Below are 72,089 nucleotides of genomic sequence, written 5' to 3'. Positions count from 1 at the left end.
CTTACTCAAATGTATGGGGGATGCATGAAAAGGGGTATCCTCAGGTGCAAAACAGCTGTGAGAAATTGACTTTTTTATGGCCATTTTGCGCCTTAGTAGTGTGACTATAGCTTTAGAGTATGTTACCCTGTTTACCCTGCATCAGTCCAATTACTGTTCATGGGAATTCACTGTCAGGTCTGTACAAGTACAAGAGTGTGTGTGAATTCAGAATTAACCATCAACAAAGCTTGGACTCTACTATGTTCATGGAGTTGGACTAAACGTGATTTTTGAAAAATGTATTAGACTGATAAAGTGAGGAATTCACTATTATTATCAATTATTTTATTATATTTTGATAATATAATTTTAAGAGAATTTTTACAATTTAAATATTCTATAACATAATCTTTTAAATCCTGTAAGATAAAATACTCCCTAATTCACCATAAGCCTTCATTCATTCATAGTTTTGGGGTTTTAAAAAAAATATTTTCTTGCATGTTTTTTGCATTGTAACACTTTAAGGCTAAGGCTTAACATAGTGATCCACAGCCAAATATTGTTGCGAAAAAGACCGCAGAAGACTAGCTCATGACAAAAATGCCTATCTGTATTGTATTTCATCCTCTGCTATAGATTTTCATCAGGCCAAAGGAAAAAAAGTAAAGAAAAGCTTAAAGGGATTCTACCACTAAATAGCTATTTGTTCTGCTTTAGACGTCGGAATAGCCTTAGAAAGGCTATTCGTCTCTTACCTTTAGACATGGTCTCCGCTGCACCATTCCTTAGAAATCCTGTTTTTTACCGGTATGCTAATGAGTTCTCTCGCAGGAATGGGCGCGGGCTCAAACGGCGGTGGGGGCGTCCCCACTGCTGCCCGAGAACTCTCCAGCGACGCCTCCTTCTTCAGCTGCATCCTCCCCTTCTCTGTCGTTTTCCTTCTGCGTCAGCTCCGACGCCTGCGCAGTCAGCTCTGCCAGCAAGACACTAGTAGAGCCGACTGTGCATGCCGGCCGGCGGCCGTATTTTCGAGGCCACAATTGCACGCACGCACAGTACGCTCCTCGATGTCTTCAACAAACAGAGCTTACTGCGCATGCTCAGTAAGGTATGTACAACCCTCCGAAGCCTGGATGACTTCACTCGCACAGAAAAAATAGCTATTTAGTGGTAGAATCCCTTTAAAAACTTCAAAATCTCTAAATAAGAGAGTGCATGAAACCAGCTAAGAAAAGCGTTTCCTAGAATCTAAACACCCTTGAAGGTCTTCCATAAAAAGAAATGGTAATAAATTTACCTTAGAAATACTGTTCCCCACCTCCAGTCCAGTGTTTACATCTGGCTACGACACAGAATTGCGTCTGGAAATAAATACTAGAGATTTAAGGATCTCATTAATAAAAATTAAAGGATGTACAAAGATTTGAGGTTTTTTCTTCAATACATGGATTTATGCTACTCCAGTAACCATTTGTGTATTTAGACTTCTTTCATTTATATAGATTAACTGTCAATTGAAAAAAATCAATAAGCCAATGCCTGGTCTTTATGCTAAGACTTAAAAGGCCATTTGGCATGCTGCGGAAGCCATTTCACTAATTGTAGTCATCAGTTATCTTGCAGCTCACCGAAAAGGCCAAAATAGAAAAAATCATTCCTGCTAACCTTTTCCCTTAACCTTTTCACAAATATTTGATTTTCTTAATGTAAGATGTTCTAATGCCAATCCCAGTTTCTACTCCTTTCTGACAAACAGTACAGATAAATCAAATTAACTGTGTGTTATTTTACTTTCTACAGGATAAGGCAATGTTATGTACAGAAGTGGAAACTGCAATCTAGTAAAATAAATTATATAAAACTAAACCACATAAACGGCCATATGTAAAGCAAAGCATGCTGGTTATGCATCCTATTACAACTATTAATAAAACTAATACATATTTTTATTGTTAAAAAATAATGATAATAGTTAGAGATGAGTGAGTACTATTCGAAACTCCCATTTCGAATAGCATGCACCCATAGGAATGAATGGATGTAGCCGGCACGCAGGGGGTTAGGGGCCCTTCACACGAAGTTTACGCACAGAAACCAGATTGTAAAGGGTCAAGCAGAGAGTTAGCAGAGAGATAGTGGAGGAAGTGATAAAGACCAAGCGTTCCTAGATTGGAAAAGAGATGGGTCCGTATTTAGCAGCACAGGATGGGTCAAGAGAGGATTTCTTCATTAGTGAGGTTATCACAGTATGCTTCAAAGAGTAGGGAAAGATTCCAGAAGAAATAAACAGGTTAAATATTTGGGTAAGGTAAGTAGTGACAGCAGAGGAAAGAGACTGGAGAAGTTGTGAGGGGAAGGGTCATTAAAGGGGTATTCCCATGACGCTTGTTCACTAACCTGCAGGCTGTTGTGCTCTCTTCACTTTCTGCTTTTCTCGGCACATAGGTGGGCAGGGTTTCACTTGCACGGGATTGGTTGTAAATGAATTACCATAGTGTGAAGCTGATGTAGCAGAGCTGGATTTGAGCCACTTTGCATTACATACAGAGGTAACAGACTCCCTATCTCAGCCCTTATCAGCCAAATCTAATTAAACCGACTGATAAGAGCTCAGAAATCCCGGAGCTCTCTGAGAAGCTCCGCTACTTAAAAGACACAAACAGCTCAGAGCTGCTCCCAGCCCCTCCATCCCCCTGAGAGCAGGCAGCTACATCACTTGACAAATGAGCAGATAATACCAAGGGCCATAGAAACAGAGTGTAAACAATGAAGTGAATAAATTAAGATAGCGGCCAAACAAAGCAGTTTTGATATAGCAATGTATTTAGGAAAAGTCTGAAATCCACTTAAACTAGCAGTATAGATAGGATCCTTGTGATACTCACCCTACTACATACTAATTCATGTAGTAGGGTGAGAAGAAGAGAGAAGCTGGTAGGGTTATATGAAATAGAAGAGATGACAGCGGTTACATAGGTTTGCTTGGCAGGGTGAGGAGAAGAGATATAAGTTTTGAGCGTTAACATTAAGTGGAGAAGGTCTACAGGTATAGGTGATTTTCTCCAAAGACGTTCTACACACCTATATCACTGCTGATGAAAACGCATATGTACGTGTCAGAGTCACTACTGTCTGTGACCAACAGTTTGAGTGGAGAGGAGAGCTGTCTTATCCAATGCTCTTTTAAGATTTTCCATATAATCATTGGTGTCCAGGTTGAGACAAGAGAGTGAAAAGTTTTTCTATATGTATGATAGGTTGGTATGTTCTTTGAAGGAGAGAAAGTACTGATGGTAAACGACAGAAGGCTTTGATTTAGTAAATTTAGGAGTTGGACAGTAGATTACAGCTATATGCAGAGAGAGTGGGTGGAAAAGTTTGATGGCGTGGACCCCAAATGAAGGGAAAAGTGACTGAGGATGCTGAAGAAATGACCTGAGAATTGCATTGTAGGCACCATGAGACTGAGTAGCAGGGGAGGCCATATCAGACCACTGGATCCAGTGAGGACTAGCAATTTAAGAGATTTAGTAAGGAATAAGTCATTAATATATTCAAGCTTGTGGCACACTGACCAGATGTTCCAGAGAGAACAGCTGGAAGGGACAGGGGAAGTTTATGTAGAGGGAAAGTGATGAATATTAGCTACGTTAGCAGGACTTCTATGTGTGCTGGGAGAAGAAGGTGGGTCAGGTCTTGGAGAGATGTCTCCAGCAGCTAGCAGGAGTCAAACAGAGATATAAGGTAGTTCAGTGATTTATGTGGGCATTTCTGATAAAAAGAAATAGAGAGACTAGGATGGATAAAGAGGTGTGAGAGCTGTACATGGGGAAAGGGGAGAATAGAAGGTCTGGTGTAGATCAGGTGCTCTGATGGGGCACCCGAAGAGAACCCATTTTCATGTATCTTCCATACATTTGAGTTTATCCAGGAATCTGTGAAAATGGCCAAAACAGAACATGACCTGTATTTTGACTGTGCTGCTTTTAATAGATTTTGTATCTGTTAATACTGGAAATAAATGTCTGTTATTGATAACTGTTTTGCTTCAGTTTCTTTTTTTCTCTTTTTTATGGCCATCTGTTTTTAACCGTCAATGAAAAATACAGTTAGAACAGACAGCAAAGACTGTGGCGGAAATGCAATGTGGTTCTTTCCGCAGTGCTTGTCACAGAAAGTCCGCAAAAAATTTCCTGTGTGGACTTTCTGCCTTTATTATACCTATAAGGAAAAAAACAGAATTTCCTTGGGTATAATTGACATGCTGCAATTTTCCACTGTAGTTTTTCCCGTAGCGCATTTTTGCTGTGGCCCAATAACCCGTTTCAGCAGCAAAATGTGACCATTTCATATGTGTGATAAGTAGATCCATTTTTCTGTTTCATTTTCTATGTTTTGATGTTTTGTATATCTCAAGTTCTGTGAAAAACGGATGAAAGACAGACATCATCCATTTTTTTCACGCACCCATAGACTTCCATTGAAATCATGCTTCCATGAAAAAAGGTCATTGTTTTTTTGCGGACCTATGGTGGCATCACACATGTCCAACGTTGAACATGTGTGTCTAGCTTTAGGATATATATATATGAAAATGTACATATTGTGGTAATATTGCAACATATCCAGTATATTATTTCAACACACATCATCCTTACATATACATATCTCCAAACGGCATTAGAAGAAATCAGGCTAAAAGATAAGGGAGTAATTCCCTGCCATTTGTACAACCATCTGCCATGTTTAGATGCTAGGCTATCTTATTTATTTGCACAGCAGGGTGATCAAAATGAAGACTTAAATAAAACTCCTGATTGAATGTCTATAGTAATAAAGACAATATAATGGAATTGTAATTATACATCTTGGGACAGAGAGGCTTCACATGATAGCAGATAATAGAAAATATGACACCACTTGCTTTTTGTTTTCAATCTCACATTTTTACAATGCTGTACAATCTGTCAGGAATAGATACCCAATAACTAACTCAGATTATGTATTCATTTTAACACATAAATATAGGAAATATATATTACAAGAAGCAATCTATGTACATTGAGAATGGAGATTACTAAACTAGTCTATCTCACAGTACGCCTGCACACAATTGTAGTGGTCTTTACTATCCACAAATACTGATCCACAAATTTACAAAAAAAATCAGTGTATCATCCGCAAACAAGGATCTACAAAAAGACTTGTATGATCCCCTACACTTGTCTGTTCTGTAATTGCACTTGGATGGGGCAGGGACACACTGCCGCAAAAATGTGGTTGTGTGTCTATATGCATGTGTCTGTACTTTGATCTGCAGCTGTGGATCCACAATTGCAGATCAAAAGTACAGTAGTGTGTAGGATGTAGCTAATTTATTAATTAATTTAGTAATTTAATAATCTGACATCTATGCCAGTTAGGATGCAAATAATAGCAAGGCTAAGGCCCCAAGTAGGAGGCCGCAGTAAAAAACACTGCAGGAAAAACTACGCAGATTTTGGTGCAAAAATTGCCTTGTGTAAAATCTAGAATAACTTTCCACATGCTTTTTTGATTCCGTAGTTGTTTGAATTTTTGATGATTTTGATATTCAAAGCTAGGAGTAAAAGAAGAATAATATAAGGCTCTCACTAGTGAGTCCTCCTACCTCCCCTATAGGCTAGCAGGGTTTGGCATGGTTTCTATACTGGACACATACTGACTGCCGGACACCTGATTCCAATATAGTTACCTCTATATTACTGCTAAAAATCAGACTGGAGCATGTCAGCTATCTTCAGTACATATTAATTCATGTTAAGAAAAATGTGCTGAGTACTCGGTGACAACCGCTGTACAATTACCATTCTGCAATCACAGCAGTAACCTAGAAAGGGAAGGGGGGATGTTGGGTTTCGTCATCTATGATTGACAATAACAAACTCTTGGCTATGGCTGGAATCATAAAACAATTCATGTGATAACAGCAAACATTTTCTGTATTACAAATTATTGCTATGCCTGGTATATTGCCATTGGATCATTGGTCTTTAATTGGGAAAACTCATTTTTAACTAAACACATGTCTGAATAGCCTTTAAAAAGACTATTCTAATGCTGCCTTTACATTTTCAAGAGACCCTGCCGTTTCATTATAAATTGATATAGTAGTTTATGCTAATGAACCCCACGGAGCACCCTGGAAGTTCCCCAGGGCCTCCGAGCACCGCCCCCCGCGTCATACCTTTCATCACGCCCCTCCACTGCTTGTGCTCCGTCTGCCCCCCTCTTCCCCGCATACTATGCCGCCCGGATCATGCTCTTGTGGTTCAAATCTCGGGCACACACCGTGCTGCTCTGTTCAGCATACTGATATTACCTTAGTCTAAATTCATACTAAAGAGGTGCACAAAACAGCAGGGGAAAACCTCCATTTTTTGCACCCGGGCATCTTTCAGTGTATGGAGGAATCCATGCAAACGAGCAAATATAGGACATGACCTATCTTTTGATGCCCCATGACAATGGACCAGTAAATAATGGTCATGGGAATAGCCCCCATTCACATTCACATAAAAAACCAGACGTCACACGGCTGGTATTTACTGTTGGCTCAATGTAGCCTAATTGTGTCTATATTTCATTTCAGATGCAATAAGAAAAAGCTTTGCATTTTTTTAGCATAGGTAAATAATTTTTTAAGTGTTTTTACTTTTCTATAGTACTTAAAAAAAAAAAAAATGCCAGATTTAAGAATTGAAACAAAAAATGCTTTAGAAAACACCAAACTTGGCAAACAAAAGTATAAAAAAAAACACTTGATGTGTTTTACCTTTAAAAAACTGTGTGAGGATATTCTAAGTATTTTCATGATTCATTCTCTACCATGCTGTGCAGCAGAAAACGACAGAAATTCACTGTAATATCACATCATGTTGTCAAAAAACGTCTCATAGAACTGCAAACTAATGAAAATTATGTGACAATTAACATATTTTAGATGTAAACACAAAATAGCAACAGTACTCTGCTATCATCTACATCACTGCTAATACCTACTGTATATAAAAAACTTACATTATTTAATTTGATCGAAATGTTAACCACCGCTAGCGGAGAAAAAAAGCCCGGTGGTCTACATAGACCACCATTGTAAAGGGGCGGATTTTGAAGTGAAATCCGCTGTCAAAATCCGCCCCTTTGTTCACGTGTGAACTAGCCCTTAAGGCTGTATTTTGTTTTTTTTATTTTGTGCCTGAAGTCAAGGTTTATTTATTTTCCTATTTTTCCTAAATAAACCAGTTTGCTGCATTTTTGTGTCCCTGTCTTGACTATTTGGGTCTGCAACACTGCTTCTACCCCCCATTAGAAGGAGACCAGTTCCTGTATTACACAGTGCACAGAGCTGGAAGCTGATGATTCTGTTTCCTGTGTATTGTCTGGATGTACGTCCAGACACCCGATCTGTGCAGGGGCCAGTTGTCAATCTCCCGTTAAACAAAAATTTATGACCTATTCTACTGTATGTATAGACGATAAAAAAATCCTGGACAACCTTTTTAGACTATGGTTGTTTTTATAAAGTGATTAATAGCAGCTAGTGAAGGCATTGTTTTATTAACTTTATTTTTATTTTACAAATACATTATATAGTTACTATTGATTACTTTAACTGGGGCTGATATAATAACCCTAGTTACACAGGGTCTGGAATACTGCAGAGCTGGTTTCCCAGTGATTGTATGACTTCTGAATCCCGAGCCATAAGCCTCCCTTTTAAGGCATTTTTCACAGAAAGTCTACAGAGATTAGTTACGCAGACATTTTAGAAAGCTTTTTTTCTCTGCAGATTGTATTCTGCAATATCTGGATGGGATTAGCCAGAATCTCATCCACTTTTCAGGTGCTGTAAAACGCGGTGTTTTTTTGCCGTTTTTCTCAATATAGGGCCCTAGCCTTAAACATCCTTGCAGACCTAAATCCTGACTCATGTACGGCATGTAAGAAGTGACCAGTTTTTTGCCTTTTTTATATTGAATGATTGTGTCAGGCCTTGTTTTGCGTGTGAGAAATTATACAGGCTAACATTTACTTTCACAGCAGGGTGAATCGAAATGAAGACTTAAATAAAACTACTGATTGAATGTCTATTATAGTAAAGACAATGTTAATGGGATTGTAATTATACATCAAGAAAAGCTTCGCATTATAGCAGATAATAAAAAAATGGCATTTCTTGCTTTCATTCTCACATTTCACAATGCCTTACATTCAACCAGCACCAGAGCAGGGATATTTAACCCCATTCCCACCGATGGCATTTTTTGATTGCCGTTTTTTGTTTTTTACTCCCCTCCTTCTAAACCCCATAACTTTTTTATTTCTCCGCTCCCAGAGTCATATGAGGTCTTAATCTTTGCAGGACAAATTTTTCTTCATGATGCCACCATTAATTATTCTGTACAATGTACTGAGAAGCTGGAAAAAAATTCAGAATGGGGTGGATTTGAAGAAAAAATGCATTTCTGCGTCTTTCTTATGGGCTTCGGGTTTTACAGTGTTTACTGTGCAGCCAAAATGACATGTCCCCTGTATTGTGTTTCGGTACAATTCTGGGGATACCAAATTTATATGGTTTTATTTACATTTTAACCCCTTAAAAAAAATCCAAAACTGTGTTTAAAATTGTTTTTTCTAAAAGTCGCCATTTTCTCACAGCCGTAACTTTTTTTATACGTCCGTGTACGGGGATGCATAGGGCGTCTTTTTTTGCGGGGCCGGGTGTACTTTTTAGTTCTACCATTTTCGGGAAATGCTTTTGCTTTGATCACTTTTTATTCAAATTTTTATCAGAATTAAAAGAGTGGTTTGGCACTTTTGACTATTTTTCCCGCTACGGTGTTTACTGTACAGGAAAAATATTTTTATAAATTTGTAGCGCGGGCGATTTCGGACACAGGGATACCTAACATGTATGTGTTTCATAGTATTTAACTACTTTTATATGTGTTCTAGGGAAAGGGGGGTAATTTGAATTTTTAATACTTTTTTAAAAAAATTTTTGCATTTATTAGACCCCCTAGGGGTCTTGAACCCCAGGTAGTCTATTCACTAATGCAATGCATTACAATGCTAATGCATTGCAAAAAATCATCATTTCTTTTGCAGACTGCATAGACCACCCTGCAAAAGGAAATCACTGTAAACAAGCCAGGGAGCCTTTACAAGGCTCATGGAAACGTGATGCTTGCTCCAGGTGCTGGTGATCACCGGAAAAATGGCGGCGCTCATGCACCGCCGGGAAAATGGCGCCTTTCACCGCAACCCCAGGAGGGGTTAATGCCTCCGATCGGTCCGGGGACCAATCGGAGGCATTACTGCTGGCTGTCTACTGTGTTATACAGTAGACACCCGGTGGCTATTGCGGCCGCCATAGTTAAACACCCGACATGCGCCGTACTAGTATGGCGGATGTCGGGAAAGGGTTAATAACTAAGGCTGGGTTCACACTAGCGCTCTGTTTCCATCCTTCGTTTCCACTTGGGTATCCAAGGAAGGGAAACCATGTCTGTTTAAAAAAGTGGTTACCTGTAGAAACACATGGACCCTATAGACTATAATGTATAAAATCAGTGGATTCTGCCAATTTAAGCTGAATCTCAGGTGGAATCGCCCCAACATTAGTGTGAACGTAGTTCAACCCAGATTTGTTTATTGTAGCACATAAATACAGGAATATTACAATATATATTGATTCTGTAAACAATGGGGCAGATTTATGAAAACTGTCTAGGGCCAAGGTCCCATGTGACAATAACGCAGCGTTTTGGTCGCAGTGGAAACACCACAACAAAAAATGCTGCATTTTACCTATTTACAATGTAAATATTGCAATGTAAATTGCCTGCAAATATTTTTCTGCAATATGTGGATATGATGATGATGATAATAATAATAATACATTTTATTTATGTAGCGCCAACATATTCCGCAGCACTGTACAATTTGTAGGGTTCAAATACAGATAGAAAGAGACATTACAGAGAAATAGTCACTTCACACAATGGGACTGAGGGCCCTGCTCACAAGAGCTTACAATCTATGAGGTAAAGGAGGTGACACAAGAGTTAGCAGGGATGGCATCGGAGGCGGCATTGCTTATACAGTGGTCAGAAAATTTTGTAATAGAGGTGACTGTCATTACACAAACATAAAGCTGTATGAGCCGTCACCAGTCGTGTTCTTTAATGTGCAGATGGTGATAGGACATTTAAAGTTATCCTGAAACGGCATCATATCATGTGGGGTAATGTGGGAGCAGGAATAGAGGAGGGTTCATTTTAGGGATTCTAATTATGGTATAGAAAGATTTACATTAAGAATTGTGATCAGCCTGTCTGAATAGATGTGACTTTAGTTTGCGTTTGAAACTGTAGAAATTGGGAGTTAATCTGATTGTCCGGGGTAGAGCATTCCAGAGAAGTGGTGCAACTCGGGAGAAGTCTTGTATACGAGTGTGGGAAGTTCTGATAATAGAGGATGTAAGTGTTAGGTCACTGAATGAACGGAGAGCACGGATTGGGCGGTAGACAGAGATGAGGGAGGAAATTTAGGGAGGTGCAGCATTGTGGAGAGCCTTGTGGATGAGGGTGGTAAATTGATATTTTATTCTCATTAGCCAGAATCCCAGCCACACATTGCAGAAAAATAATGGCAGAGTAAGTGTTTTTGCAAAGTGCAGCATATCTGTGATATTGTATAATAGAAGCAGAAAGGCTTCATTTTCTGTGAAAAACGGTGTGGAAAAAATGGCAATGTATTTCCGTCACAGTTTTTGGTTGTGACTTGCTACATGGAACCTTAGCCTAAAATGTTTTTATTTTAATAACAAGCAATCGTAGATCAACTTTCATTTATCAAGAACCCTATAAGAAAGAGAAGCTGTGATGTTATTTGTTGCTATGGTTTTGTTTGATAGGGACGATACACTTACTGCAATGTAATTTCTAGCCACTAAAATAAATAACTACATACGAAATCCCCTCTTCCTTCAAAAAAACAAGAAAAAAAACAAAAAAAACAAATTGGTTTTAGGAACTGTGCACATGTTGAAGCCATATAGACAGAGCATGTATGGAGGCTGTACTACTCATTTAGTATTTAGGCTGGAGTAAACCCTGCATGTACAGATATTATCCCCTACAAACAATACTTTTAGGGAAGAAAAATGTCCATATGGTGCTGAGATTTCTTCTGTTTTTGCTAACTTGTCAATCTTGAATTTTTCAGATCATCAATCTACTTTTAATATTAGATAAACACAACCCAGGTAAACACAAAATGGGGTTGGTGAGCAGGGTTGGGGATTCCTCACCCCATTATAACTATCCCAAGTTTTCTTTGTGGGATAAACAGGTGATTTATGTAGAGGCCAGAACAACGGGGGAGTCCCCAATACTGCGAGAGAACTCTCCAGCATTGGAGACTTCAGCATTCCTGAACTCTTCTTCAGGAACGTCCTCTTCACGCGCCTTCCTCCGTCACTGGCTTTAAACATCTAGGCCTAGGGCAAAGTCAACTGCGCATGCCCGCTGGCCACAGGAAAATTGCCGCTTACAATACTATTTGAAACCAGCGCCGGAGGAAGACACATCTTTTTCTCCATTTTTCGTGTTTGTGTGTACGAAGCCTAAAGGTTAGGCCTTAATAATATCAGTTCATGTTGTCTGCTCCCTAAACACAAGCCTTTGGCTTCATGCACACAACAATGTGCATAGTCAGTGTGATAGCCCTGTTTTTTTATGGCTAACACACTGACCTATTTATTTCTATGGCTGTTTCTATATACACACGACTTATATTTTCACAGTCCCGTGTATGGGGCCATGAACCTAGGGCAAAACTCAGGACAAATTCAGGCAAAATTCAGGATAGTTTCTGTTCCTGTGTGTTTAGCAGCCCATGCTCACTGACCTCAGAGAATGGGGCAATCGAGGTAACAGGCAGCACACAGATATCATGTTGCCTTAAAGGGGTAAAAACGACTGCCAAGAGCATACAGTGCTAGATATCCTAGAGATCAGAAACTGCCACTACACAGTGGAAAACGTAGACTGCTTCCAGCTCAGTCCTAAAACAGCTACTATCATATCAATTCATACTAATCTGATATTGATGACCTATCCTAAAAATTGGTCATCAATACATTTTGCCTTGAAAAATCCTTTAAGCCTGAAATTAAACATTTCAAGAAACAAACATGGTGACAGTTGTGGGGCAACATGGAGGCTTGGTGGTTAGCACTGCAGCCTTGCAGCGCTGGAGTAGGAACATCTGCAAGGAGTTTGTATGTTCTCCCCGTGTTTGTGTGGATCTCCTCCCATTCTACAAAAGACATACTGATAGGAAAAACAAAGTACATTGTGATCACTATATGGGGCTCACAATCAACAAAAAAAACAAAACAAAAAAAAACATGATAACAGTTGTTGTACGGAGTAACTTCCAAGGTGATTAATTATTTGGCTAGAAAAAAACCTCTATGAGCATCTACTGTATAGCGTAACTGTGCAAATGGTGGGTCACACTGGCTAATAGCCTAGGAATGCAGAGTATTACTAGCGATTTAGGTCTGTTATCTGCTGTGAAAGGGGAGATATGTTGATATCCTAGAGAATTTCATACGTGATCCTCATTTAATCTCAAATATCTGAAAAGTGAATAGAAATCTTCTGATCTGTCTTAAACTGCCATAGTCTAGGAAAAGCATAAGAGGTAAAATAAATCCCTTTTGCATCTCTTCTTTTGTCAGAAAATACTGAAGAATAAAAAAAGTTCCCAGAGGGTGCATTTTAAAGTGGCTAGAATAGCTGAAATATTTTTGTATTGCTTTTTGTACTGGATTGTTATAATTTAGAATTTTACTGATGTAGAAGAATAATGCCAATGAGCGCTCGCACAAAACCAGAACTAGGCCAATAACACACCTTATAACTGTACAAATGTCATCATACAGAAATGATGCCAGCCCACTCATCCAGAAGTCAGATGTCAAGTTAGTATTGTATTCAATAAAAAGATGTAAGATAAAACATTGTTTAAAAAAAATAGAGAAAATGGTGCAAACTTTATTAAAAACAGAAAGATCTTCAATATGTTAAAATAAGCCACTGGAGTTTCATGGTACTCAGACAGTATAACATACAATGCAAAGAGGTATGATGTAAAGTATTATATGCGTATGGTATAGGAGAAGAAACAATAGCCTGTCAGGCCATGACAGTTCAACAATGAATCACAATTGTACTGTATGTACAATATAGTAAAGTAATGCTCATCACATGACCATGGACTGTATACCACATGATCATGGGCTGATGTTTATTTACAAAAGTAAGCAGAATAAATGACAGCAAGCAGAGATCTAGAAAACCGTGAGAAATTCATTGATCAAATATATCGGAATAATATAGAACTTTTTACTCTACAGACAATAACATTTATCTCTGAATATTTGTCTGAAACTGGAGAAAACCTTCTATGTGTGGAAGCTGTCATTGAAACAATGAAATAAGTACACTGTCTACCAATAAGTATTTGATCACCTGTGGTCCGAGTGTCAATTACAGCCACAACCCTGCGGGGCATGCTTTAAACAAGTCCTTGTATGATGGCTAGTGGTATTTTATTCCATTCAGCTTGTGGGAAAATCCAACTCGTCCCAGAGGTACTCAATAGGGTTCAAGTCTGGGCTCTGGGCAGGCCAGTCCAGTTGGTTAACCTGATTGTCACTGTACCAAGCCATGGCAGACCTCGCTATATGGCAGCTGGCATTATCATCTTGGAAGTAACATTGGTCCGACCCATAGAACCGCCATAATGTAGGAAGCACACTGTTATCTAAAATATAGTAGTGAAATAGGTGTTGGCGTTCAGTTTACCATGCACTGGGGCCAAGAGTCCCAGTCCATAGCAGAAGAAAAAACCCCAGACCATAACTCCACCTCCGCAGAGCTTTACTGGGTATCCAAATACTTATTGGTAGACAGTGTACTATGTGGAGGATTCAACTAAAAAGATATAAATTGGGAGACAGAACTCTGCAGATTCAAAAAAATAACAGGTTTTTGTCAATAATAAAATCATCTTTAGAGCAGTACCCAAAATAGTAGTTGCTCTTCTAGACCTAATTTTGACAAACAAACAGTTAGGGAAGTGCCAGACAGCGGTTCCCCAGTGCTGTAGATGATCCCTGGAGGAAGGGGCACAAGAGACAGTGAGCCCTGGTCTGAAAACCCCTACTGTCCCTTCCTGCCTGCTGGACCTATCCTAGGTAATAGGCGACAACTGGACGGCAAAACCCTTCATAAATACGTGGCACACAAAACACGGACAAGACAAGCAACAACAAGGGAGGTCAGCTAGCCAGGGGTCAGTGAAAGTCGATCAATGCAGTGTCAAAATCAATATCCAAAAGAGTAGTCAATAGGGAAAGTCAGAGGTCAAGAATCAGAATACAAGAATAAACAGCGAGAGAAAAGCAAGCACGCACAAGGCAATAGCAAGCACCAATGTGAATGTCAGCCAAGAATAAATAGGGAGGAAGAACCCGCCCTGGACTTGATAGGAAGGCAGGTTGTCAATCACAGGGCAAGGCCAAAGTTAACTAGAGGATCAGAGGAAAATGAAGGTGAAGGAGATGGGTGTGGTAGGAAATCAATTACGAAGGTGATAGAATAGGACCATGTTCAGACAATGCGAGAAGAACCCAAAAGAAGAAATCACAGCCGAATACGCCTCCTGAGCCGCAGCATGCAGCCGGATGATGACGCCAAAGCCCGGATGAGCACACCTTACAGATTTTTGAAAGTCCAGGTTGGGGGTAAAAGGGACCATCCATAATATAATCAAGTTTCATGTATATTTTAATAAGGTGTGTATTACACTTCAGGAAGGTCAATTTTCACAATCTAAGAGAGGGCTTTAATGGCATAGACTGGGAACACAAGCTAATCATTCTACATAGGGCCTATGAAGGATATATTTATGTGTTAGAAACAGTAGAAAACCAGTATGAGTAGCTAAAGCAACAAGAGGTGCGATAACTGATAATAAGAGAGACTTTGAATATAGGAAGGTAGTGAGGCAGCATTAAAAATTATGCAGAGAAAAATAAATTGTGTAACCGAAAAAAGCAGCAAAGATCAATACAGAGAATAATTACCAAGGATAGTAAAAGTTAGCCAAAATGATTTTTCAACTGCAGAAACAATAAGAGGCTGAAAATGTAGGTCCTTGAAAAAAAAATATTCAGGGAGTAATAATGGAGGAGAAAGGAAAAGGAAGATTTTTCTCTACTGTATTCATAAAGGAAAATTCAGTTGTCAATGACATGATTTGCGATAATTCTTTGTGAAACCTTTCCCTGCCTTGGACTTAGGTCGTGACAGAGTGACAATCTAGTAGCCAAGGTCAAATGTCATACATCCTTGCTGCTATTGCCAATATCTCACGATCTAAAAGAGCTAGCAATATGAGCCAGGATTCATCTCAACCACATGGGCCAGAATCTAACCTTTACGCCGGGGGCCCCACGGGACGTAAATGCCGCAATTTGCCCGAAGCGGAGACGCTGCGGGAAAAAACGCGGCGTTTTACAGTGCAAGCAAAGGGGATGGAATTCATGCGAATCCCATGCCCACTTTGTGGAAGAAATCGCAGCGAGGACACACTGCGATTTTCAAAGCCGTTGCGGCTTTGCAAATCACAGCATGTCAATTATATCTACGGAAACGCTGATGGCTTTTTCATAGATATAATGGCAAGAGAAAGTCTGCGGAGGAAAACTCTGTGAACTTTCTCTTCAAAGCGCTGCGGAAAGAACAGCAATGCGATCACGCAGCGGTTCTTTCCGCAGCGCTTTAGCGCTGCGATTACGTCCTGTGAGGCCTTAGCCTTAGGCTGCTTTCACATGTAGTTAATAGAGATGAGCGAACAGTGTTCTATCGAACACATGTTCGATCGGATATCAGGGTGTTCGCCATGTTCGAATCGAATCGAACACCGCGTGGTAAAGTGCGCCAAAATTCGATTCCCCTCCCACCTTCCCTGGCGCCTTTTTTGCACCAATAACAGCGCAGGGGAGGTGGGACAGGAACTACGACATCGGGGGCATTGAAAAAAATTGGAAAAAGTCATTGGCTGCCGAAATCAGGTGACCTCCATTTTAGACGAATAGTGGATTTCAAATCCGGGTCATATGAGAATGTGAACTTTGTGACTATGAGACAGGGATAGCTGTACAGGCAGGGATAGCTAGGGATAACCTTTATTTAGGGGGGAATGTTATTAAAAATAACTTTTTGGGGCTCTATCGGGTGTGTAATTGTGATTTTTGTGAGATAAACTTTTTCCCATAGGGATGCATTGGCCAGCGCTGATTGGCCGAATTCCGTACTCTGGCCAATCAGTGCTGGCCAATGCATTCTATTAGCTTGATGAAGCAGAGTGTGCACAAGGGTTCAAGCGCACCCTCGGCTCTGATGTAGGAGAGCCGAGGGTGCACTTGAACCCTTGTGCACCCTCGGCTCTGCTACATCAGAGCCGAGGGTGCGCTTGAACCCTTGTGCACACTCTGCTTCATCAAGCTAATAGAATGCATTGGCCAGCGCTGATTGGCCAATGCATTCTATTAGCCCGATGAAGTAGAGCTGAATGTGTGTGTCTAAGGTCGGACCTGAATGGAGACTGGTGTGGAGCGATCTTAGACTCCGCCTCCTCCAGCAGAGCCAGCGCTGATTGGTCGAGTTCCGTACTCCGGCCAATCAGCACTGGCCAATGCATTTCTATGGGGAAAAGTTAGCTTGCGAAAATCGCAAACTGACAGGGATTTCCATGAAATAAAGTGACTTTTATGCCCCCAGACATGCTTCCCCTGCTGTCCCAGTGTCATTCCAGGGTGTTGGTATCATTTCCTGGGGTGTCATAGTGGACTTGGTGACCCTCCAGACACGAATTTGGGTTTCCCCCTTAATGAGTTTATGTTCCCCATAGACTATAATGGGGTTCGAAACCCATTCGAACACTCGAACAGTGAGCGGCTGTTCGAATCACATTTTAGTGTTCGCTCATCTCTACTAGTTAACACTCCGCTCATTCTGACATGTAAACACGTTCAGAGTGAACGCAGTAAAACAGAATCCCATTGTGTTCAATGGGTTCGGTCTTACGCGCGCTACCCATTGAACTCAATGGGAGGCTTGTTTACCTATTGCTTTCAATGTGATACGCGCGTGATAGTGTGATAACAATTGTTCCTATATTACTGTGAAAGCATATTTCATATTAAAGGGATCCTATCACTCACACACAATTTTTTTTCTAGGTACCACGTCAGAATAGCATTAAGAAAGGCTATTCTTCTCCTACCTTTCGTTGTCTTCTCCGCGCCGCCATTCGCCTACAATCTTGATTTTTCTCGGTATGCAAATTAGTTCTTTCGCAGCACTGGGGGCAGGCCCCAGCGCTCAAACAGCACTAGGGGCGTCCCCAATGCTGCGAGAGAACTCTCTTCAGTGCCGCCTCCATCTTCGTCAGTAACGTTCTCTTCTTCCGGTGGTAGCTTGTAAATTCTAGGCCTCGGGCCTTGGGCAGAGCAGACTGCGCATGCCCAAGGGCCACGAGAAAATGGCCGCTTGCACAGTATTGTAAGCAGCCATTTTCTCGTGGCCTGTGGGCATGCACAGTCCGCTCTGCCCAAGGCCGGAGGCCTAGAAGTTACAAGCCACTGCCGGAAGATGAAGATGCTACTGATGAGGATGGAGGCGGCGCTGGAGAGAGTTCTCTTGCAGCATTAGGGATGCCCCCAGTGCTATGAGAGAGTTAATTTGCATACTGAGAGAAACCAGGTTTGTAGGCGAAAGGGGGCGTGGAGAAGACAACAAAAGGTAGGAGAAGAATAGTCTTTCTTAAGGCTATTCCGACGTGGTACCTAGAAATAATAGTGTGTGAATGATAGGATGCCTTTAACTATTCATGTGATGGAAAAAGAAACAAGATGACAGTGAACACTAATTGTCACAAAAGGTAAAAACTGTGTTGAATTAGGTATGGGTTGCTGTGTTCTATATTAAATATGTATGGCACACATTGAGAGCATGAATATAGATGATTGAAGATACCTACATGCATGTACATACTTTACCTCTACAAATAGTGAATATACATGACTGAGTGATCTGATTGTAATTGACTTGGGGCAAAAGAATAAAAATAAAATAAAAAAAAAATTGTTAAATTTATAAAAATTTAATAAAATGAGATTTACAAAAAAAAAAAAAAAAATTACATGACAACACAAGAAATAGCTAAAATCACAAAATCATTATACATTTTTTTTTTCCAATAGTTAAAATTAAAGGGGTTAAAGAGGACCTTCCACGTCTTCCTGCACATGCAGTTTGATATATTGCTAGAAAGTCGGCAGCGTGCTGACTTCCTGTTCTGTGCCCTGGGGCTGGAGACATCGGTGCCATTAGTTTCAGCACTGATATCTCCCCACTGTCAGAAGGGCATTCCTGGCAGTCTAGCTGGGCTGTGAGGAACGCCCTACTGCGCACCGTCGGCTTTCTAGCGGTATATAAAACCGCGTGTGCTTGAGAACATGAAAGGTCCACTTTAAACTGTATAATTAAACTTTACATGCTGATGTCAAGTGAAAATTCAGTTGTGGCGTCTCTTGTTTTCTAAGATCTTGTTGCGCAGTGCTGGCACTGTAGCATATGGGTCCTTAGCCAATAAGCAGAAGCACTGCTATCTATGAGTATTGCGCCTCTTTTGGCACTGCCTTTTTTTTACTGGATCTGTTGAATACTCTATGACCCAATGACTCCATATCCAGAAGCCTATGATACCATTTGGTATTTAATGAACTATTTCCTGGGGTCACACTTTTTAGGCAATCTAGAAGGCCTGGAACAAGTATTTTCAAGGGGTTTACCACCTTTTTATGTTGATTAGCTACCCAATGTGACAAACCGAACATTGTGACTTTAAGAGTCCCTTCACATGGTGGAAAATGGTGAGGAATTTGGCGTGGAATTTCAGCGCTGGCAGAAAAAGGAACCCATTGAAGTCAATTGGAGGCTTTCTTTTCAGGGCTGAAATTCCACCCCAAATTCCTCACCATTTTTCACCATGTGAAGGGACCCTAAGATAAATTTCAGAACAGGGACCAATAAACATTAATAATGGGTCACAATTAGACATGAGCGAGTACTATTCAAAACTCCCGTTTAGAATAGCACGCACCCATAGGAATGAATGGACGCAGCCGGCATGCAGGGGGTTAAGCGGCCGGCCGCTGGCAAAGTCTTGGTGCCGGCCACTTCCATTCTTTCCTATGGGTGCGTGCTATTCGAAACGGCCGTTTCGAATAGTACTCGCTCATCTCTAATCACAATTAAAGGCTGCTTTTTCTGCTAGGAAGGAGAAGGAAAACCTACTCAGCTGCTCACTTTTTATATGCCCTTTAGGCTGCATGCACACTGTGTGCATGTACCGGGTCCATGGTTGAATGACACGGATTGCACATCCCAAGAGCAATGCAAGCCTGCATAAAACAACTAGAAGTCTCACTTATTTTTTTTATTTATTTTCTAAAACAGTATGAAAATATTAAAAGTAAAGCTAAAGAAATAAACCATACTTATTAAGAATCCCAATATTCATGAGTAAAATTTTGCAAAAGAGCTTTTAGTTTAAGTGCGCAATTTAGTGCGCAATTGCATCCATTTGGTTAAGTACAGTCAGTAAAATAAGCGTAACATGTTTTTTGTTTTTTTTTTCTAATAAAATAACATAACAGCAGACAAACAGCATGTAAAGTAAGATGAACAGAATAGAAAAGCGTTCCCTGAATCTGGCAATATCTAGTGTAGAAATAACTGATAACTTTATCCCTATCATACATGGCAGCACTACAGCACATTTTGAGGACAAGTTGCATATTGGGAATGGCACATTCATTTGGCACCTCCAATAAATGGAACAATAATCTCCCAGTGTAAGTGGACAATTATGCATGACAAAATTATTGTTGCAGCAGCTGTGCTAATGGAGATAAGGTAGCCTGTAAATACTCGAGAAAAAAATCCTTATAGCTGCCAACATACTCAGTTTGGGTAACTAAGGTCTCTGCCAAACTGTAATAATTATGCTACTGTCATCAGAGTCTAAGCTTAAATGAAAAGCCCTGTTGAGATGTATACTGTATATACACTGACTCATTTCTTAAGTCATAAAGCAATTTTCCATAAATGAATAGTACAAGTGAGGATAAGAAACTTTGTAATATGTTTATCATATTATCTACTCAGACTGAAATTACTAATATAATCTGTATTCATAAGGGAGAAAGGCTGCCAGGCTCACAGAGGGATCAAGTTTTACTTAACCATTGTGGTCTATGGAGAAGAGAAGGTAATGGAGGGGGATTGATATCAGACTGAGTATATAGTTAAGGTAGAAAACAGTCTGACAAATGGAGAAGGGAGCATTTTTTTTTTTAAATTAATAAGATACTATATATATACAAATGTTTCTTATATTCACTTATTCTATCCATTCAGGAACAGTTGATTTATAATTGGAGGTAAATAATAATAATAATAATAATAATAATAATAATAAATAAAAACATTTAAATGAAAGGAATAATCAGAGAATCTATCTTGCCAACCAGGGTCTTTGTTCAAAACCTCTAGTTTCCAGGCTGGTTCTAGTTACACGTCTGGCACCTGACACGCTCCTCCTTACTCTTCTCCCTGCTTCTTGGAATGACATACATTATGGGGTCTGGTAAACTCACTTATTGTAAAAGCAAAGCCATCCTCCTCCACGGTTGTGCAGTGGCAGTGACAAAGGGGTTGGCTTTGCCATTACAATGACCAAGTCTGGCAGCACCTACAATGTATGTCGTAGTAAGAACCAGGCAGAGGAGGAAGAAGGAGGAAGTCTGGTGCAGGGTACATGACAAGGGACTGGAACCAGCCTGGTGACCTAAAGTTCCAAACATGAAGAACCTGCACCAGGAGTTGATAAGTTTTAGTCCCTGAATAGCTCCCTTAATATATATATATATAAACCAAAACAAATACAACAAAAAGGCAGGGCAAGGCCAAAAGACCAACCCAGCCAGACTCGAAACAGAAGAAAGCACGGCCAGTATGAACGGGAATAACAAGGAGCAGAAAGAAAAGAGAGAGGGGGGGGGGGGACCCAGGGCTCCGGGATCAAAATCTCACCAACTGTTCGCCGAGGGCATCCAGGCATCCATATAAGCCGCATGTACTTCATGGAGAGAAACAGTGAGGTCCTCCATGGTCCTGATATCTGCCACTTTACGAACCCAATGGCAGAGGGAGGGGGGATTAGTAGATTTCCAAAGGGCCGGAATACACGCTCTAGCTGCATTAAGCATATGGCGCATAGAGGATTTGCGATATGAGTGAAGAGGAAGATCCGACAAATGGAGCAAAAAGAAGGCTGGGGTGAAGGGAAGAGAAGAGTGGAAAACTTGACAGAAAACCCTGTGAAATCCAGTCCAGAAATCAGTGAGAACAGGACAATCCCAAAACACATGTAAGAGGGTCCCCTCGCCAACTCCTTTAATAGTTATAGTTGCTCAGGAGACTAAACATCCTTAACTGCACTCTGACTGCTTGTTTACATTAGATTCATCTCTGGTTTAAATGGTGAGATTCTATCCCTTAAATATACTGCTTGTCATCCCCATTATTCTATTCACCACACCCCTTAGATTATAAATTTTAAGGCATGGACAAACAAAAGCACAAATGTGAGCCTTTAAGCCAGCATACTATAGACTAAGCCTAGGATATGAAATGCTGGATTGGGGGTGTAGGTTAGTTTGGAAGATCGTACCCCTAATCAAACACTTTATAAAGGAACATCCACGTGACCCTGTCAAAAGTCTTTGCAGCTTCCACTGACAGGGCGGAGCGGACATTCCCATCACTAAGATAAACTACAAATATTCTTTGCATATATTTATTATTAGTATTCTTATACTATTTGGAATAAACCCATTGTGATCAGGATGAATAATTGATGAAATGATCTACAGTATTGCAAAAGCTTTTGCCAATATGTTGACATCAGTGTTTAAAAGCAATATTGGTCTGTATGATTTTCTTTCTATTTGATTTTTCCTCTTTTTAAATATTAATATTATAATGGTTTCCATCATTATCTGTATCAAGCTGTTAGCCTTAATAGACTCATTAAACACCTCTAGGAGATATGGGAGGCTTTCTGGTCCATGTCTCCTATAGATCTAATGGGTAAGCCATCTGATGTAGGAGAATTATCAGAAAAACATCTGACCACCAAATTCTCAATTATAGTAGAAACATCTAGTTGGGATTTCTGAGCAATAGATAATAATGGAAAGTCAATCTTCAGTATCACATAAAGTTGGGGTGGGTCCGATCTCAGGGGACCTAAATCCATCCTCAGAAGGAAGCAGATGGAGTATTTGTTTAGCTAGTTCTGTTATGGATTTCCCTGTACAGTTGTATATCAGCCATTGTGTAGGTAACTGCAGTGAGCTTTATACACTTAAAGGGAGTCTGTCACCAGGGTGAAGCATATTAAATCAGCAACACAGTTACATAGGTCAGGCTCACCGCAATGTTATGCCTTTTTCTTTGAGCAGTGGTATTCATTTATTTATTTCATTTCTATCTGGAGCTCTGGGGTGGCTCCCTTGCTCAAAACTGTTACGCCCCACACTGTTCCAATATACCTCCTCCCCCCACCTATAAATAACAGGGTGAGCGAGCTATGCTGAGATCTCTCCTAGCCCTGTGTTCATGCACATGCTCACTGGAGTTTTAGTGCAGTTTGCAGGAACGGAGCCATCCTCATCCAGAATGCTCATTTGCATATTGTAAAATAAATGAATGGCTTGGCAATTAAGGCACAAAATTTTATGGGGAAAAGTGATTAAATGCAGGCACCCCTGACCTATCTAACTGTTACTGGTTTAATATGCTTCACCCTGGAGACAGACTCTCTTTAAATGGGGCTGCACTGTTCATGTAACAGCGAGTATCCATGAAAAATAGTAAAGCTGATGCAAGACCCTATTAACTCATTCCTGCACTATGACCATTAAAGGGGTTGCCCAAGACATTTTTTAGTACAATACGTCCTGCAAATAGAGCCTATGAAATAGAAAAATGTACTCATCCCTACTCAATCCTCGGTTTCTAGGGGTAGATACTATGTGTAGGTCCCCCGGCTGACATTAGCATTGGCATCCTGTTTCTGTGGAGCGACTGCTGCAGCCAATTACAGGCCTCAGCGGTGACCTCCTCACGAATAGCACGTCACTGCACATGACATTTGTCAAGAGGTGACCAGTGATGCCTGAGACAGACTGTAGTGGACACCTCACACAAATGGGAAGTCACTGCTGATGTCAGCCAGGAGATTTCTACAGAGCAGCTGCAGCTGGGGATATAGGACCAGGGAGAGGTGAGTATGTTTTTTAACATTTTATTGGCCCCATTTGCAGGAACTATTGGGATTAAGTGTCTCAGGTAACCTCTTTGCATTGATAGTTTCAGCACTACACTGTACTTTTACAACACAAGGAGGGAATGGGTTCAGGATCTATGCCCACATCCTACACACTTTAACATGCGGGGGGGATAGCCATACTACTGGTTCCAAAACCAAATCAATGTAATACTAATCTGTTAGTGTACCTGAAATGAGAACTTGAGTAACTGAATACTTACAATTTTTCATACAACTGAGTGTAAATTTTACTAGGGAAAAAAAGAAAATTCTCAACTGTTCAAAATATGTGAAAAGCCCAGAAGTTCAAGTTGTATTTTGTATGTTATAGAATGATTTTTCCGATTATATCCACATCTATTTCAGACCTTAGAGTCGCCTAGACATGGAGGCGTGGAGACTGTTCCTGAGGTGGCTCATTCCAGTGACAACAGCAGGCAGAACAGTAACCTGATGGTATTCATTTACACGTTGTCAACAGAGCTCCCGCGGTGTATTGATTTCTTCCAGCAGTTCATATTATATTGGACTTTATTTATATTTCTCTACTGTATTGTGTTATTTTATGCATTAGTGGCATGGGACAATCCCTGACATGAAAGGTACTGAGTCATTTAATTAAGCAATTGTCTATAAAATATTGGGAGTTGACTTTGGGGAAATCAATCCTTGATAGTGGTTTCTATAGTAATTTAGTCTGGTCATATCAGCTACCTCTTCATTTCATTCTGAGACATTGCAAGTGTATCACAGCATATATACGGTTTTCCAGTTCTAATATTTATTGCAAAAGTGATATTTTGTTGCTTTATTACCTCAATTATTATACTTAGATGTTTGTGTCTCCACTGCCTTAGTATTGTTAAATGTGTAAAATTGACAAATATATCATAAATATATATTTTTCATGTATACAGTGCAGTACTATTATCAGCCTCAGACCTGGTCCCAGTGAGGCAGGAACGCTCCCTCTTTTTGATTTAGAATGGTCTATACACCCTTGTCCCCCGCCCAACTGGCTAACAGAGATTGCCCCCACAGGTTACACGTTGTATGGTTCAGTTGTCCCTATAGCAGGCGAGTTCGCCTCTATGTTAGCATGGCCTCATATGATGTTACCCATGGTGCTGCGCATTACCACTCCCTTTTCTCCCATGGTAACTGCAGTACTTGGTTCTAGCTTTGGCATATTACCTTTGTTTATTGCTCCCTATTCTCTCTTAGATATATTCACTCCTTTTCTATGCTTTAGTTCCTCATTCTTCTTTCCTCCATATCTTTCCTTCCTTCTCTTCTCTCCATTATATTCTTTTTTCTCCTTTTTCTTTCTGTACTTACTTCTTTTTAACCTCCCCCTCCTTTTGAACAGCTTCTCCCCCCACCCCCACCCTGGTCTAACATCTCACCTCATCCTTATCTGATATGACACATGTCCTTACGATTATGTCTTTAACAGTCTGAAGTCCCAACCTCCATAAAAAACCTCTCTTCAGACCTCCAAGTATAATAAGCGGAGACCTGAAGAGGTGTCCTCTGGTGCCCCCCTGCAGAATTCGGCCTTCTCCATCTTTTGGCCTCTTGGATAACATAAGTGGTGCTGATGCACTGCTAAGGCCTGTGATTGAGATTTAACAGTCACGTTTGTTTGGTCTCAGCTTATTATACTCTGGGGTCTGAAGAGACCCAAGAATATAATAAAACCATTTTCATTCAAACCAAAACTTACAGGTGAGCATTGTGAATATTCCAAAATGAATAACATTAAGTACGCCCACTAATAATCCCGATCACTCTGTCCATCCCCATTAAACAACCTTCGTGAAAAGCAATGTTGTCTTAAGGAAAGTTTACTGCACACAGTATTATCCCCAGTGGCCCCAGTATTATGCTCCATTGTGGACACCCATGAACAATTATTATACTCGGGGTCTTTTTAGACCCCAGAGTATAATAATTGGAGACTCAGGGGGGATAAAAACATAAAAAACCACGGTTACTTACATATCTACCGCCTCCGCTGCATTCTCTGCCGCTGTCGGCCATCTTCAATGACGTCATGTGTGTGGGGGGCCTGCGTCGCAATGCATATGGATGCAGGTCTTGGTCATGTGGCATCACGCAAGTAGGCCCAAAGCATGCCTGTAGCGCGGAGTGGTAAATAACACTGTTTTTTATGTTCCTTACCTCTCCCGGGCCTCCGATCATTATACTTTGGGGATCCAAAAAGACGCGAGTATAATAGTGCTTGTGGGGCCCGCGGCGTTACTTATCGATCCGGCCCCTGCCAGGATCGGTAAGTAAGTAGGGCCCATTACCGGCTGGAGTAACTCCAGCCGGTAACGGCCTATTAAAAAATAAAACAGCAGTAGTTACGTCACTGGTGTTTACAATTTTTCTGAATGTCACTTTAAGAGCTCGTTTTTCTATATTATTTAAATATTTGTCATTAATATCTATGTATTGGCTTTATTTGTGCTGTTTGAAGACATAATCAATGTATATTTGATGTACAGTCCTTCATGTCAAAAATAATCTAGCCTGTTTGTCACTTTTTAGAAAAGTGGGTGAATCAGGGCGGAGGTTAATATGGACTGGAACCGGAACTCCTCTGCCTGACATATTTACTGCAATTCACAACAAGTCCCTGACTGGCGTAGATTCTTATTTTGGCACAGGTGACCTTGAATGATGTTATAACGAATTAGAAGGAGGTCAGAGCTTCTTAATAATTCAGGTGCATCTTGTGCCAGAAGGGGGATGAATTAGAACTGGTATAGGGAATGCCAGTCTTATTCCCACCAATGGGATGATTATTAGAAGAAATGCTGAACTGGGATCTTTCTAGCCATGGATTTCTCTCCTAGTATTGCTATTTGTGTTATTTTATTGCCACTGCCTGTTATGCACCGTATCAAGGATTTATTATATTTAATAGATCTCTCCTGTTTTAGCGTATCCCATGTACTATGTGTTACATTTTCTTCATTTTGGGCGTGACCACTTTTTATTGCTATATATTCTTCATATCAATTAACTTTTTTTCTTTGCTCCACTGGAAGGTCTGCTCCGCTATCATGTCTAACAATTCTATGACTTCATCAGAATCAATATTCTCAGCCTCAGCCCCTATAAAGTAATATCCTTCTTTCTTCATGCCTGTCTACATAGTGCTGCTGCCTGCAGAAAACCTCTGGCTGTTTTTTCCTTTCCTATAAAGAGCAGCACTAGGATCCAGGGGACATCAGGCAGTAAGTGAGCTGTCTGCTGAGCTCCACCTACATCCCCATCACATTGAAGCTTTCACCCTTTGCTGCACTCCAGAATCATCTATTTATTTCCCTTTTCTTGGATCTCTACGCCCTGTGTCTGTGTCCCCTGGTGAATGCTGATCGCCTGTGCTGACGTCTCAGAGCCTGGACCCTGCTGCATAGGGATGGCAGGAAGATCTTAGCTGTGCTGGGAAGGAATGCACAGTCTGCTGCAGCAGTCATACAAGAAAGCGTCGCTCTGCACACTGGAAATCTAATTCTTACTTCCTCTCCAGACTTTGCCTGTAGACTATTGTGCCTGCCCTGCTTGCAGCTACTACATATTAACAATGCGCTGTAGACCTGAATAATCTTAATCCGCAGCTGAAGTTTCAATGCTGACTTCTGCGTACAGAAGAGGAGACAGAATAGAATATGACAGCCCAATCATATTAATACCCCATATCCATCACATCATATATAGTAAGACAGACGCGTTACTCCCCATACACTGCCTATCTCTACCCTGCCTTGGTATGGTGAGTATATTCTTAATCCGCTACTACTTCTTTGTGTTGATACATCTCAAGAATTCTTGTTTGATTTTGTGTTGCTAGTAAATAATTAAGGATAGACTCCATCTAGTGGATGATGTCTTTTATTATGTGGTCGTTTTTGATGCCAGATCTTTGTATTTAGGCAATAAAATAATCTGCAAAAAGTTTACACTTAATTAATGCTATAAATAAAGAATTCTAAAGCAAACGAAGTATACAGAATATTTAGTATAGAAAGTAGACATGTCTGTAAGGGTCTATTCAAACACAGCAACTATTTCTGCGACTGTCCCATTCCTCTGGCTAGGTATAGAAGAAATCTATATGTTTACCAACAAAACAATCCAAGGTTAATGAGAATTATATATTGTCACAACGGACCAGCCACACGTTAATATAACCTAATAAGTATGTAGTACAGCAGTGCGTTGCACAATTTACCAATAGGGTTTATATAGAGTGTAGAAAAAAACACTTCTCTATGGCCATAAAATAAAACGGCAAACTTTTGGGTATTGTCATGTTTGTGATTCACGTAGGGTTCATACCTGCTGTTCTGCGCACCATCCACCTGCCCTGCCTTTAACGGTACGCAATGACGTGAAGTGAGCACACATGGTATCAGGAATGTGTTGACAACAGTGACTTCACTGCAGAAATCCTTTATTTTTTTAACATATTTAACTAAGGTGAACAGAGATGTTATGGGGGACGGGGATAAGAATCTTTTACTTAGTTAATGTCAATACCGTATACTCCGGACAGATTTAATATCAGGGGAAGCAGCATATGTATACCTACAAAATGACAGCCGTCAAAGACTGTTCTGACTGTCACTTTATTTTAGTTTATTAGAAGCTGCAGTTTCGTTGCAATGTGATGCAAACCAGGACTCGGTCATATTCATAAGCTGCAAGAGCCCCCTGCCCACCTGTTGCCGACTGACAGACTTTTAGGCTGAAGCCCCACATTGCGAAAATGCTGTGTTTTATAGTACCTGCAAAGTGACTGGTATTCTGACTAATCCCATTCACACATTGCAGAAAAAAAAAATCGGCAGCAGAACATTTTTTAAAAATCTTAGCATGTAAAATATAACTGTGGAAACACTGTAATTTTCTGTATAGGTATAATAAGGGCAGAATGTCTGTGAAAATGCAATAAAAAACGCTGTAGAAAAAACGTGATGTATTACCATGTTTCCACGTATTTTTGCTGTGTTTGGCTACATGGGGCCTTAGCCATGTGCGTATGGATAAAGCTATCAGTCAGCGATTAGAGGGAAGGGGTAGCTTGCATCTCACAAATACTCCGATCTCTGACCTTTTGCCAATTTTAATGGTAAATTCTAGACAACTGAAACATGTTCACACGAGACATACCATTGAAATTAGCATATGTGTTGTCTCCCTGTGCTACCATTTAGATTGTTCTGCCTATCAGCATCGTTGGTCTGTAAAACCTCATAGGCTAGTCCCCTATGTTGTGGAAAAGCAGATATTTAGTTGCAGATTTTGCTGTGTTTTTTGGAGCCCAAGCCAGAAATGGCTACAAAAGTAAAGGAAAATATAAAAGAAGTACCTATACTTCTCCCTTCTGCTCAATCCACTCCTGGATGTGTCTCAAGAAACCGCAGCAAAATCTGCAACAAAAAAAGCTGCATTTTCCCAGGGTGGGGTCTCAGCTTTCGGAAACACATCACATTTTTTCTGCAGCATTTTTTTCATTGTATTTTTGCTATTTTTGCTTTTTTTTTTTAGCGGAATTTCTTCCCTAAGTTAACTTATTAGGGACAACGCCATTGTTTCTACTGGAAGAAACAGAGAACAGACACCGCACAACCATATAGTGTAGTATGATCGTAAAAACCTTTTTAGGATTGTGAAAAATGACCTAATGGCCTCTCACCTGCTCTCACTCTACTTTCACCTACAGAGGACAAATCGGGATGAACAATGGAGTAGGAGGGACAGTAGATACAGCACTCTCAGGTCAATAGAAGTTTATTAAGACAAGGCGCACAATCCTAATACAAAATACCACGTTTCAGGCCTCAACGCCCTTCTCAAGTGCATACAACTGCAGTAGTGGAGTTGCACTAGGATGTGTCTGCCCTGACCTTGAGGCTCCGTTCTCACGGAGTAACACGCCGCTCATTTAGACATGTATACACGTGTCAGAGCGCGGCACTCCAAAACAGATCCCATTGATTTCAATGGGTGCTGGCTTACGCGCGCTACACATTGAAATCAATGGGAGGCATGGTAACCCATTGATTTCAATGTATTACGCCTGTAACCCGGCACCCATTGAAATCAATGGGATCTGTTTTGAAGCGCCGCGCTCTGACACGTGTATACGTGTCTAAATGAGCGGCGCGTTACTCCGTGAGAATTGAGCCTAACTCATAAGGTCAGGGCAGACACATTCTAGTGCAATCCACTACTGCAATTGTATGCACTTGAGAAGGGTGTTGAGCCCGAAACATCGTATTTTGTATTGACCTGAGAGCGCTGTGTCTACTGTCCCTCCTACTCCATTGTTTCTACTGGCATTGACATGACATGATTTCAATAACATGGGCATCTTTGAAAATAAAACTTTTCTGCAGCAGATTTATTTCTGTAATGTGTGGATGGTATTAGCCAGAATCTCATTCAATTCAGGTACTGTAAAATGCAGCTTTTTCGCAATGTGGGACTGTAGCATTAGGCCAGGGCCCCACGTTGTGTAAATGCTGCAAGTTGGCCACATTGAAAACACTGCAGCAAAAAACGCAGCATTTTACAGTACCTGTAAAGTGGATGCAAATCTCATCCACACTTTGTAGAAGAATACACGCTGCAAAAATGCTGTGATTTACATAACCATTGCATTTTTATAAATGTCAGTATGTCAATGCTGGCGGTTTCCCTATAGGTATAATTGAAGCAGAAAGCACACCTCCTCATAAGTTAGGGGCGCCCTTTGCTGGGCCTGCACTAAAATCTATGCCGGCTCATAACTGATGTAAATTTTACAAACGGATTAAAATGGCAACACTTCAGAAAGTTCATGTAAATTTTAGTTGATGCAGATTTTAGGGATCATTTATGCAAAGTTCATGTAGATTTTAGGGCTCATTTACACAAATAAACTGTGATAAATAATTATAAATCTAACACACTGGCCACGCTATGCCCCTTATCCAGGTGGCCCAAAACAGAAAAAAGTCACACATTACTTGTGCAAACCCTATTTACATGAAAAATTTGCAACTTATTTTATTCATTGGGACATAATAAATCTGCCCCAATAAGTTAAAAAATGGCCGTGGTCATCTTTTCTCCTTTTTTTTGGATTGAAATGACAAGTTTCAAGGAGAACTATTTTTTTGTATATGTTTTCCCTCACTCTTTGTAAATAGTGTCTACCGTAGCTGGAAGTCTTCTTGTGAGTCTTATTGTGTAATTAATGCTCGGTATTTATCACGCTCCTTTGTTGTGCTGTAGGAAGTGAGAAGGTGGAAGATAAAATGAAGGAATTTTGAAAAAATTGAACATGAAGTCTGCAATGTTCTTGTGAATTGTACCTGTGACCATTTACGTCTGTCTCTGATGTTAAAAGAAGCTTCTGTTGGTTGATTTTAACAGACATGGTAGTGTGTCTCATAAAGATGACCAATCCACTACATGTGAATATATCCCTACCCTACATACACACGACAGTGAATTATCATCTGAGTGATGACTGTTAAAAAATGGCCGTATTGATTTCACTTTCTGTGAATGGGGGCTATTCACATGACTGATATTTTGACAATCCATTGTAACATACTGTCAAAATATTGGTTATTTACTATTTTTGTCTGTTTTCACGGATCCCTCCACACACTGCAATGTATGATGGGTCCATGAAAATGGACATCCCTTGGGTGCAGATCAGCTGTGAACAATGGATGTTTTCACCACGGTCAGCTAAATGTAGGTTTACAGACATATCTACCTTATACACTAAATAATCTGTATACTATTCCTTAATTTTTAAATGACGATATTCATCTATATAAACTTTTTGCAAAAGGTTTTTATTACCGAAACGCAAACCTCATACAAAATAAGTAAGGCTAAGTTCACATCTGTATTCGGGCTTCCGTTCGGGGGGTCCCCAAGCGGCTTAAAAAAGCAGTTACCTGCAGAAACCTGCAGAACCCATAGACTACAATGGAGTCCGGTAGATTTCTGCTTCGTTTCCACCCGAAAAGGGCAAAAAATGCGGAGGGAAAAGCACTGCTTGCAGTGCTTTTCTCTCTGCCTTTTTCAAGCAGAAAGGGGAACTGAATCCCCGAGCGAACTAAGCTTATAATGTGTAAAGCTGAGTTCACGCTGCCATATTTCTGTCAGTTTTCTTTCATAGGATCAGAACAACAGACTGAAATGCTGACAGAATGAAGGATTTAGATGGAGAACCTTCCATTTGCATCTGTCATCATCACTCAAATGTTAAAAATAAGGCAAACACTTTCCTCTGTGCTGTTTGTTAATGTTTTATATGAAAGGTAAAGTTCTGTGCACAGGGCTTTATCTTAAATTAAAAAATTGAAAGCTTCTCTCAAGGAATTGTACAAACTATTGTTCTTGTTGAAGCTGAGGTTAGGATCTGTTCCGACCTATTTCTGAGAGTATCTTAAGTATTATTGTCTAACAAAAATTGTAGAAAATATCCATTAACCACAGTCAGCACCAATGTAAGGTGTGCCCTCTATGTCTTGCCTACATGTGTCAGGAAAAGCGACATCATTCACCGCAATTGTCAATATATATTTATCACTAAAATTAACCACAGTTATACAGTAAACCCTTCTGTTTGTGGGGAGTTATTAAAGTAGACATATTGTTGCAATATAACATTCTTCAGATACAAGATGTATAAACAGGAATGAAACAATGTAAACAATTCCATCAAGTACATTCTTTTCTCTGTATTTGTGGATACTCATCAAGGCATCATTTATTCCATTAATAAATAAATGTCATTGCTTTTGCTCCAAATAATAGCGGAATATATAAGAAGTATACATAGTTTAGTTATGTGTAGAGAACAACATACAGATGTAGCAAGGTTAACGCTGGACAAAACAAAAGCCATTGAACTCTGTTCAAAAAGTTGAGTTAACATGCTGTGTCACTTTGTAGATAACATGGGGTCAAATGTGGATAAATCAGTCAATTGCAGCAAAAAAAAAAAAACACCTGATTTTGAGTAATTTTTGCCTTGTAATGTGACATTCAGCAGTATATTTGCTACGCAGTTCTTTACTCTAGACTAGACTTGAATTTCACACCAGATGTACCAGATCCATATTTAGGAATAGTGCTTAAAACTGACACTGGGTTCACACCTGAGTTCGGGTTTCCATTCTTTGGGTCCTCAGAAGTGCACGGACCCCATAGACTATAATGAGGTCTGCCGTGTTCCTCTCAGTTTCAATCTGAAAAATGTGGAAAGAAAAGTCCCACTTGCAGAACTTTCCTTTCTGCATTTTTCAAGCGGATTGAGGAATGGAATCCCTGAATGGAATCAGGGCACAGGTGTGACCATAGCCTTAGATGTAAGAATACTGTACAGTGGACTCATAGCTACATGGCAGGCTGTCTCCACCTTTTCTCCTGCCCCGCTTACTAATGATTCATGGCTGCCAATGTGGATAAGAATACATATCAGTAGCTGTCAGTCGCTGGCGAATTGTTACAATAATATGCGGAAAGAACTTCCAGAGTAAAGAGGAGTCAGCAGACTCAAACCTATGAATCTACTGTAAGGGATTGCTAGTTGGGCAATTCCCTATTGCTACTGCTGAAACAATGGAGGAAGGGAAAGACAGAGACAGTGAGCCCTAAACCTAGCCCTTGTCCCTGCCTACTTGCCTGAACTGTCCTAGCCAACATATGACAACTGGGCGGCAAAAACCTTCCTAGAAATAAATGTCACACAGAACAAGACAGGACAAAACAACACAGAAGCAAAGTCAGCAAGCTAAGGGTCAAAGCCAGGGACACAAAGCAGTACAAAATTATAATCCATAAGAGTAGCCGCAAGGGAAGCCAAAGGTCAGTAATACATTAGTAAGAGCAAGTAGGAAGCTAGCGAGGACAAAGTCACAAGACAGAGTCCTATTGACTTGTATATAGGAAGCCCAGGACCTGCCTCAGACTTGATTGGTAGACAGACTGTTAATTATACAGGCAAGACTAAGATTAACTATTTGATGGACAGAGGGAAACAAGGTGCAGGAGATGGGTGTGGTGGAAATTCAATTACAGAGATGAGGTAATAGAGTTATTTGTTGCTCTGTGTGAACACTTCTCTAAGCAAAGAATCAAACTGAACTCAGCTCCTGCACCATAGTGTGCAAACAGAGGGCAGCACAGACACCCAAACAGGCAGAGATGTTACATACAATGTATTCTTTCTACTGACCTATTATCTAAACTGATCACTGGTTTGTTAAAAATATGTTTTCATTTTTCAGATAATTTCCTAATTTCCCCTATTGTTGGGGGATCAGTTGTTATGTTACTTTATATCCATTGGGAGGAGTAAACGTAAAGATGGCCACAGATTGAGCTACCAAGTCTCCCATAAACAGGTCTTTTCATCTCAGCTAATTGTTCTGTAGATGAAAGGAGATAAGAGGTTGCCATATACTTCTGCCGCTGTCTCTAGGGAGAGCCATAAATATAACATTGCCTCTGGCTCCTAATGTTAAGGACTAGAGATGAGCAAGTAGTATTTGATTGAGTAGGTATTCGATAGAATACTACGGTATTCAAAATACTCGTACTCGATCGAATACTACTCCTATCCGCAGTAAAGATTCGATTCAGAACTAGCATTGATTGGGCGAATGCTATACAGTGTATAGCATTTGGCAAATCAACGCTGGTTCTGCAGCAGGCTCATCCTTGCTAGTCGGGAGAGCTGGCAGCTTTCGGTTATGCGGGAGCTGACTTTTTCTCATAGGAATGCATTGACCAGCGTTGATTGGCCGAATGCTATACAGTGTACAGCATTCGGCCAATCAATGCTGGTTCTGCCGGAGGCTCATCTGTGAGGAGGCAAAGTCTAAGATCGGACTACAGTAGTCTCCATTGTGGTCCGATCTTAGACTCCGCCTCCTCACAGACGAGCCTCCAGCAGAACCAGCATTGAACTTATCAAGATGATCATCAAGGATATGGATTTTGAGTGACATCCTGCAGCCCATTGCAGCATAGTTCTTTATCAGAGTCTGAACCAGTTGTACATAGTTTTCATCTTTATGATTGCCTAGGAAGCCACGAACCACTGCGACAAAACCACTGTGAATCTCGAATCTCGAATATTTCACTACTCGCTCATCTCTATTAAGGACCAGTATAAGTTTCATTCGGTTCTGTTGGTTGAGTTTATTTTTGACCCACAGCATGTATTGTACTCCATACATATAATTACATTATTACATTACACTTAAATGTAAAAGTCAGCACTTATAGGAAAAATGATCCAGATTACCAGATCTTTACTGAATCAGCTTATTCTTTGCTTTGTGACCAGATACTGAACTGTTATAAATAGTAAACAGAAGTCTGCATTGATGCAAGAGAAGATGTGCAAAAAAAACAATGGAAAAAGCAGAAAAGGATATAATTATTGAAAAAGCACAGCGTAAAAGGAAAAGAGCTGCTCGAGATATGATGCTACAGAGGTCAGAGAGTCTCATGGAAATAAAATGATAGCACATTCGATATGATGCAATGGCTAAAAAGCTATATTCTGCCATTTTTTTAAACCTAGGATTGCAATATTTAACTTTTTGTTGTATTCATGATTTCGGCGGTAGTTATGTCATGTGACCTTCAGACTACTTAAGAGTCAATATGTAGAAAATTGATAGGCTAAGACATTACTGGAGACTAATAGGCAATTCCACAGGTTTTGTGGCCTATTTCATTCTTAAAAAGAGCCATAGGGAAATGGGGGAGAGCAGGGTGTTGTATTTGCTCAAGATACTTTTTTAATTGCTTGACAATGTAAGTTGCAGTAGTAGGTTGTTATGTGGCACAGAGTTTTTAAGCATTAGCTGTGTTAATTCCCTGTGGACACAGATGGCGCTTAGTAGTGGTCAGTAGAAGTGGTCACATATAACAGAGACAGTTTAGCCCTCAGATGCCTTGGTCAGTAGTGACCACAGCATCTACGTAGATAAACCAAGGGAAAGAGCGCCCTCTATAGCCCACCAATGCAGCCTGATCACACGACACTAATGTGCAATGATGTGCTATGTGCCTATTATCTAGTTAACTCCCCATCAATTTGTTGTTGGCAATACTTCTTTGGAATACTTAGCATAGCAAGAGATGACATTGTAATATCCCATAATAGGACAAGAATTTAAATGCAATTAATATATTCCATAAAAAGTAGTTTAATATGAACCGCATAATAAAATTGCTAAACATTGAAGAAATGTTTATTTAGCCACCAAGTAATTTGATAACTTACATGTACCCCCAAAATGTTCCTTTTACAATTTATGGCATATCCTGCAAAACAAGTCAATTTATCAGCTAAACCAGCATAAAAATAAAAAGTTAGGCAGCCTGCACACGGAGTTTATGCTCGCTCATTCTGAACGTAAAACTCATTCAGAGTGAGCGGCGTAAAAAACAGATCCCATTGACTACGCACGTATCACATTGAAAGCAATAGGTAAAAAAAGCCTCCCATTGATTTCAATGGGGAGCGCGCATATGCCGGAACCCATTCAAGTCAATGGGATCTGCTTTTTACGCCGCTCACTCTGATGAACGCGTTTTACGTTCAAAATGAGCGAGTGTAACCTCTGTGTGCAGTCTCCCTAACTGTGTTTTCAATAGGACAACAAAAACATTTTTCTTTGTGCTCTTTTTGTGCAATACGTAGTAAAAGTATACATATTTGGTATCGCCATAATAAGCTTTGTGCAACCAAAAGTAGTGTCGCTAAAAAATGCCACCCCTCTTGCAAAAGACAACCCCTCCTATAGATCCTTCAATGTATATCTAGCTCTTTGGATGGAGCAGTTCAAAATCAGAAAAAACAGACTCAGTAATGAAAGATACTACACCTTGCAGTCATGAAGAGGTTAATCTGACTTTCCAAGCTAAAAAAAACACAAAAAAACCCAACAATATATTGTATAGTTTTTATTGTTCCCAAACCAGACAAACCTGTGGCCCTCAGCATTTTTCTTTATCGATCATCGTACCCAAACATGTTTTTCTTAGTATTTTCCACCTTTCTACTGGTTATTCTCGGGGGCGGGTAAAGCTGAAACTCGTTTTACTGATTTGTTAGCGTTGTACAACTTTTTCCTTTTTCTATACTGGCTGATACATACGCCATCTCTCCTATGCTTGACAATTAGGCTAGAAGTCATAGAGGCTTCAACATTTTATTTTGTGGTTATTATGGATGACTGTGTCTGTTGTTGGTGTTTTGGTAACGAGAATAATTAGCAAAAAGTTTACTTAGATGAATACAATAAAAGAACAAGTACACTAAGGCTGAGGGCGGACATGGCAGATTTTACTGCAGTTTTGCAAGCCATAGGATATATAAAGGATGCTCTTATACTTCTACTTTTTGCTCAATCCCCTACTAGCATTAGCTCAAAAAACCGCAGTGAAATGTGCAACAAATAAAACAGCTTTACTGCAATGTGGGACCTCAGCCTTAAAAAAGATAAAGCATATGGAATGTTTACAGTATAAGGTTAGCATATACAATTTGGTAGGGTATAGTCACATGCAGTGGAGAGGCCATCAGTATGAGAAACAACTAAGTGGTTGGAAAAGTCTTTAAGGTTGGTGCCCCACGGGATGTAAACGCCTCTAACGCCAGGAAAAATCGCTCAATTTTACAGTAAGAGCAAAATGGTTGGGATTCTTGCGAATCCCATGCCCTCTTTGCGGTACAAACTGCCATGTGGAAACAAACCGACACAGTTTTGGAACTTGCATCATGTAAATTATACCTATGGAAACGCCAGCAGTTTCACCATAGGTATAATTGTAACAGAAGTCCATGGAGGAAAACTAAAATCTAAAGTGTTGCGGGAAGAACTGTGATGTGTTGCCGCTGCAATTTTTCCCACAGCACTTTTTTGAAGCGGGACGTCCCGTGGAGCTTTAGCCTAAGGCTGAGGCTCCACATTGCATAAACGCAGCTTTTTTGTTGCAGATTTTGTTGGGGTTTTTTTGAGCCAAAGCCAAGAATGGCTACAAAAGGAAATGAAAAATATATAGGAAGATTCTTATACTTTTACCTTCTGCTCAATCCATTCCTGACTTTGCCTCAAAAAAACGCAGCAAAATCTGCAACAAAAAAACTGCGCGACTGAATGAAACAGGCCTGCACAGAAATGATGGTTCCCTGAAAATGAGTTTTATCTATTTATTTTAAATTCTGTTGAAATGAAAAGCAATGTCTGACTTTCATTTTTTCATTTTCATTGAATTTTTATTTATTATTACTTTTGTCAGATTCAAGTTATTTCTGTGACCATTGTGTTTTTTTTTATATTAAGTGAGGGGGAATAATTTCGTCCAAGTGTGTAGGTTTAAAGGACTTCATTTTCTTGTTATTAGCCCTCGATATGTAAATCCCAGGAAACCCCCTAAATACATTCCATATTCTCTGTATGATATAGTAAAAGCTCCTGTTAGTCGAGACCCAGTATGATTACTAAGATAGCTTGTTGGTTTGGCTCTTGCTAAGACTGAGATGGTTTTATGGAAAGGAAAAAAATGAAAATATATTAAAAAGATAAATAGTTTGGGGTTTTTTTTTGCTAGATTTTTGACCTTTTTTTTAAAATAAAAAAACATTTTATTATGACAAGTTGGACACAATGTATAAAATGACACAAAAATATGCTGAGAAATAGGAAAGTGGTAGACTGATAATTACATGTCAGGATCTCCGGATCTCCACTATTCCTCCTGCCCCGCTTACTAATGATTCATGGCTGCCTATGTGTATAAGAATACGTATCAGTAGCTGTCAGTCACCGGTGAATTGTTACAATAACAGGTGGGAAGAGGCTGCAGGGTCCGGGATACGGCACATTCACTTCTATGAATTATTCTACCGAGCTTTTATCTAAACAGAGACTGGTCACTCATTTGTTGGAAAATGGTTTCCAATTTCAAAATAATTTTTCGGGCAGGAGTATTAGTTGTAATGTTAGTTTATATTCATTGTGGAGGAATAAAAGTAAAGATGGTCACAGAGTAAGCTGCCAGCTATTGTACCTGATGTCTCCCATAAGCAGGTCTGTATAGTTAATTGCTCTGTAGATGAAAGGAGATAAGAGGTTGCCAGATATGTCTGCGCCCGCTGTCTCTTGGGAGATCCATAAATATAACATTGTCTCTGGATCCCATAAGAACAGGGAGAGTTTTCTGTTGTTTAGAATCTAAATTTACTGCACGCTAGACATATCATTGTATTATTACATTATATTTGTATGCAAAAGTCAGCGCTTATGGGAAAAATAATCCAGAATACCAGATCTTTACTGAATCTGCTTATTCTTTGCTTCGTGACCAGATACTGAACTGTTATAAATAGTAAACTGAAATCTGCATTGATGCAAGAAAAGATGTGCAAAAAAAAGAATCAAAAGAGAGAAAGATATATTTACTGTAAGTATTAGTCGAATACCTCGCTGGCATAGGAATGCGTGTAATTAGCCGAACACCAAAGGGTTAAACGCATCGAATCTTTGAAGTGTTTAACCCCTTGGTGTTTGGCTGATTACACGCATTCCTATGCCAGCGAGGTAATCGACGAATACTATTCGCTCAACACTAAAGCGCACATCTAGGTACATAAAAAATACTGCACTTTGAATGTGACCAGGGATGTGGAGTTGGAGTTCGAATTAGGGCCAGTTTTAGGTGAAGTTGGAATCTACATACTCATACTCCAGCTTCAAAATACAATTCTGAATTCTTTTTAATTCTATTATAGAATTATTGAAATTGTATCATTAATTAGTTGTGTTGTTTGTTGCATATTTACTTTATAAGAATTCAGCCACTAGCTTTGCAGTTTAATCCATTTATGAAGGAGTTGGAGTCGGTGGTTGGCCTACTGGCTCTACAATCCTGAATGTGACGACAATTTTAATCTATGTTGAAAAAAAAAAAGCAATGTACTCTATATTTTGTCAGATTTGGAAAAGTTGCTAAACAACATCAATACGATCTTATGTTCCTCTGCAATTATCGTCACTGGCCAACATCCCCGTGCATGTTTTTCAAGTATTTACCGCCTTTGACTGGACCTTCAAAGAAGTGAATAAAACTGAAATATGTTTTACTAGTTTCTTAGTATTGTGCAACTTTTTTTCCTTTTTCCATCCTGACTAATACATAGGCAGCATCTCCCGTCCTTGACTATTTCATTGTGTTAGACGCAATAAAAGGTTAAACATCTACAAATACCTAGCATATGGCTACTAAACTGATATTGGTTGCTTGGCAGACTAATACTGGACTCAGGTTTGCTGTTGGAACACAATGTGAGTGATTATAACAAACTAATGTACTTTTTATATGTATTTATTTTTACATTTTTTATATATTCTACTATGTTGTCCATATGTATTATATATTATTTTTCTGCTTTGCTTCATACCGTGATGTTGCCAACATTAAAACTTCTGGGAATGAAATAGAAGGAATTAAAAAAAAAAAAAAAAAAAAAAAAAAATTCAACATTGAAAATGCTGTAATAAAGTTTAAATTGCATTTTTTTTTACAGCTTTTTCAAATTTTTATATGGTCCCTTTTTGTCTTCTTTCTTTTACATTGTCTTGTCCGTGGCTTTTTCTTCCCTAAGCATTGAAAGCACTAGCATTAAGCTTTTATTATATTGTACAGTATATAGTGTTATATGACCCTTGAACGTGTTTCGCGGAGAGCAGGTCGATGTTTCCTTCATTACCTTTTTGATTGTTGAAGTCTCCAGATACTTTATGTGTGTTGTGAGATGATTAAGTTTTTGAAGTCAATTTTGTTTTACTATATTGTATCACAGTAGTACTGTGTAATATATGTATCTACAGCAGGGGTCAGCAACCTTAGGTACTCCAGCTGCTGTGAAACTACAACTCCCAATGTGCTCCATTCTCTTCCATGGGAGCTCCAAGAACAGCAAAGAAACGTTGCATGCTGGGAGTTGTAGTTTGACAACAGCTGAAGTGCTGAAGGTTGCCTACCCCTTGTCTACAGTATGTGTGTGTCACAATAGGAACTATGACTCATTAGGGAGAGATAGTACAAGGACTTTTTAGACCATGTCATAAGTTCTTTCCCGTGAGACTTCTGGGAAAGGAATACACAAATAAGTCCTTGGTAGAATAAGAGAATTAAGAGGCAATAACCTGAAAATAGCTGTCTGCAGACGGGTCCTTCTCCCTTTTGCAGTAGTTTTTGATCAATAGGGAACTACCTTTCAAAAGGTGGCACTAGAGCAAATTCTCCTTTTCTGCTATGGAGGACTTATTTGTATACTCCTTACAAGTTGTGTGGTCAAGTGTTGCTTGTGTTTCGAATTGTTTCCTATTTAAGGGAATATTGTCTTGCATTTGTTTAATGAGAAAATGGAGTCCTTAAAGAAAACCTTTCATGTCCTCAGGTGCATGCGGTTTTATATACCACTAGAAAGCCAAATGTGCACTGAATTCAGCGCACTTTCGGCTTTACCATTATGTGCCCCCGGACTAACTGGAAATATTGGTGCCGTTACCAATCTCCGCCCACTGTCAGAAGAGCATTCCTGACAATCTAGCTGGACTGTGAGGAACACCCCTCCTAACTGTATTCGTCTATAGACTAGTACTGGAGGGGCGTTCTTCACAGCTTAGCATCATCTCTGGGTGGTAAGGAACGCCCCTCTGACAGTACAGGGTTATGGATGAGTACTGTCAAGGGGGACTTTCCTTGCATACCAGCTAAACAGTCAGGAACGCCCTTCTGACAGTGACAGAGATCAGTAATGGAACTGATATCTCCAGCCCCAAGGCACATAACGGGAGAGCTGACAATGCGCTGAATTTTGCGCACTGTCGGCTTTCTAGCGGTATATAAAACCGCATGTGCCTGAGTACATGAAAGGTCCTTTTTAAGCAAATTTGGGTCAAGTTAAGGATGGACAAATCTTTATAAAGACTTCTTTACATTATGTTTTTACAATAGAACTCATAATTGATCCATCTGTTGCATACTGAATGTCGATTGTAATGTATAATGTAAAATAATTTTGGGAAACTTTTGACAAACATTTTTGGTAATATTTTTGATACATCATAAAATTCTGCATAATCTTTTTATCTAAGACAATCCTTTCTCACCAGATTATATAACTAATGTGAAAGTTAATTGGTATATACATTACAAGCAAGATACTGTAGCACAACTGTGAGCCTAGATATTGATCTGACTTCATTTATGACATAGATTTTTTTAGTTTGCTCACCATCTTGTAAATGTCACCCCATTTCTTAGCAATCAGTTCTTTCCTATAACTCCTCTGGGCCATGTGACAAAAGGAATACAGTAATTACCAAAGTGATGGAATATTCTGTTACACCATTTTAGTTGTATCCAGCACCATAAGAGCTGTGCAAATTATTTAGTGCATTTCTCTTAGGCGTTCCGGATCCTTCAGGGAACCTGAACGACAGAGAGCAGGACCACTAAAACAATGGTTACCCACAGACACTGCCAGATTCCATTGACTATAATGGGGTCTGTCGGATGTCTGTCAGGTGTCCACTGTTTTCCATGCAGGACTTTTCTCTCCGCTTAGTTTCTGGTGGTTTCTGTGAAGGAGTCTCCAGTTGAGACTCTGGCTCCGATTTGAACTTAGCCTTAATGTATAAAATGAATTAGACTACTCTGTTTCTTTACTAATACAGCTCAGTATTCTTATATTCCTTCATCCCTCAAAAAGAATTGGTTAATGGTTTCTACAAATAAATGGTCAATATGAACTAAATAAATCTACATCAGTAAGCCCCTCATTCTTTGGCACCCAGTGTTGCATATTATTCCCCATCCACTTTTGGCAGGTGCCACCCACATGTCAGACAAGACACAGAGACTGTTAGAAAGTGTCTAAAATACATAGAAAATGAAATGTTAAGCCTGTACACCAGATTTATGTGAAGGTCGCTCCAGAATTCTGGGGCATTTTCATAAGTTTATCTGCCCCGTTGAAGGTGCTCAGTCTTTACTAGCAGTTTATTTTTCCATATGATCTTATAGACTGAAGTGTGTGTTAGAATTGGGACTTTGGTGCATACTCCTAAATATATCAATGTACTCCTATGGACAGAAGTGTACAGCAAAATCAGAAGTCTGAACCATGCTTTTAGAAGCTGAGTTGAGAGGATTGAAGGTACACGGGGACGCTGGAGCCACACTACATATGCAGGACAGCCTTACACTTGGTTCACAAGTGCATTGGGGTCTCTGTTTTATAGGGTCCGCTTGGGGAATTGTGTAAGCAGGCTCTCTGGTATTCCCTCTTTAACCCTAATGCAGGATCTGGACTTTGCTGCAAGGAGTTTGTCAGGTTGCTACATCTGAAAGTAGTCCTGGTGACTGCTGACCAGGCAGAGCAAAAACTATGGTGCAGCGGACCACAGAATCAGACAAATGCATAATGGGAATGCAATGGGAGTCCACAGATAGGAGAGGTACGTCTCCTAGATGCTGTCTAAGGCCTCGTTCACATCTGCGCCTCCGTTATGCAGGTGTCCGTTTCCTGCATAAAACAGAACAGGAGACGGAAACCTGCAGGATCCTTTCTCACCCATTCATTTGAATGGGTGAGAAAGCTGTCCGGCTGTGAGCAGTGGTGAGCGTTTTATGCTCTCTGTCATGAAACCGGGTTTTTTAATCCGGACACAGAGTCGGACATGCAGTACTCTGTGTCCAGATTTTAAAAAAACGGTTTTGCGGCAGAGAGCATAAAACACTCACCGCCGCTCACGGCCGGACCCGGTCTGTGGTTTCCGTCTTCTTGCATGTAGAAGACGGAAACCACAGAACGGAGTGCTGAATGCAGGTGTGAACCTAGCATAAACTGAAAGAGGTGAGTATTTCTTATTTTATTATTTTACAGCAACCATCAGCATTTACAAAGAAAAACATTACTGAACATCCCATATTATTCTGTACTAAGTACGTAAAGTATACATTTGTATGTTCGCGATGCTTTGTTAGCCTTTATACCACATTTAAGAAGAAGTTGACTGTCAGCATCTTTGTATCCATCCTATAATTCTGGGGTGATCAATGTATTGAGTAATTTCCCTCTCCCTGGTGTACACATTAGTCATTGCCGCACTTGCTGTTAATTTAATTTTCATTAGCACACTCTTAATTGAAGTACAAGCTCAAATCCATTTTCCATCTACTGTATAGATTAAATTCATCTGCCATTTCATTTTGAAAGGTTGTGTATAGAGTGTCTATATTAGACTCCAAGCATTACAAAGCCTAAAAACAACAAAATAAAACTGCACATTTTGGCTGTGACATTGATGTAATATTGGCACATACTTCCCATTTGAGATTATGCATTATATGATTTGGGTATATGGCAATTCTCCTAATTCTTTTTTTCTCTTTTTTTCTTTTAAAAAAGTTAATAAATCTGAATGTTATCATCCATTTTGGTTGTGTAAGTCTTGTTTGGATGGACTCATGAATGTATTCGCCAACAACACTTTTTGCAACATGTATTTATTTGCTTGGTTTCTTGTGTTTTTATCTATTTGACTCTCTAAGGGTAAGTTCACATGTGAGTTTTTTGGACCAGAATTTGACAGAGAGGCCGCCTCAGATTCAGGTCCAAAAAATGGCTAGCTGTGACTGGATGCTGATGCAGTGCACCGACATCCAGTCACGGCATTCTACTCCGGATCAGGCCCAAATGGACCACTCACCGAAAAAGGAGATGACTGGCTCCATTGATTTCAATGGGAGGTGGTTTGTTGAGCTGGATTCTGATGCGGATTCCACATCAAAATCTGGCCCAAAAAACCCTGTGTGAACCTGGCCTAAAGGTATGATGGTGCTCAGCACCTGGGGTTGGTTTATTTTCGAGTCTCCTGGAGACTTCCTATGGAAGTACAGTACTATGTACAGTATTTGCTTTGTCATGACCTTTTGTTTTAGTGACTCAACACCTAGAATTTGATTTTATTTGCACAATTTTTTTTTTCTGTTTGAATTTTGGGATTTAGTAATTTTTTTTCTATTATAGATTTTTTTTTTTTTTTTTTTTTACAACTATAGAGCCAAAGGGGCTGTTAATACATAGATTTATAAAACCAACTATATCAGATCGAGAATTTGTGTGAGTCCATCATTTGGTAAAGTAATTGCTTCTACTTGTAGAAGATAGAAATGTTCATGTGCTGAACTCCCCAAAGCATAATGGTAGATTTTGCCAAGGGAATTTTGGCAGAACATCTTATGGTTGTTTTATTTATTAAAGTCTTAGTAGATAATTTTAGATGTTTGGCCTACTACAGTGTGCGGATGTTAACAACTCTTGGCTATACAATTCAGACCTAATAAGTTAGCAGTAATTAAAAAAAATCTTTGCACTTAAACTAAGTGTTTTCCATTTTAGGATTTCTGGAAAATTACAGTTTTATGACTGAGAAATATATTATGTTTTGGAAATGCGTATGCAGGTTTTTTTATTAGCTTGGAGGTCATTACAGCGGCGCGGTGACATCAGCCAGCCAAAATGCTTTCATTGTAATGTAAATGAACTGCTTGTTTAATTCTGTATAATATTACAAAGCAGTTGACTGACCATATATAATACTCATCAAACAGATTTCTCATCAGTCAGAATGACATTTCTCCTAGTTGTAATTCAGAACGCAAATTAAACATGGCAAACTGGCAAGTATGGGGAAAAAGCATTTCTGTAAAAACGTATTGGTGAAATATTAAAAATCCTTATATTGCTTTATATCTTACTTCAGGATAGTAATAAGACTTAGATTTCCAGAAATGTACAGATTTGTTAAATACTTCAGTTTTTCCAGTTCAACCCAATAGGTCAAGCAAACCAGATGTAGATTGATATAAGCACCTACAGTACAGTGTAAGCTGAATAAATCCATATTCAGTTTGCTAACCCGGTAACAGTTATGAATGTTAAGCTCTTTGCATTTTTTATTAGGCGCTGCTCTACTGATTCCAAGAAAGTTGATTTTATTTCTCTAGTTTCTACTGTACTTGAACAATCAGTGCTATTAATTTCAGCGTCCAATATACGAATTAGGATCTATATTGTGAAGTGGGAGGATCACCCAGAACCACCCACCTGACGTAGAGATCCTAACTAGAATATTGGGTGCTGAAACTAACAGCACTGATTACTCAGAATTATAGAGGCTACAAAAAAATCCAACTGTGCTGGAATCAGTGGATTGGCTCCTGTAGAAGGATGTAAACAGTTGACGTTGCTGGAGGGTGGGAAAGCCTTCTCTAAGTGTAATTTATATTATAAAGAACCATCCACTAAAAAAAAAAAAAAAAATGCCCCCTTTTTGTTGTAGTTATGTGCTCTCCTCCAGATAACTGTCTCCACTGATGAAGATAGTATTTCCTGTGTGAACTGGAGGTCAGACTATTAATACAAGTCTATTAGAACATTGATCCCATACAACTGCATTGATAATTTGACCTCCAGTTCTCAGAGGAAACACTGACTGCTTTGGATAAGAGAGGAGGTCAGCGCTCCAGAGGAGAGAGCACAAATGTACTAACTACTTCATTGTGAAGTTAACTTTAACACAACACTACACACAGACTGTAGACATAGAGTGTTATTTTTATACATCATTTAGATTTAAGGTCCAAAATTTTGTGATGACTAACTTCATAATAAATCTTTGGGTCTTATTCACACGTACTATTTTCTTATATGTTTTTATACACTTGTTCAGATTGTTGTTTTTTGTTTTTTTTTGGCTTAACACATACTTTTGGTAATGTTATTGTTTACCAAGATATAAAATATTTATTTTTACTAGTGTATAAGTTTTATGGGTAAAATCCATAAAAATCTAAAGATCACTGCTCTTGTCATGCATTGAAGGATTGCAATTTCAACCAATATGGTGGAGCCACAGCTGTTTGGATACGTCATTCACAATTGCCCACAATCAGAACATTGCAAGCATTGCTGTGGGGTCTGTGCCATAGGTCAGATGGATCTTGAGCCTTTCATTTACGTAGTTGTTGTCAATGGGGAAATCTGTGTGTAGCCTTTCATTTTCCCTTGTAGCTGATAAGAATACAAACTCCAAGAACTGGCCAAAATGTTTTGTGTGTAGTGTGTGTTATATGTCACTATAGTTTATAAGGTAATACCTAGTCACATTTTGGAGGTAAAAAATGCTATTAAAAACACTGGGAATGGCATTTATGAAGCCTCTTGTGCATATTTTCTAAATTTGCCCGTGTTCTATTATATGGTGTATGTACAAGATTTATCATGTGTTGGTGTGAATTTTGGAGACTTTTACTGACAACAGTGGGAACATAAATTTACCACAGAGAAATTGATATGTATTATATACCTTTCCGCCTTTTAAGTAAATGCATGGAAGTTTAGCCCGCAAAAAGGTACACACAGTTAAAAAGGGGTAAAAAATATGCACATACTAAATTTCATCGAATGTGTAAAAGCAGCTTCATAGTGGTTAGACTTATAATTGCTGATGACTAGAAATGAGCGAGTAGTATTCAATCGAGTAGGTATTCAATAGAACACTACGGTATTCAAACTACTCGTACTCGTTTGAATACTATTCCTATTCGCAGTAAAGATTCAATTCAGAATCAGCATTGATTGGCCGAATGCTATACAGTGTATAGCATTCGGCCAATCAACGCTGCTTTTGCAGCAGGCTCGTCTTTGCTAGTCAGGAGAGCTGGCAGCTTTCGGTTATGCAGATGCTGACTTTTTCTCATAGGAATGCATTGACCAGCGTTGATTGGCTGAATGCTATACAGTGTACAGCATTCGGCCAATCAACGCTGGTTCTGCCGGAGGCTTGTCTGTGACGAGGCGGAGTCCAAGATCGGACCACAATGGAGACTGCTGTGATCCGATCTTAGACTCTGCCTCCGTCCGGAAGGAGTCCACAAGAGGACCCCCCTGAACGGAATATCAGTGCAACTGCAAGCGCTGTGCAGTTAAAGCGCACGGACCCGTTATAGTCTATGGGTCCGTGCACTTTAACTGCACAGTGCTCCTCCTAAACACTCTCCTTCTGCTACTCGTGGACTCGGTGACTCTCCTTTAGTCGAATAGTGGTTTCACCTGAAACGAGAATTTTTTTCCATAGACTGTAGTGGGATTCGATATTCGATCGAGTAGTCGAATATTGAGGCTCTACTTGAAATGAATCTCGAATCTCAAATATTTCACTTCTTGCTCATCTCTACTGATGACCTCAAAAAGGAGAGTGACCCACTCTATTATGACTCTAATGAAATCAGTAAAATGATATCAATATAATAAATTTAAATGTATTGGCAATCTAAACATAATTAAAAGTTACGTTGAAAACACAATGGCAATAGAGAAACGAAAGGGGCAGAGGTCGCAACAACACCAGGGAGCAATAATAAATAACACATTTGTGATATAAATCTCATAATAAATCCATGGTATGCATAAATAATATATCACAATTCATTAGTCCAATTCTTATATTAATGCTGTGAGTCAATTAATTTAATAAATATTAATTGCATGAGCAATACATAGGACAAAACCATATCATGATGTACAAACATAATCAAAAATAATTAGAATAGTTTGTAATTAAGAAAACAGTAACGGTTAGGAACAATAACGTTGTGTTGGATCAACACTGTAGGGATTGTAGGGTTATAGGTTGGACTTGTTGGACTGATGTCTTCATCCAACCTCATCTACTATATAACTATGTTGTTGGAACTATAAATACAGGACCAGTGGCGTAACTACCACCATAGCAGCGGTAGCAGCTGCCACAGGGCCCGGGACATTAGGGGCCCGGTGACAGCTGCTACTGCTGCTATCATTATGCTCAGAGGTCTTTTCGGACCCCCGAGTATAATGATCGGGGCCCCCTGTTGGTGGAATACTTTCCACCAACAGGGGGCCCCGAAGCTACAGCAACGGCTGAGACACAGGAACTGTAGGTCTGGCTCCTCTCAGCGCTTCAGATGTTCCCCCTCTCTCCCCCCTCCCTTTCTCTGCTGTCCTCTGCCCACCAATGAGAGGAGGAGGCGGGGCTTATCCCTGCCGTCTGCACTGGAGGAAGAAGCTGCTCCAGGAAAATGAAACTGAAGCTACACAGGTACATACTGGGGTTACTATACTTATTACTATCAGGCATTTGGGGGGATTACTTGTGTTTTAGTAACTCCATGTGCCTCATAGTAATAGCAGTTAACCCCATCATCTCCCTCACATTAACCCCTGTTTGCCTCACCATAAGAGTTACTGATATGTGAGACATATGGGGGTAATAATAATGAAGATACTTTATTATTACCTCCATGTCTCTCACATATCAGTAATTCTTATGGTGAGGCAAACAGGGGTTAATGTGAGGGAGATGATGGGGTTAACTGCTATTACTATGAGGCACATGGAGTTACTAAATTGTAATGCACAGGACCAGATTTTTTTTTATCCACAATTTGTCCTGGTATAGCGGTCAGCAGTGACGGTATTTAGTCCTGTAGGGGCCACTAAGGGACATAATACTGTGTGCAGGGGCCACTATGGGGGATAATACTGTGTGCAGGGGCCACTATGGGGGATAATACTGTGTACAGGAGCCACTATGGGGGATAATACTGTGTACAGGAGCCACTATTGGGTATAATACTGTGTGCAGGGGCCACTATGGGACATAATACTGTGTGCAGGGGCCACTATGGGGGATAATACTGTGTACAGGAGCCACTATGGGGGATAATACTGTGTGTAGGGCCACTAAGGGACATAATACTGTGTGCAGGGGCCATTATTGGGTATAATACTGTGTGCAGGGGCCACTAAGGGACATAATACTGTGTGCAGGGGCCATTATTGGGTATAATACTGTGTGCAGGGGCCACTATGGGGCATAATACTGTGTGCAGGGGCCACTAAGGGACATAATAGAGCGCGCAGGAATGCGTAGGAGGGACTCGGTCGAGATCTTCGGTGTCGGGGGGGGGCCCCATGTCAAAAGTTCGCCACGGGGCCCCGCCATTCCTAGTTACGCCACTGTACAGGACTATGAATGCTATTAGCCATGTACCAGACTAAGTGCGCCCTAAGTACCCACATGCTATCCCACAATGGGTATTAAGTAGTAATATGTAGTACAAAAACAAAGATACAGATGAAATAAACACAATAAATATGTACCCTAGGCTTGTTGCCACCTTCAGTCCCTATATTTGCTGATGGTTATAGGTCAGATATATCCAAAGTATATCAATTATCTGTTGTCATTTTTCCTTTAGAGGCCTTGTAGCTACATGGACATCATCTTTACAATCTTTTCAACTCTGTAGGATTTACTCCAGACCCCAGCTTTTTTATATATATTTTATTCTAAGCCCAGATTTTTAGATCCAGCAACTCTAATATTCAGAGATATAGGTTTGCTTTCACAAAATCTGTTCATGCATAGAAACCTATTCTGTGTCAGAGAAGCATTGCTGCCAACCCTATTACAATAGTATTGAATTAAACTATTACATAATGATGTATAAGCTTTATATGTGTAGACATTATTGTGTTTCATAATATCTATTAAACTCTAGGGAAATATTTCACTTTTACAGTGTTCACATTTGATAATGTTTTGGCATTCTGTCATGAGACTTTGTTTTTCTCCCCAGGATATCCAAGCCTCACACAGCTGAAGATGGGAAATTGAAACAGAAGGAACTGAAAAAGCAGATGTTGAATTTCTGAGATTATCTCAACAACATAAAAAACAGCAAAGAACAACAATATTTGCCTAATATAACAAGGCAAAAAAAAAATGAAAGCTTTTCTTTAACGTGTCAAGCTTTCTAATTGCTGACAAACGGAAAATGAATTAATGGCACAAACCCTTTCATATACGCTCTTTGGCAGTCACTCAAGACATGACTCACGAAACACTGAGCAAATGTGGCAGTAGTGCTCAATAGTTATTTAAGTGAGCAAGTATGTATACACATCACAAAGCCCCAGTGTGCTACTATTGTACTGTTTCCACTTATAGCGGAGTATCCATAGCAATCGCAGGCTTTCTAAAATCTATAATGTCTTATTCTATTCCAGTATTGCAAACAAAACCATTAGACTCAAAGAGAAGACAACATATAGCGTAACCAAGATATCCCCAAGGTGCAAAGTCTCTGCTATGAATGTTCTAATAGATTTTAAAAGCACATGTCCAAATATACTTAGAGTTCAAAGGCTACCCAAACCTGCTGAAGAAAATAGAAAGACATGTATTGAGCTATAGCCAAATGGAACATGGCTCCGAATGTTGTAGGACACTCTATTTTTGCAGTATTTTTTATTTTGCTATCACCTGTTTGGTGTAGTAATTTTACTGATGACTGGATGGCACTGACCGCAGATATCATCCCATATAACAGACTATTTCACGTTACTGCTAGTCTTAAGCAGAAAAACAATCCGTCACATCCAAGACTATATTTTGATAGTGCAGATGTTCAAGGACTGAGGCAGAAGTCCCACACCTCTCATCTACATTTATTCAGAGCCATTAGAAATGCAGTTAACAAGATGCTGGCTAATCCATCTTACTTCTTGCCCCCACTAAAGCATGCTGACTTTGCAGCTAAATGGAACGAGATTTATGGGAATAATTTGCCACCATTGGCTTTATATTGTCTGTTGTTTCCAGATGATAAAACTGCATTCACATTTGTACTAGAATATATGGACAGAATGGTCAATTACAAGGACTGGTTGGTTCAGAATGCGCCTGGCGATGAAGTACCACTTGCACACTCTTTAACAGGATTCGCCACAGCGTTTGACTTTTTATACCGATTTCTTGACAGTGATCGAAGACAAAAGTATTTAGAGAAAATTGAGACCATTACTGATGAAATGTATGAATGTTCCAAGGTTCGTGCATGGGGAAAGCAATTTCTCCACAACCACCAAACCACTAATATGCTAGCACTGCTTATAGGAGCACTAGTGGTAGAAGAGCACAATTTAAAACGAGCCAATATGTGGAAAGAAACCATTGTTGACATCATGGAAAAAACTATGTTTCTGCTGAATCATGTTGTGGATGGCTCTCTGGATGAAGGGGTTGCATATGGTAGCTATACAGCAAAATCAATTACACAATATGTTTTCTTAGCAAAACGCCATTTTGGTATGAATCATTTTGACAACAACTGGTTGAGAATGCACTTCTGGTTTTACTATTCTACTTTGTTGCCAGGTTATCAGAGAACAGTTGGAATAGCAGATTCTAATTACAATTGGTTTTATGGACCAGAAAGTCAATTGGTATTTCTGGATACATTTGTTCTGAAAAATGGTGCTGGAAACTGGTTGGCAAGTCAGATCAGAAAACACAGACCAAAAGATGGACCAATGGTACCATCCACTGCACAGAGGTGGAGCACACTTCACACAGAATATGTCTGGTACAATCCTGAACTTGACCCCCATCCTCCAGCTGACCATGGCACACCAAGAATGCACGTGTTTCCTAATTGGGGAGTCGTGACATATGGTGCTGGCTTGCCTAATACTCAAACTAATACATTTCTTTCATTTAAGTCTGGAAGGCTGGGTGGTCGAGCAGTCTATGACATTGTTCACTTTCAGCCATACTCCTGGATAGATGGGTGGAGAAGTTTCAATCCTGGTCATGAACATCCAGATCAAAATTCTTTCACATTTGCTCCTAATGGACAAGTTTTTGTATCAGAGGCTCTTTATGGACCAAAACTAAGTCATTTAAATAATATTTTAGTCTTTGCTCCTTCTCCTACAAGTCAGTGCAATAAACCATGGGAAGGCCAACTTGGTGAATGCTCACAGTGGCTAAAATGGACAACCAATGAGTCTGGAAATGCAGCTGGCGAGGTAATCACAGCTAGTCAACAAGGGGAGACAATGTTTTTAAGTGGTGAAGCAATGTCTGCCTACTCGTCTTCCATGAGATTAAAAAGTGTTTACCGTTGCTTGCTGCTTTTAAACCACCAGACGCTACTTGTAGTGGATCATATTGAAAAGCATGAAGATTCTCCGCTCTCTCTAGTCAGTGCCTTTTTTCATAATCTAGATATCGATTTTAAGTATGTCCCATTTAGGTTTCTTAATAAATTTAATGGTGCTATGATGGATATATGGGATGCACATTATAAAATGATTTGGATAGACCAAAACGGTAATAGTCCAGCAGGTAGGATCCAGGAAGCCGAGCAGACAGCAGAATTCAAAAAGCGTTGGACGCAATTTGTAAATGTTACCTTTCCGTTAAACCAAAAAATTTCCAGGATTGCTTATGTATTTAATGGGCCATATGTTAATGTGTCAGATCTGAAATTCCTAGTCAATACCAAACATGGTGTTAAAATATCGTTAACAGTTAATAATACAGAAAATATAGTTTCTATAGTAACAGATTATAATGACCTTGAGGTCAGATTTGATTTTCTTGGCTTCGGAGGTTATGCCAAGTTAGAAGATTTGAACAGAATAGTTAGATTTGGCTTGGGCACTGAGCAGATTAAGAAAACAGCTAAATCAACTACTATGAATGCATTTCACTTTGGACTCAAAGTCAATTTGGTCATAGGCTTAATCTTGTGTGCAAGCTTGGGGATTTTAGCATTTCATTGGCGGTTCTATATTTCTTTTGGTAAGTTGATGCGATGGATTCTAGTATTGATCGTAACACTCTGGGTTTTTGAGTTAATAGATGTATGGACGGCATGCACTCAACCGATTTGTGCAAAATGGAGTAGTGAGGGAGCAGATACAGAGGTTATTAAGAAAAGTGAAGTCCATTCCAATCTCCCTACTGTCGTAATTACATCTTTACCGGGTTCGGGAGCTGAGATTTTAAAGCAAATGTTTTTCAACAGTTCAGATTTTGTCTATATTAAAGTTCCTACAGTCTACATTGATGTGCCAGAAGCGGAATACAAAATTGATTCATTCGTGGATCCATGTGAATGGACTAGCTCTGATGTCGTAGATGGACATTTTCAACTTATTCAAGGTTGGCTTCAATCATTGCTTCAGAACACAAAACTTCATTTACAGAATATTGATTTACAAGAACCTATAAAGCCTCGACTCTTTCACCATCTTACAGTTAACAAGGATAAAAAAAGGCGATATAAGAGACGAGACCCATTTTCTGAGCAGAAAACTAGATACAAAGGATATTATGACAGAGATGCTGACTATGTTAGACAACTTCGCAAATATCTAGCATTGTTTCCCAAAGCTCAACCGGTGCTCGGTTTAAACAGTGGTAGCTGGACTTTAAAGCTGCCATTCATTGAAAAACTTATCGGACCTCAGTTAAGGGCATTGTTTGTTGTACGAGACCCACGTGCTTGGATTTATTCAATGTTGTACAAAAGCAATCCAAATCTGTTCTCCTTAAGGAATGTGGACCAGCGTTTATCAGCGATGTTCACAGTTGAAGAAAAGCAGAAATGTAGGTCAAACTCTGGCTATGCTCCTGAATATGACTCCCTAAAAGAAGAGCTAACAAATCCTAAATCACATGCTCTGACTAAACTTGCCCATGTATGGCTTGCCAATACCGCAGCAGCCATTAGAATAAATAATGATTTACAATCAAAAAGTTACCTCTTAGTTAAATTTGAGGACATTGTCAACTTCCCGGAAGAAACTACTCAGAAAATCTATAGCTTTTTAGGCATCCCTTTATCTCCCGCAACTTTAAATCAAGTAATGTTTGCGAGTTACACTAACTTATTTTATCTCCCCCATGAAGGGGAAATTTCACCTACAAATATAAACACCTGGAAGTTAAATATGCCTAGAGAAGATATTACATTGGTTGAGGACATATGCTGGACACTAATGGATAAACTTGGGTATGCGAAATCTAGAGACTAATATAAGACTAAGCCAAATATTATCATTGTGAGTAATGATTTTCAGAATTATAGCCCCTATATGCTGCAGGTCAGCAATCATTTGCACTAGATACTGTATCTCAATATTCCTTATAATTCACAAGCAGAATAAAGAAATATATTGTTTATTCTTGTATATTGCGTCACTAGATTATGGGGAGATAAAAATGTAACTATTTACCCATTTGTATTGTTAATATCTAGAACAGCGCTTTCAGAGCACCTCTTACCTGTTCTAGCAAGTACTTGTATTCCATATAAAATAACAATTTTGTCCATCTTCTCTTAGGCCTGGTTCACATCTGCATCGGGACCCCCCAAATGGACTACCGAACACATTTACAAACGGTGTGCAGTGAAAGCACACAGATCCCATAGACTATAATGGGGTCCATGTGCTTTCCGCACAGTCTCCGCATGGAACATGCAGACAGAAAGGCACTTCACAATTTACTTTCCTGTCTGCATGATTTGTGCGGAGACCGCGCGGAAAGCACACCGACCGCATTATAGTCTATGGGGTCCGTGTGCTTTCACTGCACACCGCTTGCCAATGTGTTCAGTACTCCGTTCACGGGGGTCCCCATGCGGACTCCCCAAACGGATTACTGAACGCAGATGTGAACCGTTACTTGAGAGTAACTCTATATTGTATCATTCCTGTTGTTCCTTCTAAACATTTATAAATAAAATGAGAACTGTAAGTTACCATTCCTCTTTTCAAAGGGATGTGTCCCAGTGTGTTGAGCACTAGCAACACCTATTGACACAGAGTGCAGACACTCCCTCAAGTAGTGACATCCTGATATCAATTTATATATTCATTTACAGTAGGAATAACAGAGGAACAACACAATATAGAGTCACAGTATAAGAAAGGATGTTCCAACATTGTAATATTATGAAGAACATTTTTATTTCCTCTAAAGATTTTATGTAGCAGGCTTTTGCTATATTTGATTCATATTCAGAATGCTTTTTGTTCTCTTCCAAGACTTTCAGTGACTACACTGTGCCAGACTCGGTCCAGTCTATAAGAACTGGTGCAGAGACAGGAATTTATTACAGTTATGATCTGGACAGCTCATTCCTAGCATGTCACTGTCTGAAAAGCGAGCTACTTTTGCATACAAATAAACAGGGGTGACGCTTGAGGGGGTGCAGAGAGTGCAGTTGCATCGGGCCCCAGAAGCCTTAGGGGACCCACAAGCACTGGCATTGCAGCTTCCATCTGGCCCATAAGCCAAGGAGACCCACAGATTACACTAACCACACTAAGGTTGATTAAACTCCTTAGCACTCGTAACTAGAGATGAGCGAACAGTGTTCTATCGAACACATGTTCGATCGGATATCAGGGTGTTCGCTATGTTCGAATCGAATCGAACACCGCGTGGTAAAGTGCGCCAAAATTCGATTCCCCTCCCACCTTCCCTGGCGCCTTTTTTGCACCAATAACAGCGCAGGGGAGGTGGGACAGGAACTACGACACCGGGGGCATTGAAAAAAATTGGAAAAAGTCATTGGCTGCCGAAATCAGGTGACCTCCATTTTAGACGAATAGTGGATTTCAAATCCGGGTCATATGAGAATGTGAACTTTGTGACTATGAGACAGGGATAGCTGTACAGGCAGGGATAGCTAGGGATAACCTTTATTTAGGGGGGAATGTTATTATAAATAACTTTTTGGGGCTCTATCGGGTGTGTAATTGTGATTTTTGTGAGATAAACTTTTTCCCATAGGGATGCATTGGCCAGCGCTGATTGGCCGAATTCCGTACTCTGGCCAATCAGTGCTGGCCAATGCATTCTATTAGCTTGATGAAGCAGAGTGTGCACAAGGGTTCAAGCGCACCCTCGGCTCTGATGTAGCAGAGCCGAGGCTGCACAAGGGTTCAAGCGCACCCTCGGCTCTGATGTAGGAGAGGTTGAACCCTTGTGCACACTCTGCTTCATCAAGCTAATAGAATGCATTGGCCAGCGCTGATTGGCCAATGTATTCTATTAGCCTGATGAAGTAGAGCTGAATGTGTGTGCTAAGCACACACATTCAGCTCTACTTCATCGGGCTAATAGAATGCATTGGCCAGAGTACGGAACTCGACCAATCAGCGCTGGCTCTGCTGGAGGAGGCGGAGTCTAAGATCGCTCCACACCAGTCTCCATTCAGGTCCGACCTTAGACTCCGCCTCCTCCGGCAGAGCCAGCGCTGATTGGCCGAAGGCTGGCCAATGCATTCCTATGCGAATGCAGAGACTTAGCAGTGCTGAGTCAGTTTTGCTCAACTACACATCTGATGCACACTCGGCACTGCTACATCAGATGTAGCAATCTGATGTAGCAGAGCCGAGGGTGCACTAGAACCCCTGTGCAAACTCAGTTCACGCTAATAGAATGCATTGGCCAGCGCTGATTGGCCAATGCATTCTATTAGCCCGATGAAGTAGAGCTGAATGTGTGTGCTAAGCACACACATTCAGCACTGCTTCATCACGCCAATACAATGCATTAGCCAGTGCTGATTGGCCAGAGTACGGAATTCGGCCAATCAGCGCTGGCCAATGCATTCTATTAGCCCGATGAAGTAGAGCTGAATGTGTGTGCTAAGCACACACATTCAGCACTGCTTCATCACGCCAATACAATGCATTAGCCAGTGCTGATTGGCCGAATTCCGTACTCTGGCCAATCAGCGCTGGCTCTGCTGGAGGAGGCGGAGTCTAAGGTCGGACCTGAATGGAGACTGGTGTGGAGCGATCTTAGACTCCGCCTCCTCCAGCAGAGCCAGCGCTGATTGGCCGAATTCCGTACTCTGGCCAATCAGCACTGGCTAATGCATTGTATTGGCGTGATGAAGCAGTGCTGAATGTGTGTGCTTAGCACACACATTCAGCTCTATTTCATCGGGCTAATAGAATGCATTGGCCAGCGCTGATTGGCCGAATTCCGTACTCTGGCCAATCAGCACTGGCTAATGCATTGTATTGGCGTGATGAAGCAGTGCTGAATGTGTGTGCTTAGCACACACATTCAGCTCTACTTCATCGGGCTAATAGAATGCATTGGCCAGCGCTGATTGGCCGAATTCCGTACTCTGGCCAATCAGCACTGGCTAATGCATTGTATTGGCGTGATGAAGCAGTGCTGAATGTGTGTGCTTAGCACACACATTCAGCTCTACTTCATCGGGCTAATAGAATGCATTGGCCAGCGCTGATTGGCCGAATTCCGTACTCTGGCCAATCAGCACTGGCTAATGCATTGTATTGGTGTGATGAAGCAGTGCTGAATGTGTATGCTTAGCACACACATTCAGCTCTACTTCATCGGGCTAATAGAATGCATTGGCCAATCAGCGCTGGCCAATGCATTCTATTAGCGTGAACTGAGTTTGCACAGGGGTTCTAGTGCACCCTCGGCTCTGCTACATCAGATTGCTACATCTGATGTAGCAGTGCCGAGTGTGCATCAGATGTGTAGTTGAGCAAAACTGACTCAGCACTGCTAAGTCTCTGCATTCGCATAGGAATGCATTGGCCAGCCTTCGGCCAATCAGCGCTGGCTTTGCCGGAGGAGGCGGAGTCTAAGGTCGGACCTGAATGGAGACTGGTGTGGAGCGATCTTAGACTCCGCCTCCTCCAGCAGAGCCAGCGCTGATTGGTCGAGTTCCGTACTCTGGCCAATCAGCACTGGCCAATGCATTTCTATGGGGAAAAGTTAGCTTGCGAAAATCGCAAACTGACAGGGATTTCCATGAAATAAAGTGACTTTTATGCCCCCAGACATGCTTCCCCTGCTGTCCCAGTGTCATTCCAGGGTGTTGGTATCATTTCCTGGGGTGTCATAGTGGACTTGGTGACCCTCCAGACACGAATTTGGGTTTCCCCCTTAACGAGTTTATGTTCCCCATAGACTATAATGGGGTTCGAAACCCATTCGAACACTCGAACAGTGAGCGGCTGTTCGAATCGAATTTCGAACCTCGAACATTTTAGTGTTCGCTCATCTCTACTCGTAACCATCACTATCAAGAATTGGCTATAGGGATAAAGTAGGGGGCCCCGGACATAAGATTGCACATAAATATAACAAGGGCTGGAGTGACAGGTTTCCTTAAAATATGTCTAAACTTTTACGATAAATTTCATGATTTTATGATGTTAGTAAATATTGAAGTTTATTTATAGAGATGAGCGAACACTAAAATATTCGAGGTTCGAAATTCGATTCGAACAGCCGCTCACTGTTCGAGTGTTCGAATGGGTTTCGAACCCCATTATAGTCTATGGGGAACATAAACTCGTTAAGGGGGAAACCCAAATTCGTGTCTGGAGGGTCACCAAGTCCACTATGACACCCCAGGAAATGATACCAACACCCTGGAATGACACTGGGACAGCAGGGGAAGCATGTCTGGGGGCATAAAAGTCACTTTATTTCATGGAAATCCCTGTCAGTTTGCGATTTTCGCAAGCTAACTTTTCCCCATAGAAATGCATTGGCCAGTGCTGATTGGCCAGAGTACGGAACTCGACCAATCAGCGCTGGCTCTGCTGGAGGAGGCGGAGTCTAAGATTGCTCCACACCAGTCTCCATTCAGGTCCGACCTTAGACTCCGCCTCCTCCGGCAGAGCCAGCGCTGATTGGCCGAAGGCTGGCCAATGCATTCCTATGCGAATGCAGACTTAGCAGTGCTGAGTCAGTTTTGCTCAACTACACATCTGATGCACACTCGGCACTGCTACATCAGATGTAGCAATCTGATGTAGCAGAGCCGAGGGTGCACTAGAACCCCTGTGCAAACTCAGTTCACGCTAATAGAATGCATTGGCCAGCGCTGATTGGCCAATGCATTCTATTAGCCCGATGAAGTAGAGCTGAATGTGTGTGCTAAGCACACACATTCAGCACTGCTTCATCAAGCCAATACAATGCATTAGCCAGTGCTGATTGGCCAGAGTACGGAATTCGGCCAATCAGCGCTGGCCAATGCATTCTATTAGCCCGATGAAGTAGAGCTGAATGTGTGTGCTAAGCACACACATTCAGCACTGCTTCATCAAGCCAATACAATGCATTAGCCAGTGCTGATTGGCCAGAGTACGGAATTCGGCCAATCAGCGCTGGCTCTGCTGGAGGAGGCGGAGTCTAAGATCGCTCCACACCAGTCTCCATTCAGGTCCGACCTTAGACTCCGCCTCCTCCGGCAGAGCCAGCGCTGATTGGCCGAAGGCTGGCCAATGCATTCCTATGCGAATGCAGACTTAGCAGTGCTGAGTCAGTTTTGCTCAACTACACATCTGATGCACACTCGGCACTGCTACATCAGATGTAGCAATCTGATGTAGCAGAGCCGAGGGTGCACTAGAACCCCTGTGCAAACTCAGTTCACGCTAATAGAATGCATTGGCCAGCGCTGATTGGCCAATGCATTCTATTAGCCCGATGAAGTAGAGCTGAATGTGTGTGCTAAGCACACACATTCAGCACTGCTTCATCAAGCCAATACAATGCATTAGCCAGTGCTGATTGGCCAGAGTACGGAATTCGGCCAATCAGCGCTGGCCAATGCATTCTATTAGCCCGATGAAGTAGAGCTGAATGTGTGTGCTAAGCACACACATTCAGCACTGCTTCATCAAGCCAATACAATGCATTAGCCAGTGCTGATTGGCCAGAGTACGGAATTCGGCCAATCAGCGCTGGCTCTGCTGGAGGAGGCGGAGTCTAAGGTCGGACCTGAATGGAGACTGGTGTGGAGCGATCTTAGACTCCGCCTCCTCCAGCAGAGCCAGCGCTGATTGGCCGAATTCCGTACTCTGGCCAATCAGCACTGGCTAATGCATTGTATTGGCGTGATGAAGCAGTGCTGAATGTGTGTGCTTAGCACACACATTCAGCTCTACTTCATCGGGCTAATAGAATGCATTGGCCAGCGCTGATTGGCCGAATTCCGTACTCTGGCCAATCAGTGCTGGCCAATGCATTCTATTAGCTTGATGAAGCAGAGTGTGCACAAGGGTTCAAGCGCACCCTCGGCTCTGATGTAGCAGAGCCGAGGCTGCACAAGGGTTCAAGCGCACCCTCGGCTCTGATGTAGGAGAGCCGAGGGTGCACTTGAACCCTTGTGCACCCTCAGCTCTGCTACATCAGAGCCGAGGGTGCGCTTGAACCCTTGTGCACACTCTGCTTCATCAAGCTAATAGAATGCATTGGCCAGCGCTGATTGGCCAATGTATTCTATTAGCCTGATGAAGTAGAGCTGAATGTGTGTGCTAAGCACACACATTCAGCTCTACTTCATCGGGCTAATAGAATGCATTGGCCAGCGCTGATTGGCCAGAGTACGGAACTCGACCAATCAGCGCTGGCTCTGCTGGAGGAGGCGGAGTCTAAGATCGCTCCACACCAGTCTCCATTCAGGTCCGACCTTAGACTCCGCCTCCTCCGGCAGAGCCAGCGCTGATTGGCCGAATTCCGTACTCTGGCCAATCAGCACTGGCTAATGCATTGTATTGGCGTGATGAAGCAGTGCTGAATGTGTGTGCTTAACACACACATTCAGCTCTACTTCATCGGGCTAATAGAATGCATTGGCCAATCAGCGCTGGCCAATGCATTCTATTAGCGTGAACTGAGTTTGCACAGGGGTTCTAGTGCACCCTCGGCTCTGCTACATCAGATTGCTACATCTGATGTAGCAGTGCCGAGTGTGCATCAGATGTGTAGTTGAGCAAAACTGACTCAGCACTGCTAAGTCTCTGCATTCGCATAGGAATGCATTGGCCAGCCTTCGGCCAATCAGCGCTGGCTCTGCCGGAGGAGGCGGAGTCTAAGGTCGGACCTGAATGGAGACTGGTGTGGAGCGATCTTAGACTCCGCCTCCTCCAGCAGAGCCAGCGCTGATTGGTCGAGTTCCGTACTCTGGCCAATGCATTCTATTAGCCCGATGAAGTAGAGCTGAATGTGTGTGCTTAGCACACACATTCAGCTCTACTTCATCAGGCTAATAGAATACATTGGCCAATCAGCGCTGGCCAATGCATTCTATTAGCTTGATGAAGCAGAGTGTGCACAAGGGTTCAAGCGCACCCTCGGCTCTGATGTAGCAGAGCTGAGGGTGCACAAGGGTTCAAGTGCACCCTCGGCTCTCCTACATCAGAGCCGAGGGTGCGCTTGAACCCTTGTGCAGCCTCGGCTCTGCTACATCAGAGCCGAGGGTGCGCTTGAACCCTTGTGCACACTCTGCTTCATCAAGCTAATAGAATGCATTGGCCAGCACTGATTGGCCAGAGTACGGAATTCGGCCAATCAGCGCTGGCCAATGCATTCTATTAGCCCGATGAAGTAGAGCTGAATGTGTGTGCTAAGCACACACATTCAGCACTGCTTCATCACGCCAATACAATGCATTAGCCAGTGCTGATTGGCCAGAGTACGGAATTCGGCCAATCAGCGCTGGCTCTGCTGGAGGAGGCGGAGTCTAAGATCGCTCCACACCAGTCTCCATTCAGGTCCGACCTTAGACTCCGCCTCCTCCAGCAGAGCCAGCGCTGATTGGCCGAATTCCGTACTCTGGCCAATCAGCACTGGCTAATGCATTGTATTGGCTTGATGAAGCAGTGCTGAATGTGTGTGCTTAGCACACACATTCAGCTCTACTTCATCGGGCTAATAGAATGCATTGGCCAGCGCTGATTGGCCGAATTCCGTACTCTGGCCAATCAGCACTGGCTAATGCATTGTATTGGCTTGATGAAGCAGTGCTGAATGTGTGTGCTTAGCACACACATTCAGCTCTACTTCATCGGGCTAATAGAATGCATTGGCCAATCAGCGCTGGCCAATGCATTCTATTAGCGTGAACTGAGTTTGCACAGGGGTTCTAGTGCACCCTCGGCTCTGCTACATCAGATTGCTACATCTGATGTAGCAGTGCCGAGTGTGCATCAGATGTGTAGTTGAGCAAAACTGACTCAGCACTGCTAAGTCTGCATTCGCATAGGAATGCATTGGCCAGCCTTCGGCCAATCAGCGCTGGCTCTGCCGGAGGAGGCGGAGTCTAAGGTCGGACCTGAATGGAGACTGGTGTGGAGCGATCTTAGACTCCGCCTCCTCCAGCAGAGCCAGCGCTGATTGGCCGAATTCCGTACTCTGGCCAATCAGCACTGGCTAATGCATTGTATTGGCTTGATGAAGCAGTGCTGAATGTGTGTGCTTAGCACACACATTCAGCTCTACTTCATCGGGCTAATAGAATGCATTGGCCAGCGCTGATTGGCCGAATTCCGTACTCTGGCCAATCAGCACTGGCTAATGCATTGTATTGGCTTGATGAAGCAGTGCTGAATGTGTGTGCTTAGCACACACATTCAGCTCTACTTCATCGGGCTAATAGAATGCATTGGCCAATCAGCGCTGGCCAATGCATTCTATTAGCGTGAACTGAGTTTGCACAGGGGTTCTAGTGCACCCTCGGCTCTGCTACATCAGATTGCTACATCTGATGTAGCAGTGCCGAGTGTGCATCAGATGTGTAGTTGAGCAAAACTGACTCAGCACTGCTAAGTCTGCATTCGCATAGGAATGCATTGGCCAGCCTTCGGCCAATCAGCGCTGGCTCTGCCGGAGGAGGCGGAGTCTAAGGTCGGACCTGAATGGAGACTGGTGTGGAGCGATCTTAGACTCCGCCTCCTCCAGCAGAGCCAGCGCTGATTGGCCGAATTCCGTACTCTGGCCAATCAGCACTGGCTAATGCATTGTATTGGCTTGATGAAGCAGTGCTGAATGTGTGTGCTTAGCACACACATTCAGCTCTACTTCATCGGGCTAATAGAATGCATTGGCCAGCGCTGATTGGCCGAATTCCGTACTCTGGCCAATCAGCACTGGCTAATGCATTGTATTGGCTTGATGAAGCAGTGCTGAATGTGTGTGCTTAGCACACACATTCAGCTCTACTTCATCGGGCTAATAGAATGCATTGGCCAATCAGCGCTGGCCAATGCATTCTATTAGCGTGAACTGAGTTTGCACAGGGGTTCTAGTGCACCCTCGGCTCTGCTACATCAGATTGCTACATCTGATGTAGCAGTGCCGAGTGTGCATCAGATGTGTAGTTGAGCAAAACTGACTCAGCACTGCTAAGTCTGCATTCGCATAGGAATGCATTGGCCAGCCTTCGGCCAATCAGCGCTGGCTCTGCCGGAGGAGGCGGAGTCTAAGGTCGGACCTGAATGGAGACTGGTGTGGAGCAATCTTAGACTCCGCCTCCTCCAGCAGAGCCAGCGCTGATTGGTCGAGTTCCGTACTCTGGCCAATCAGCACTGGCCAATGCATTTCTATGGGGAAAAGTTAGCTTGCGAAAATCGCAAACTGACAGGGATTTCCATGAAATAAAGTGACTTTTATGCCCCCAGACATGCTTCCCCTGCTGTCCCAGTGTCATTCCAGGGTGTTGGTATCATTTCCTGGGGTGTCATAGTGGACTTGGTGACCCTCCAGACACGAATTTGGGTTTCCCCCTTAACGAGTTTATGTTCCCCATAGACTATAATGGGGTTCGAAACCCATTCGAACACTCGAACAGTGAGCGGCTGTTCGAATCGAATTTCGAACCTCGAACATTTTAGTGTTCGCTCATCTCTATAAAAGACTACTTTCCTCTGTTATTTCCCTCCTCCTTCTCCTGCACTGCTGATACTCTGGAGTCCGTACACAGCTCACAGCTACAGCCTTAGGAGAGGGATAAGGAAACTTGGCTAAAATATCTAGAGATCGTCTTACTTATCACAGAGCTAGTCTTTGTGAGGTTAATATCTCTCAGATTTGTTAGTTCCCCTCTCCATGGAATTGAGTGAGCTGTAGCTTATCTCTGTGTTGGATCCCTAGAGTACAGATGTACAAACGTACAATGATCGTTGAAGGAAATAACAGAAGAAATAACCATTTTTATTTATTAAAATATATTATATATATTGTTATTTTACTTTCAGTTATTGTTTTATGAAATTTATCATAAAAGTTTAGGTACACTTAACAAAAGTTATCATTCTTAGGGCGTTATACTTTGGTATCCAAAAATGTAGTAGTAGTTGCCTTCTGTAGACTGTTAAAACCATCTACTACCAAATGAAAGTGGAGGTTATAGATTTTATTTCTAGTTTTCACAATTTTCATATTAAATACTGTAGCAGAAATGTATATTTTTTGTACAAATATTATAAATAACCCATTTCATTTGATAAATAGGGTATTTCATAAAGTGAATCCCTTTTCATAATCCCTATCAGGCCATACAGACAGCATATTCTTGGGATCACTCATTATGGGATACATTACAATGGAGGGCTTCTCTGTAGGAGCTGCTTTAGAGGACTTGAACAGTCCCTATGTTACATGTATAGCTGCGTACCTGTATGGTCATCATGTAATACTACAGGTATATTGTGGTAAGTATATGTAGATCAATTATGGTGCCAGCTCATAACAAGGATGTCCTGCTCAATCCACTCCTGGCTTTGGCTCAAGAAAATGAAGCAAAAACAGCCTTAGCCATAGGCGGGTTTCTTGAGACTCATTGTACGTCATACTAATGGTAAGATTTGGTCATTTAATTTAGGTAATTTAGCACGTGTTTATTTTATGTTGGCATCACTTTTTTGCACACACTTTACAGATTTACAAGGATAAGCAATTAGAGTTGTGATACTCTTCCTTCACCCCCATTCTTTCCCACCCCTTTGTTGAATTTGAAGTCTTTCTTTTTTCAGCAGTAACCACTAGTTACTACAATATAATGTATGTGCTGATTATTGTTTTTGTTTTATTAAAGGGCTATATACACTTTTACACACTCACTTTCTATTACTTCAGTGTACGTATCAGAATGAGGGACATATATACTTCTATAGACGGTTGCATTAATTAGATGTACATACTACCAACTATGTTTTATTCAGTTAGATGTAAACCAATGGTATATATTTCCAAGTAACAAATGTTTTGTTGTAGGATGAACTCTGGAATACCTCAACACTCAACATCCCCTTCCTATAGTATGGGGAGATAAATGGAGGTAAAGGGAGTAAGTGAGAAATTCCGCTCAAAGGTTTCGCCATCTCTACTCATCAGTTTTCTAGCAGTCTTTTTGTTCATCTCGTCTATAGGGTTCAATCTCACACTCTCTATAGTGATAGCATTCCTGCAAATAGTTTTGATTAATGGGGCTCTATCATTGGGAAAAGCCTTGCATAGCCTTTAGAAGGCTGTTCCACACCAACCTTCTGTATGTAAATCGCCTCAGTGGTTTTTGAATGAGCCTGCTTTTATTCATATGCTAATTATCCTCTTGGTGCAGATGAGAAGTCTCATCGTGCACCCTCTGTGCTATTCTTTCCTATGTATGTGTACAGCACAGGCTGCTGATGACTTCCTGCTTCCTGTTTGCACACACTGATAGGTTAGAATAGCAGAGAGGAGGCTGCCGGGAACTTCCTGTGCTGGCTGGAAGCTAATTAGCAAATTAATAAAAACGGGCTCATCCAAAAACTACTGAGGCGATTTACATACAAAAAGTACATGTGGAATGGCCTTTCTAAAGGCTATGCAAGTATGTGCTTAGTTAAAAATTACTTTTTCCAATGATAGAGCCCCTTTAAATAATCTGTTTTAGTGGTTGGCTCTTATGTAATGCAGTTAAACTGAGGCTTGAGGGTCACTTTATACAGCTATATAGAGAGAGAATGATAAAACCTAGAACAATGGTTTTAGGTGAGAATCACGGCTTGATAACAGTTCTATCTTTTTCCACCTGAGATATCACCAGCTGTAAACACAGTCGGGATTAGGAGAAGCTGTATTTTTTTCTCTAGCCTCCATCTTTCATTTATATTAGTTTAATCAGCTAGTATGCTAATTCTGCTTTCAGCAGACCACTCACTGCCAACAGAAGGCGTAATATGCATATAATGATTAGCAAATATAGTTAGTGAAAAAGTATTACACATAACAATAAACCACTATATACTGCTACTATATGAAGCACTTTTCCTTGTTTATTTCTCTTTAACCAGTAACATAAATTATTGCACTGGAATGATGTAAGCTACAGAAAAAAATCTGCAAAAATCTAATACCAATTTGCCTTGGGATCACTGTGGAGCAGCACCTATTGTAGGCTGCAAAGAATTGGAGATGACAGTGAAAGGCTCTCTAATAAAGATGAGCGAGTAGTATTTGATCGAGTAGGTAATCGATCGAATACTACGGTATTCGAAATACTCGTACTCGATCGAGTACCACTCGCTATTCGAATGGAAAAGTTCGATGCAGAACCAGCATTGATTGGCCGAATGCTATACAGTTGGCCAATCAACGCTGGTTCTTCTCCTACCTTTAGAAGTCTTCTCCGTGCAGCTTCCCCGCGGCGTCTTCCGGCTCTGAATTCACTCTGCCAGGCATCGGGCCTGGGCAGAGCCGACTGCGCATGTCCGCTTGTAGTGCGGGCATGCGCAGTCGGCTCTGCCCAGGCCCGAATGCCTGGCACAGTGAATTCAGAGCCGGAAGATGCCGCAGGGATGCTGCAAGGAGAAGACTTCTCGGAGGATCCAGCCCGACCCTCACTCGTGGACTTGGTAAGTATAATTTGATCGAGTGTTGCCTACCCCTGAAATGAGCATTTTCCCCCCATAGACTGTAATAGGGTTCGATATTCGATTCGAGTAGTTGAATACTGAGAGGCTACTCGAAACGAATATCGAACCTCGAACATTTTACTGTTCGCTCATCTCTACTCTCTAAGATTGTTCCCTGCTTCATGACTTGGCCACTGCACACAGATTCCGGGATTTGTTTTTCTAGTTGTCAAAATTTTGAACCAAATAAGAACAGAACTGATTTTAGTAGATGTGAAAAATTAAACAGTTCGTCAAAACAAATCTGCTTTTTCTAACCTCTCGTCTTTAGTAAGGTCTCTTGTGGGCATCATTCCAAAAGATTATATAAAAGAGAATATAGATTTGCTCTGCTTCTACAATCAAACTAGTAAAAATGTGTGGTCTACAGAGATGTCAGACTGGAGAACTGCTGACAAGATGACCTTCTAGTATCATTTGTAAAAGGTCACCATGACCTGATAAAAGTATAAAAGGTGCCATGGCTTGAATGGTATTGCTTTGAATGGTCTCAGAAGTGTAGTATATAGTAAGAACTAAGTATGCGACTCAACTGGAAACCCATCAGTAACTAGAATAAGGGTCCAGAGCCCTCTAAGCATGTGTGCGGCAACTTTATCCACATAGGAGTGGCAGAATTAGCTGTGACAAGAAAATCTACGTCAACAACAAATGCAATAATTATTGAACAATAGTAAATCTATATAGTGTTTTGTAAAACTATAAACTAAATGCTATTATCCCATTTAGTGCCACATGCCATACATTTACTGTACTGGAAGTCCGCTGTTAAAGAATATACAACTGTCACCACTGTGTTACAGATCACATTACAATGATAAACAGAATACATTATAAAAGGCACGTTTGTGGATTTGGAGAAAAACACCTTTGAATTGTCATGCAAATGAAGCACTGTAGGTGGACCTTCAGCCCTTGGGAGCACAGCTCTTTCTGCTCAGACCTCTACAATTTCCTTCCTGCAATACCCTGTGCAGTGAAAGTCAGTGGCATAACTAGGAATAGCTGGGGCCCAAGGCGAACATTTGACATGGGCCCTCCTGACCGTCCCAGCCCCTCCTCCTGCATTCTTGCACCCACTATTATATCCCATAGTGGCCCCAGCAAACAGTATTATGCCCCATAGAGAGCAGGAGCGGGGATCAATATGTAAATGGGGCCCGTTACCTGCTGGAGTTAGTCAAGCAGGTAACGGCCTATTAAAAAAGAAAAACAAACAAAAACACTAAATGTCAGGGGCCAGTTGGGCCCCCTAATGTCCCAGGCCCTGTGGCAGCCGCTACCACTGCTAACCCTGTAGTTACTCCCCTGGTGAAAGTTTATCTTCCCACTGCTATGACTAGGATGGGTGTTGCCATAGCAGTTGGAAGAAGAACTTTAACTGTGTGGGGTAGTGTAGGCAAGACGCAAAATGCGCAGAGCTCCAGGAAACTGAAGTCCCACCCCCTGTGCACCAATTACCTCATTTGCATAATACTTCAGGCTGACATACATACCAAGAGTATGTTGTTTATTACTGTAATGTGTTCTGTAAAATGCAAGTATATATAGTTGGTGGAGGTAGTAAATTCCCTTTCAAGATGCACGCCATAGATGCCTGGTACTGTATGGTGATGACAAAGTCACATTTTGATAGGTCTATAGTGGGTATTGTAGCTATTAAGTATTCGTGAGAAGTAAATTGTACCCACAAGTATTATAAGTAAATGGGACAATGATGATACATACACACCACCATACTTAGGGGAAGTTGCGGGCCCCTTTTTCCTTCCAGTGATCAGACACAGAGTGATCTGGTGGTTAGTGGTAAGTATAAGACAAAGTCCCTTAGTGGCATAAACAATGTTAAATAAAGTTGGTAACGGGGTGTTCCAGAACTATGATACCGATAACCCACTCTTAGAATGGTTCATAAATATCAAATAGGTGGGGATCTGACCACTGGTATCACCACAATGAGTTGAGGGGGGTACAGTGCTGGGCAAGAACTAGAGCCACATCAATGCATATCAAACACAATATCATACATCGTATAGTGGATGTTCTCGGTATTGCAGTTTAATTTTATTCATTTGAATTGAACTGAACTGTATAGAGCTGCATCCATACTATATACAATACAAGGCTAAAAGCAGACAGTTCTAGTCCCTGTATAGTGGCTGGGCGCCAGTACTGCAGCTCAGCTCCCTCTGAAGTACCGGTGTCCGACCACTATACAGAGACCAGACCTGTTTCATGTTGTGTATAGCACAGGCACTGAAAGCGGCCTCACAGCTGATCAGCGCCCACTGAACAGATATTTATAGCCATAAATTCCATTATCCTGGAAAATACTTGTAAGGTGATCTCTTTTTTTAAAACTATTAAACATCTAAAAGTTGCAGGAATTTTTTTTATTCGTCCAGCCACAATAGGGAGAGGTCTGGAGTTGCTACTCAGTTGGAAATGTAGGATTAGAATTGTATTAAAAATGCTTATGAATATTTCAGTTTTTATGTTTTCATTTCTCCTTTTCACCTCTCTTATGGCTTTATATTAATTGCCGTATCAAATGCCACAGGGCTGCTGCTCAGGCTCGGAAATGTCAGCAATTAACAGTAGCAGGTGCTTTATGCACAACAGAAGTGCAATGTAAGAAGCTAAATGTTAACCTACCACCTTATGGATTTTTTTCTTCTCTTTTTCTGCTGTGAGCAGCATCAGTAAAATTACGATTTGACTTCACTAATTCCGTCTAGTCTATTTATGAATGGACAAGGCTCGATGTGCCCAGAATAGTTTGCATGTATCCAGGCATTGGGTTTCAGAGTTTATAATGTGGAAACATCAGAACATTAGGGTAAATTCAAATGGCTGATCTTTTCTGCTGTAGATTTTGCAGCAATGGATGAGTTCATACTAAAATCTGCATGTGTTAAATGGAGATCCTGAAAGGGACTATGCCATAGATTGAGCAGCAGATTTCATTTTGTGCATTGATAGAATGTAAATCCACAACAGAAATATTTTTGCCACATGTGGACGTACCCTTAAAAGGGTTGTCCAGGCAAAAATAGGCAAAATGTTAATTTTCTAAATTAGCCGAGGTAGTGAAAAAAAAAAAAAAAAAAAAATCATGCTCCCCTTTCCATGGTTCTCCAGTGACTCCCAGTGCAGTCCAGTCCTATTAGTCCGCTATTATCTTCCAGTTATCTTCCGCACCACACGTGATCATTGAGGCCAATCAGCAGACTTTGCGAAGGGCATGTGATGTCACTACCTGTGACATCATGAGTCTCTTCCTGAGGCCAATCAGTGGCTTCAGTGGAAGGGATCCAGTACATCACAGCCAGTGAACAGTTTCACGTTGAGAAGACGCCGGAGCAGCAGGACTGGACCAGGATGGGAGGACTTCGGAGCACCGGGAACAGGTGAGTATGATTTTTTTTTCATCTTCCCTGGCCTTTTAAAAATATAAAAAATTTGCCTGGGCAACCTCTTTAAGGCTGAGGCCCCACATTACCGAAACACAGCTTTTTTTGTTGCATATTTTGCTTCGGTTTTTCGAGCCAAAACCAAGAATGGCTACAAAGGGAGTAGGAAATACATAGAGAGTCCTTATGCTTCTCCCTTCTGCTTAATTCACTCCTGGCCTTGCCTCAAATAACCACATTAAAACCTGCAACAAAAAAAGCTGCGTTTCCGCAACACGGAGCCTTAGCCTAAGGATATGGCCTCATGTTGCAGAAACACAGTGTTTTACAGTACCAGCAACATGAATTCGAATCTGGCTAATCCTTTCCACACATTGCAGAAAAAATGCTGTTGGAAAGCTGCATTTTTAAAAACACACATGTACTTGTAATAATTCAGCATGTCAATTTCAGCTGAGGAAATGCAAGTGTTTTCCCTATACATTTAATAAAAAAAAGGATAACTGCAGAGAAAAACACAGGAAAAACGCAATAAAAATGCTGTGGAAATACATGCAACATGTTTTCACTGTATTCTTTCTGCCGCAGTATTTAGCTGTGGTTCACTGTGTGGGCCCTTAGCCTAAAGCATCTATTATGACTGACCCTGAGAGGTTTTATTCATTATAAGCTATCAGCCACAAAAGTTCTTACAGGCTAAGCAGAGGCGTAACTAGGAATGGCGGGGCCCCGTGGCAAACTTTTGACAATGGCCCCTACCCCGAAAACCCTGACTGGTCCATGGGACATCTGTGATGTCACCAAGTAAGCCTGAAGCCTTCTAGAGCCAGGAGAGGTAAGTAACAGTGTTTTTTTATGTTCCCTCACCTCTCCTAGTCTTCCGCTCATTAGTATAATGATAATGTTTGTGGGGTTTGCAGGCCCGCCGCATCAAGTACCAAACCTGGCTCCTGCTCACAGCCTCCGCAGAAGAAAAAGCGCCGGAAGCTGTGAGCATGAGCCAGAATCAGTAAGTAAATAGTTACTCCAGCAGGTAACGGACTATTACAAAAAAAAAAAAAAAAATCTGCAGCGGCTGCCGCTGAGCCTCCTACTGTCCCGGGGCCTGTGGCAGCAGCTACCCTGGAAGTTACACCCCACGTAGCGCACAGCAGTAAAAATACGCTGTAGGAAAAACCACAACAGCTGCACAATGCGTTTTTTCCTGCAGTGCTTTTCACAGAAAGGCCGCAGAGGTTTCCCGTTTCAATTACACCTACAAGGAAACCACCGGCGTTGTTGTAGGTACAATTGACATCTTGTGTTTTGGAAATCGCAGCGTGTCCTCAGCG

General features: G+C 41.1%; 1 protein-coding gene across 1 annotated transcript; it reads left to right on the top strand.

Moving 5' to 3' along the window:
• Window positions 1-26,793: 26,793 nt before the first annotated feature.
• DSEL (dermatan sulfate epimerase like) lies at window positions 26,794-54,749 on the top strand. The gene is made up of 2 exons (XM_075270717.1): window positions 26,794-27,358; window positions 50,380-54,749. The coding sequence occupies exon 2, from the start codon at window positions 51,008-51,010 to the stop codon at window positions 54,626-54,628; it is 3,621 nt and encodes a 1,206-aa protein (XP_075126818.1). The 5' UTR covers window positions 26,794-27,358; window positions 50,380-51,007; the 3' UTR covers window positions 54,629-54,749.
• Window positions 54,750-72,089: the final 17,340 nt, after the last annotated feature.

This window comes from Leptodactylus fuscus, chromosome 4 (genome assembly GCF_031893055.1).
Source record: "Leptodactylus fuscus isolate aLepFus1 chromosome 4, aLepFus1.hap2, whole genome shotgun sequence".
Taxonomy (NCBI): Eukaryota; Metazoa; Chordata; class Amphibia; order Anura; family Leptodactylidae; genus Leptodactylus; species Leptodactylus fuscus.
The sequence above is the reverse complement of the archived record's forward strand: the minus strand, read 5'-3'. Positions and strand labels throughout refer to the sequence as shown.

Bases quoted from the DNA above. Each gene is read 5' to 3' on its own strand.
- DSEL (XM_075270717.1), top strand. From the start codon at position 51,008: ATGGCTCCGAATGTTGTAGGACACTCTATTTTTGCAGTATTTTTTATT.